At 43.5% G+C, this 66,248-nt stretch overlaps 4 protein-coding genes, 1 long non-coding RNA gene and 1 pseudogene across 12 annotated transcripts; 1 reads left to right on the top strand and 5 right to left on the bottom strand.

The window, feature by feature from the left end:
• Positions 1 to 8,176: 8,176 nt before the first annotated feature.
• On the top strand, positions 8,177 to 29,984 carry ITM2C (integral membrane protein 2C). Its single transcript, XM_081861654.1, has 6 exons — positions 8,177 to 8,417; positions 19,514 to 19,663; positions 21,137 to 21,322; positions 21,754 to 21,864; positions 25,641 to 25,791; positions 26,900 to 29,984. Exons 1-6 carry the CDS (start codon positions 8,295 to 8,297, stop codon positions 26,989 to 26,991), a joined length of 813 nt encoding a protein of 270 aa, XP_081717780.1. The 5' UTR covers positions 8,177 to 8,294; the 3' UTR covers positions 26,992 to 29,984.
• Positions 29,985 to 33,819: 3,835 nt separating this feature from the next.
• On the bottom strand, positions 33,820 to 40,188 carry LOC309341789 (G-protein coupled receptor 55-like; the record flags this gene model as incomplete). 6 transcript variants are annotated; one of them, XM_081861631.1, is made up of 3 exons in its annotated part: positions 33,820 to 35,085; positions 35,676 to 35,748; positions 39,837 to 40,188. In XM_081861631.1, 2 exons carry the CDS (start codon positions 35,691 to 35,693, stop codon positions 34,141 to 34,143), a joined length of 963 nt encoding a protein of 320 aa, XP_081717757.1. In that variant the 3' UTR covers positions 33,820 to 34,140. The 6 variants fall into 6 exon arrangements, with proteins under 6 accessions (XP_081717757.1, XP_081717756.1, XP_081717758.1 ...); XM_081861630.1 differs by lacking the exon at positions 39,837 to 40,188 and adding an exon at positions 38,185 to 38,324; XM_081861632.1 differs by lacking the exon at positions 35,676 to 35,748.
• Positions 40,189 to 43,917: 3,729 nt separating this feature from the next.
• Positions 43,918 to 49,705, bottom strand: LOC309341777 (tubulin alpha-3 chain). Of its 2 annotated transcripts, none has more exons than XM_081861596.1 (5): positions 49,545 to 49,705; positions 48,410 to 48,632; positions 48,019 to 48,167; positions 46,212 to 46,892; positions 43,918 to 44,298 (listed from the first exon to the last, which is right to left on the bottom strand). In XM_081861596.1, the coding sequence occupies exons 1-5, from the start codon at positions 49,545 to 49,547 to the stop codon at positions 44,002 to 44,004; spliced, it is 1,353 nt and encodes a 450-aa protein (XP_081717722.1). In that variant the 5' UTR covers positions 49,548 to 49,705; the 3' UTR covers positions 43,918 to 44,001. The 2 variants fall into 2 exon arrangements, with proteins under 2 accessions (XP_081717722.1, XP_081717723.1); XM_081861597.1 differs by lacking the exon at positions 49,545 to 49,705 and adding an exon at positions 49,167 to 49,293.
• Positions 49,706 to 57,916: 8,211 nt separating this feature from the next.
• On the bottom strand, positions 57,917 to 60,239 carry LOC309341826. Its single transcript, XR_014156570.1, has 2 exons — positions 58,127 to 60,239; positions 57,917 to 58,094 (listed from the first exon to the last, which is right to left on the bottom strand). It is a non-coding gene; the product is annotated as an uncharacterized lncRNA (long non-coding RNA).
• A 524-nt stretch (positions 60,240 to 60,763) lies between these two features.
• LOC309342741 (small ribosomal subunit protein mS25 pseudogene) lies at positions 60,764 to 61,454 on the bottom strand (annotated as a pseudogene). Its single transcript has one exon. The product of its transcript is annotated as a small ribosomal subunit protein mS25 pseudogene (transcript).
• Positions 61,446 to 62,677, bottom strand: LOC309341793 (G-protein coupled receptor 35-like). Its single transcript, XM_081861641.1, has one exon. The coding sequence runs from the start codon at positions 62,622 to 62,624 to the stop codon at positions 61,599 to 61,601; it is 1,026 nt and encodes a 341-aa protein (XP_081717767.1). The 5' UTR covers positions 62,625 to 62,677; the 3' UTR covers positions 61,446 to 61,598.
• Between the last annotated feature and the right edge of the window lie 3,571 nt (positions 62,678 to 66,248).

The following is a 66,248-nucleotide window of genomic DNA, read 5'->3' as shown; positions in this document are numbered from 1 at the left end:
CTCTATTAAACGTGTAAATGATGGCTGTGAAGTGAAAATGTTGGGTGGCGGGGAGTCTTCTTCGCCTTCAACAGAGGGCCAAAACAATTAATGTGTCTGCATGTTTCATGAAAGAGTCAAGCATCTTCTTTTGATGTTCTTGGATCAAGGACAGTCAGCGTTGCCCAATGCTTCCCTTATTGACCGCTTCACCTAACAAAGTGACAGATTTTAATTGCATTTGCTGTTTAAAATTCAGTTATATTCATTAAAGGAAGTCTGAAGCGGAGGGAAACACACTGACCTTGACTATGAAAATCTCCTGGTTTAAGAAGCCCGCTGGGAATATGACTTACCGTTGCATCAGTACTGCAGAAAGCGGGAAGGGTCCAAATTAGAAAGTCGAATGTCTCCAGCTCCTCTTGATTATCCGATAAATTTGAATTGATCATTTGCTTTTTAAAAAACAAAAAACAGGGCAGGTCCAAATAGAGGCTCACATGCAGCAGTGCAAATACTTAGCAAGGCATTTATGGTAACTACATGTTTACAACAGAACAATTTCACACAATAACTGCCTACTTTTCATTTATAAATAAATAAATAAATATCCAAGTACAGTGGTACCTCAGGTTACATACGCTTCAGGTTACAGACTCCGCTAACCCAGAAATATTACCTCAGGTTAAGAACTTTGCTTCAGGATGAGAACAGAAATCTCATGGCAGTGGCACAGCGGCAGCAGGAGGCCCCATTAGCTAAAGTGGTGCTTCAGGTTAAGAACAGTTTCAGGTTAAGAACGGACCTCCGGAATGAATTAAGTACTTAACCTGAGGTACCACTGTACTTGGGAGCTACTGTATGGGGTTTACTGTTGACTGAAAATATCTCAGCCTGTGGTGCCAAGGGGTCAGTGTATCTGGCTGTTAACCAGAAGGTTGGTGGTTTGAGCCAACCAGGAACAGCTGTGGGCAGGATTCCTGCATTGCAGGAGTTGAAATAGATGACCCTCAGGGTCCCTTCGAACTTTGCAGTTCTATGATTCTTCTCTTTCCAAAATATTGCTACCCACATTATTCAGTTATTACACACTTCCTTCAGTCTCCACACTGCTTCCAGGACCCGAGGATGGGGAAGTGGGAGGGAAAGTCTGGAGAGCCAGGAAGACCCAGTGGAAGCTGCAACCCTATTATCAAAAGGTTTTTTTTTAAATCATTCATTTCTTAAAAATTACATCCCTGCCTTGTAGAACACAGCAGGAAGATGGCAATGAAATGAGAATGAATTGGCTCTGCCCTCATTGGCTCTGGCCCCATCTACTGTTGACCTTCCTGTCTTCTGCCCCTACCAGTTTCAATGGGCACCAGCCCTCCACTGTTCCTCATCCTTGCCTTCAAAGCAGCGGCGTAGCGTGGGTTGTCAGCACCCAGGGCAAGGCAAGTAATTTGCGCCCCCTAACCCGGGGCAAGGCAAGTACAGTAATTTACTCTCCCAAGCAGCAGCAGCGAGGCTTCTCTTTCCCCCGCGCTCTCCCGGAGCTGCCTCTTTTCTTTCCTTTTTCCCTTTCTCTAAGGCTTTTCGCTTTCTCTCCTTAATTGATTCCCCCTCCACACCGCGGCGTTTCCTGGCTGCTCCCCCCCCCTTCCCCTCTCTCTCCTCCTCGCTCTGCTTGCCTTGCCCTGCCCTGCCTGAGGGCGCCCTGAGGAGACTCCGCTCTCCTTTTTGACCAGGCGAGGTGGAAAAAGGGGGGGGAAGTCTCTTCCCGCCCCCTCGCCAGACTCCCTGCTCGGCTCGGCTCACTACCCAGGCGGCCAGTGGAGAGAGAGCCGCAATTACCATAAAGCTCCTCTCCCTCCGCTTCGCCAAGCTGTCAAAGCCCGGCAGCAGCGGCAACGGCAGCAGCAGGCGCAGCCAGACCCCCGCCAGCCAGCCAGCCAGCCCGCCCGCCCGCCCGGCTTCCTCTCCTTTTTTTGCACGCGGCAGAAGGCTTCGCTCTCCCCCTTCCGCGACCTCCTCGCCAAGCCGAGCGAGCGCGGGCTCCTTAACCTGTGGATTTTAGTAGGGGCAGAGAGCTGCTAGTGCGAGCGCGCCCCCCACCCATGTTGCACCCGGTGCAGCCGGCCCCCCTGGCACCCCCCACGCTACGCCACTGCTTCAAAGCCCTATGTGGCTCAGCTATCCTGCTACATTCCTGCCCATAGCTCTGCCTCATCACCATCTGCTGTCCAAAAATCTTCTCCCCGCTTAAATTACTCCGCACTTTCTCCCTTGCTGCCCCTGATGCCTGGAAGCATATAATAATAATAAAAATAATAACAATAACAACAACAACAACAACAACAACAACAACAATAATAATTTTTATTTATATCCTGCCCTCTCCAGCCGAAACCAGGCTCAGAGCGGCTAACAACAGTAAAATGATAAAACATTCTAAAATCATTCCATTATAAAATGAATTCCAATCAAATTAATGGCAACCATTGGGCTAGAAGTTCTGTGAGGATTGCCAAAGGAGGGAGTCAGGCTGTGCCCTGGCCAAAGGCCTGGTGGAACAGTCTTGCAGGCCCTACCAGAATGCCTGTGTGATGCGACCTTTCTCGCTTCAAATTCCTCTTAAAAACCCACCTATTTTGTGAAGTCTCTGTTCTCCGTGCCTTACTGTACATGAAATAAATGCAGATTCTTTTCCTTGTTTAACCCTGCCTCCATCTCTCTCCCTTTCTCTGTTAGGACTAGCTCTGCATCGACATTGAATGCTAGATTGTCAAGGCTGCAAACAAACCAGACATTTAAAGCGCATTTGCCTCCCAAAGAATCCCGGGAACTGCAAAATAAAGTTTCCGGGATTTCTTTTTTAAATGCATGGTTTGCAGCACGTAGCCAGTGTCCTTGAGCCATGGGCTTTTATGGCCTTGTAAAGAGAATAACAACATTCAACATGTTGAAGATGAGTTTTCTGGGTGAACAGATGTTATTTGAAAATGAAGCACTGGTGGTTCTATTGCCCACAGCAGATAGTGGTTATGTCACCTTTGACAACTGTCGCCACAGCATAATTTGTTGCTGGATTCCAAGAGACCTGGAACATTCCTTCTCCTCAGAAGATCTTCAAAACAGGGATAATTAAAAGGCATCATCAGTCACTTGGTGAGATTCTCTCCCCCTCAAAATGATATGAATTCCCTCATGACCACATCCATTTTTCTTTATGCTAGTAATAACCCTGCAGAGCTCTCTGGTAAAAAAACAACAAACCTCATTCATTTCTGGTTCAGAATTTTTAATAGGCTTTATTTGGTGTGTAGAACAGACAGGTGACTCTGCATTTTGTACTTGGGTTAGGGTTGTTTTTTTTTTGCAAGAGACACTATTGCTCAAATTACTGCAATCAGGCACTTTAGGTAACTTGAGGAGAGGTCATAGTAAGCAAAGCAGAATGCTTTCTCACCTCCTTTAATGTAGGCGCCATCCCTGCGGGGATCTCAGTGCTGCACATCTGACAAAAAAAGAAGTGGGGTAGCATTTATTCATCATTTGTTTCCTGCTACGTTTGAGTGGACGAAGTGTCATTGCCTTATATTCTGCCTGTATCTCTGACACACAATTCAGCTGGATGGAATGGATGGATTGCTTTTGGGGTGGAGTGAGAATGGGTGGTATATAAAAATCTGTAAGAAGAATCTATAGATCTACAAATCTGTAGAATTAGGCCACAAACAGCCTCTCTTTTTTGGTACAAACTCCACCTGCTTAGTCACGAATTTTGACTAGCTCTGTTTGCTCAGCCATTCCTCAGTATGGTTAGGTTCTCCTATCTATTAAAGGACCTCACTGCTGTTTTCATGCAAGTCTGTTTTCTCATCAGTTAAAACACTTTAGTGTCTAACTGTTACTTTTTCACTGTATGTGGGGCTATTTTGCATAAAAATGATTGCATTTCGAGATCATTATGAGATCAGGCAGCAACTCCAAATTCATTTCCCCTAAGCCACAAAACCTTGAAGTTGCCCAATCCCTGAAAACAAGAGCAAAACTGAAATTATTGATCATGTTGGATCCAGTATGTTAGCTGCGTACAGGGCTGGATTTAGGTCTGATGAGGCCCTAAGCTACTGAAGGTAAGGGGACCCATTATATGTCCAGCTGTCCTTTGTCAACAACAAATTGTCACTGTTTTTTGTGTTGAATATATGCTATATGGTAATTTATGGACCTAATAGGTATCTAAAGCCATTTGCACATAACAAAATATGTATTTTATCAAAGTAATTGTTGAACTGAAATACAATTAAGAAGAAGTATATTAATAGTGAAATACAATTAAGAAGCAAGAGAGTGGGGCACTAAGCTATAGCTTGTTTAGCTTATACGTAAATCCGGCACTGGCCATTAAACATACAGCCATTTAGGATTTTTAAAAACGAGTTTGGACTCAGCACATCCAATACAAAACCACTTCTGTTAAAAAGGTTTGAAGAGTTAAGCATCCAGCCTCCAACCTGATTCTTGTGGGCAGGAGAAACATAATGCTTGTCAACAGAGGCAAGGCAATAATGAAAAGGCTTCTTCATCATTATTTTTTGCTATTTATAGCACCATCAATATGCTTGGTGCTTTGCAGTTGGACAACAAAAAATGAGACTAACAAAGAATATCTGTTCAGTTGCATGTAGAAGAATATCTGTTCAGTTGCATGTAAAGATGGGGGAGAAGTTTGGTTTGAATGTTAATGAGAACTTAACGAATCCATACTTTCCAAAACATTATGTGATCCAAAATACAGCTATCCTTCAAAATTTGCACCTCTCAGAATTTTCTGATGCAGTTTTTCAACCAAATAATTTGCAGGAAAATGTGTATGTTACGGGAAAGTGTGCTTTAAAAAGCATGTATTAGTGAGCACAACATATAAAATGCATTATATTGGGGAAAATTGTTTGCAAAAATGCATATATTAGGAGAAATTAGGACTAAATGCTGGCAAATTTTCATAAGGATTATTTCTTTAAAATAAACTAACATTGCAGATTGAGGCAGAACTGTGAACTGATCTTGAGACGGAAAAAATGAGAAACTGAAATTCATCCCTCTCTAGTTACATCAGGGGATGGAGATTAGAAGACCTTCCCTCGCACATTAAGAGCACATGAAGGAGCACACAGATGTTGTAAAGGTGTGGTGATGTGTCCAGGAACAATTCCATTGAAGAAGCTAAGAGTGGTTACCCAGACCTCACTGCTGGTTGCGAAGGGGCCCCCATGGTAATTCAAGCTTCAGGGGCCCCCCAAGGTAGGTCCGCCAGCCACTGATCTGAACTCCTCTGGACTGAGCATACAGAAATTTGGCAAATTCCCCTTTGGTGTGGCAGATTTTAATACGGCTGCCAGAATGTTCAAATTAGGATTCGGATGTGCTGGAACCATATTTCCCCCATTATCCCACTTCTTTTAGGACACTGGTGCTGACATTACTGACGCCCTTAGTTATGCAAAGAGATCCAAGGCTTTAAGCCTTATTATATATGTTGTGTAAGCCGTACAGAGTGTCTGGGAAAACCTAGCCAGATGGGCAGAGTATAAATAATAAAATTATTATTATTATTATTATTATTATTATTATTAAGCTGAAAACATCTGAGGTTGAGTGATTACGTGGGTTGAGTGCAAAGGCAAAAGCAGATCTGTCAAGTCCAGAAGCAAACATTGCCTTTTCTTAAGAAATTTCAATTGGCCTATACTGTATTCATAGTTTCAAGGTTTGTGGTTCAGTCTTGACACAAATGCTCCATCACCTAGGCAATGAAACTGGCTGCCATAGAAACCTCAAGGCTGGATTACTCATCAGCTGCTTTTTCAGAAAGCAGATGGCTGCCTTTTCGCAGGAGGTATTTAAAATAGCTGTTATCTTATGGCAGGATGAAATCAACTTCATATGGGTTAAGTCTGTTCATTTAGATTTGTGGCCCATCCTTTCCTGTGGTTTCAGGATAGGTGGTACATTTACAGGTGCACAAAGATGGACCCCTATGCCAAAAGAAATCCCTGAATTCAGTGCTGCACTCTCAAATATACTTACGTTTGCAAATTTATTAACTAGAGCTTTACCTGTAGATTACTATTTGCTTCTGGATTAATAGGCGTAGATGAGTTTTTAAGTATGATGGTGTCATAATGACCTAACTGCGGCACACACTGACAAGGTTTGAGGGCACCTTGAACCTTGTATTGTGAAAAATCCAAGTGCAAAAGATATCCGTCTCAACATCAGAAATAATGTTGTGGCAATAAGGGCTGTTCAACAGTGGAAAAGTCTTCCTCGGGAGGTTGTAGACTCTCCTTCCTTGGAAGTTTTTAAGCAGAGGTTGGATGGCCACCTGTCATGGATGCTTTAGCTGATATTCCTGCATTGCAGGGGGTTGGACTAGATGACCCCTGGGGTCCCTTCCAACTCTGCAATTCTGTGATTCTATATGCCACCTCTTGCTTTGGGCTGGACACTCTTCAGTTACCTCTGGTCCTTATTGCTAGAAAGAAAACAACTCTGGTTTCACCATGAAATGCAAAAGATTATGCAGCTGTTGTAATTTAGATATTATATTTTATGTGAGGGAGTCACTGGAGTTACACTGCTCAGCTGGGCTTTGAAGACAGAACAGCATTTATCTTTGCAGTTCCACAGAGGATAACTACCATATTTTTCGCCCTATAGGACGCACTTTTTCCCCTCCAAAAATGAAGGGGAAATGTGTGTGCGTCCTATGGGGCAAATACAGGCTTCAGGAAGCTCTGCACAACCCTCCAGAGCCTGGCGCGAAGCCTCCGGAGGGTTGCGCAGAGCTGCCTGCCCTCCCGAGCTCCGCGCAGCTCTGCGCGACCCTCCGGAGCCCGGCGCGTTTTTATGGAAGACAATCTTACTCAGCAACGATTGATCACTAAAGAAGACGCCTGGACTTTTGTTGTGGGGACGGGATGGGACAGGACAGAACCGACGTGATTGGTCCTTAGTGAAGTATGTCTATTGTTTTACTTGATCTTATTTCCATTGTTTTACTTGATTTGATACTGCAGTCATGAAATTAAAAGACGCCTGCTTCTTGGGAGAAAAGCAATGACAAACCTAGACAGCATCTTAAAAAGCAGAGACATCACCTTGCCAACAAAGGTCCATATAGTTAAAGCTATGGTTTTCCCAGTAGTGATGTGTGGAAGTGAGAGCTGGACCATAAAGAAGGCCAGTCGCCAAAGAATCGATGCTTTTTGAATTATGGTGCTGGAGGAGACTCTTGAGAGTCCCATGGACTGCAAGAAGATCAAATCTATCCATTTTGAAGGAAATCAGCCGTGAGTGCTCACTGGACGGACAGATCGTGAAGCTGAGGCTCCAATACTTTGGCCACCTCATGAGAAGAGAAGACTCCCTGGAAAAGACCCTGATGTTGGGGAAGATGGAGGGCACAAGGAGAAGGGGACGACAGAGGACGAGATGGTTGAACAGTGTTCTTGAAGCTACCAGCATGAGTTTGACCAAACTGTGGGAGGCAGTGGAAGACAGGAGTGCCTAAACAACAAATACTGTACTTGCTGCTTTGTTGTTGTTTGTTGTTTAGTCGTTTAGGCACCACTGTCTTCCACTGCCTCTGTTGTTTAGTCGTTTAGTCGCGTCCGACTCTTCGTGACCCCATGGACCAGAGCACGCCAGGCACTTTGTCCCCTTCTCTTTGTGCCCTCAACCTTTCCCAACATCTGTCCTTCCAGTGAGCACTCAGGGCTGATTTCCTTCAGAATGGATAGGTTTGATCTTCTTGCAGTCCATGGGACTCTCAAGAGTCTCCTCCAGCACCAGTACTTGTTGCTAGATGAGGCCAAAAGGCCTGTCTAGTCCAGCGACCTGTTCTTCCACGGTGGCCAACAAGTGATGCCCACAAGCAGGACTCACCCCCCTTGTGCCCCACCAGCAACCATCATTCACAAGCATCCCTGCCTTCAACCGCGGAGAGAGACCGTAGAGCTCCGAAGCTAGGAGCCCTCGCTCTCTCGCTTTCCCTGAGCCTCTTTGGAGTGCATCCTGAGCGCGGACTCTCGTGGCCACCTGCTCGCTCGCCAGCGCAAGACGCGCGTCCGCGGAGCCTCGTTATCTCTTGGCTTCTCCCGCGAGGGGGGGAGAGACGCGGGGGGGGGGGGCGGAGAGCCAAGGCTGCACTTCCGGCGCTTCCTCCCGGCGGCGGGGTGGGCTCGGCGGATGGTCCAGAGAGCCGCGTCGAGCGCAGACGAGGCGTCGGGTTTCGCTTCGGACGCTGCTGCTCCTGCTCAGCCATGGTGAAAATCAGCTTCCAGCAGCCGGCGGCGGGGCTCAAGCCCGAGAAAGAGGCGGCGGCGGCGGCGGCAACAGGAGCCAACTATGGAGCCAAAGCCGAGGTCCTCTTGCCCCACGACTTGGTGAGTGGCGGCGGCTGGGAGCGCCTTTAGCTCAAAGGATAATGATAAGGATAATAAGAACAACACATTAAATAAAGGGAAAGCGTTTCGATGTCAAGGGATGGGTTCCATTAGGGGGACTTGAAAAGCAATAAAATCAGCTGGAGAGTTGCTTGGGACGGAGCCCCCTGGAATGCACAGCGCGGTCCGCTGCAGAGCCCGGCCGGGACGGGGCGGGTTTGCTTGCCGGCTTTTCCCTTGCCAGCGCCGACCGGCCGGACGGGCGAGCGGAGCGGAAGAAAGAAAGTCGCCTGGTTCCCTCTCGCCCCCGAGGGAGGGCAGAAAATGGACGCGCTTGGGGTAAAGGGAGGCTGTGCGGTGGTAGAAAAGTGGGGCAGGATGGCGGGTCGGGGGGGGGCGCATGATGGCGAGCCTTGCCCCGGGGCGTTTCCCCTTCCGCCGCAGGGTCCGGGGCTCCTGAGGGTGCCCGCCCAAGCCCCTCGGTTGCGGGGCCGGGGAGGCACTTGGAGGCGCCCGCCTTCTTGGGCTCCTGCATCCGTAGGACGCGAGAGAGGAGTCGGAAAGTTACAGCAGGAAGAGGCCTGGCGCCGAGTTGCAGCAATAGTCCAGCAGCCCCAGCCGTAGAGGCAGCTCGTAGCTTCCCGCAGGCGGAGGCAACTTTTGCCCATCCCTGAAGTCCCGAGTTATTTATTTATTTTTCAGGAATGACCGGAAAAGCGTGCGCTTTGACCACGAGTTCTTCCTCCTCCCCCCCCCCCCATTCGTGCACCATCATTTGAAAAACCCAGCTTTAGGAAACTGTAAAATACGTCTTAGAACTCCTGAGCTTGTGCAGATATTTTCCCCACAGAGCGTTTGTTTCTCAACATTTATATCCCACCAAGAGTCTCGAGGAAGTGCAATTATTCCCTTCCTCCGTTTTTGGTCTTCGCAAAACAACAACCGTGCGAAGTAGATTGAGGCTGAGCAAGAAACTGGTCTGAGGTGATCCATTGTTCTCTTGCTAAGTGGGGATTTGAATCTGGATCTCCTTGTTTCTGATCAGACACGCAAACCACTAGGCCACGCTGTTCTCTCCTGACCAGGGCCTGCTGAAGGGCTTCTGGGCCAAGGCAAGAGGGAGATAAGCATAGCTGTCAACTTTTCCCTTTTCTTGCAAGGAATCCTATTCGGAATAAGGGAATTTCCCTTTAAAAAGGGGAAACGTTGACAGCTATGGAGATAAGCTATCAGACATGCTAGACCTTTGTTGTTTCCCATGTTGAAGATTAAAAAAAAAAGTATGTGGGGCTTGTTGGTTTTTTTGGAACCCAGGGTCCAATCCGTGGCCTAGAAAAAAGGCTGTTTCAGCTGTGGTTCTCCTAGTTGAGAAACCAGCATCTCCACAGTGAGTGGTGCTTTGGGTCTCTGTTTAGATCTCCTCCACCCCTGGGGTGTGACCTGCTGAGTTTGGGGTTTGCTGTTGATTCTTCCCCTCTCCTGCCCCCTTGAATAGAATCAATGGTAGGCATTCTTTGGCGAGATTTCAAAATATCCAGTTACAAAGCTGAGGGAAGCAGCCGAAAGGTTTCTGGGCTATAGTGGCTGTGTCCTTTACCGCAGGGGGCTCTTGCTAGTGTTTCTCTCTATATCAGTTGCTATCCAGTGGGTGGGTGGGGAGGTGCTGAGCTGCCTCCATGATCTCTTCTAAAATAATGGGAGCCTGACTTCATCCTTTGTCGTTTGTGTGTGCTGCATAATATCTGCCCCTGTTTTCATCACACCAGGAATCTCCGCTTGACTCCCGCAAATTGCATTGCACCGCCTCTGTTTACTCCACACAATTTCTCTTTCTAACTCGCTGTCCCGCTCCGCCCCCATGAATAGCCTGCAGGACATCCAGCATGCTTAGATAATGTTCTCATTCAGCCAGATTGCTGAGCATTTCCAGAGGCTTTCACTGACACGAGGAATGCGCAGAAAACTGAGAAACGAGAAGCGTTGTAAAATGGAGATTTGGATGACCAGGATTCTTCTACATTTGAGTTTAAAGTTTTGTACAGAGCACACACCTTTTGTTCATTTGTTCTGTTATAGCATCCTCCTTCCCAAAGGAGCCCGGGGGAAGCACTTTTCCATTCCTCCATTTATATATGCGCCATTTATCTTAAATTATTGGCAGGGGTGGGGAGTGTGTTGCAATGACAGCTGCCTACCGTTTTGTTCCTGTAGATGTGTTCTTGTTGAGTGGTTCAGGAAGTGAACAAATTAAGGTCTCTCCCACTGTTGCCAGAACTGGGTGTGCAGAAGAAGCTGCTTTATACAGACCATTGGGCTACATAGCCCAGTCGGGCTGGTAGTGGCTGTTCTCTGTCTTCCCCACCATGTGCTACCTGACCCTTTTAATGCAGGTGTGGGAAAGATTTGGCCCACCAACTGTTGCTGAACTACAACTTCCATCATCCCAGCCATTGGCTGTGTTTGCTGATACGGATTGTAGTTCAGCAAGTTTGGAGGGCCAGAGGTTCCCAGCCCTGGAGATGCCAAGATCGAACCTGGAAACATCTTTGTGCAGCATGCAGAGCACCACACTTCTACCAATAAGCTATAGTCCCCATACCTGCTGTATGATCTGCACTTGTTCTCATTGGATTTGTAGCTTGGAGTTCTCTACCCAGATAAAGAACAATTCTGCACCAAGTTAACCCAGATTCTGATCCTAGGAAAGCTGAATTCCGCAATCACAACGCAGTTTGCAAATTGATACAATTTTCGTAATATACTCCGCAATTTCAAATCTTTTGCTTCATCTTTTGCCTTTGCTATTATGGGAAAATTCAAGGAGCTATGCAGGACTGTGAACTCATTGAAACTCCTCTTTAGAATCCTAAAGGCTAGAAACTTTTAAAAATCAGACCTTGTTGTTGTGCCTTCAGAATAGTATTTTCCATGGTTTCCCTCCTCTTTGCACTTGTGTGGAATAACCAGAATTATCACCATATTCACGTTGGAGAAGGCTCCTGGCACAGTTTTGCCTACTTGTAAATTTATAGTGCTAAACTGACTTTCCATGGCAACGGTCAGTGGTGACATCACTGTACCATGAGGAAGATGCTGGCAGGGATTCCTGACATGTTTTTTTCCAGTTAAAATGAAGAAAAAGATAACACAGTTTCTAACACCATTGACTGTGCTACAGTGGTACCTCTGGTTAAGAACTTAATTCGTTCTGGAGGTCCATTCTTAACCTGAAACTGTTCTTAACCTGAAGCACCACTTTAGCTAATGGGGCCTCCCACTGCCACCGCCGCACGATTTCTGTTCTCATCCTGAAGCAAAGTTCTTAACTTGAGGTACTACTTCCGGGTTAGCGGAGTCTGTAACCTGAAGCATTTGTAACCCAAAGCATTTGTAAGCTGAGGTACCGCTGTACTAGGATTAGTGTTCCCTTGCAGTCATCTTGCAGCCCTTTTCCAAATCCAAGGTGAAGAGAGACTTGTAAAAGTTGTTTTTATTTTTCCTTTTCTTAAAAAACTATTACAATAAAAAACTTATAAAAAACCTAAACTACTCTAGAATTTATTTTATGAATATTATAAAACTGAGCGAACACAAATCTGTATCTTCTCCAAGCGATGCAGCTTGCATTTGAAAGGAGCAGCAACATGAATATTATGCAATCATTTTACTTTCTTACTTCAAGTTGAGTGCGTCATATCTCAACTACTAGGATGTTTAGATGACTGATATTGAGCAAGCTGGGCTACAGCTTTTGTCTGAGGCTCCTCCCATAGAATTCAAAGTCAGAGTCCTTGCTAATCTACTTCAAGTCACTCAGAGATCTACTAGCATATTTCATCCGACCTTCCCCCCATTTCTGCTTTGAACAGGGGAATAGGAAGCTCCATTATACAGAGTCACACTATCGGTCCATTTAGCTCCATGTTGCCCACACTGACTGACAGCAGCTTTCCGGGATTTTAGGTGGGGGTCATTCCTAGCCCTACTTGGAGATTGGATTCCTAGCCCTGCTGGGGATTGGATCTCGAATCTTTTGCATGCACATCTGCAGGCACAAGCTCCTCTTCCTCTCCTCCCACCTGAAACCCCTTTTTGCTCCCAAAAATCTGCTTCAGAAGGTTGGGGAACTCTGCAAACCCAGGTGGGGGGAGATGAGGCAGAGGAGGATGGAGAAGTCATGTTGCACAAGCAGGCTTGCACCACTGAATGTTACTTAAGGTACAAGCCTTTAACACCTGTGCAATTTCTTCCCTCCCGCTATGGAAAGTGGTTCCAGGACAAGGAAATCTGGGTGGCTCCAGCTGCTGTCAGACCATAAGCTCTTGGGCATGCTGAGAAGGGTTGGTGGGAGTTAGAGTCCAACAACATGAAGGGACTCCGTTTCTGCCTCCTAGTTTTAGAGTCACCCTGAGGGGGCTGGGGAAACAACTGTTGGGAATTTGCATGTGTTGGCCTCCCTCTCAACCCACTCCCCTTTCCACATGACGGTGTACATTTGTCTTCCACTATGGGCTGATAATCCTGCACTTCTCTGATAGAGGAAAAAGGGTTAAGCAGCCAGGGTTTTATTGAATTCCCTTGTTCTGATTGCACACCCACACGAATCAGCACCCTGCCATCTCTTTCATTCGTGCAGTGACAAAGCTATGCATTAATTAGAAAAGCAGCTTTATTGGGTATTTTGTGCATGGCTTGCTGCCTGTAGCCTCTGCTTAGGGCAGGTGGGTGAGCATTGTTTCTCAAAACACATGGCTAGTGTCAAGGATGCAATCAGACACATCATTGTGATTGTTCTCTTCAAGTGTCTTCATTTGAGATCCCAAGTGTCTGTGACTCTCTGTGGCTTTGCATAAGTACCACATTTCATATGCTCTCTGCTGAAAAACTGCTTGTTGTGAAGACTGCATGTAGTACCTTTTCCATTCTAAAGCAAACCTTTTCAAACAGTCTGTATGCATAATTGCGTCCTGGTTTCTGTTGATGTGAGGAAACAAGAGCCATAGTGTTAAGGCTGTGCTCTTGACTTCCTGGGGTCATGAGGATCTAGTTCAAAGCCAGGTACCAACAAGAATTCTTGGGTGCTAGAGAGGACAAGGTGAGAGGTTATAGGCAGTTTACATGTGCAGCAAGAATAGTTCCCTCCCTCCACCTAGCTCAGGATGTCCACTCCAGTAATCTATAACTTTTCCGACCTGGAACCTGCCCTCAATTCATACATGCCTTTAGGGACCCACTTCTTAATTTTTCTTCACTAATACATTAGTACGGCCCTAGTGTTGCTGTTGCAACACATATTAAATCAGGCTGTGCCCAGTAGTGGGTCACACGACCCACTGGGTAAGACAAATGGCATACACTGACTAGTAGCGACACTCCAGCTTTTCAAAAATGGGACATTTCTGGCCCTACCTGTAGGTGCTGAGGTTCGAACCTGGGCAAAGCAAGCAGTGATAGAAACTCAGATATATAAACTAATTGCCAAATGGCACCTTAACGTTACGTTCGCCACAATGGAATGTCTAGGGGCAATGAAATTATTTCATTGCATTTCTAAAGGTAAAGGGACCCCTGACCGTTAGGTCCAGTTGTGACCGACTCTGGGGTTGCGGCGCTCATCTCGCTTTACTGGCCGAGGTAGCCGGCGTACAGCTTCCAGTTCATGTGGCGAACATGACTAAGCCGTTTCTGGCGAACCAGAGCAGCACACGGAAACACCGTTTACCTTCCCACTGGAGCAGTACCTATTTATCTACTTGCACTTTGACGTGCTTTCGAACTGCTAGGTTGGCAGGAGCAGGGACCGAACAACGGGAGCTCACCCCATGGTGGGGATTCGAACCGCCGACCTTCTGATTGGCAAGCCCTAGGCTCTGTGGTTTAATCCACAGTGCTACCCACATCCCATTCCATTTCTACACCGCTTTATATTTCAAAGAACAAAAAATCTCAAAGCAGTTACAAACACATTAAAACAATCCAGAATAAAACAAATTCAAGCTTCAAGGAAAATATATCAGATCCTTCTCTAAATGACATTTTGCTTTCCCCTATTTATTTGCCTACATAATATATATGGCTGCCCCATAGCAAAAGTACTGTAGGAAGCCAGAGCAGTGTAGTGGTTAGAGTGTTTGACTAGGACTTGGGAGATCAGGATTCAAATCCCCACTCAGCCATGAAGCTCAATGGGTTACCTTGGAGTCAGTCACAGCTTCTAAACCTCACAGGGTTATTGTAGGGATTAACTGAGAAGGGGGTGAACCATGTACTCCTCGCAGAAAAAGGTAATTAATAAGCTCTTCTGCTTACTTGCTTAAGAAAGCCGGGGATGGGGCAGCCAGATGGAGATGTCTGAACCAACCTGGCATGCAGAGATCTCCATGTGGTTGCAGTTGGATCTGCACAAGTCGCAAAATGCGTCTGGCACGTGGAAATTTCTAATACTGCAAAGCAGAGGTTCTGCTGCTGAGCTGCAATGAGTGCATTTGGTGCTCTTGTGCAACAAAGCCATGATAGAAACATGGAAATTTTTTGTTAAGAAAAGCAGGAAAAGGTGCTGGAAGGTTATTGTATAACCTCCATGCAAGCAAATTGGAATGAATGAACTGCAATATGGTGTGACCTCTGTAAATGTTGTTCAAACAGATCAGGATGAACGGTGAGTAATGGGGTTGTCTGGAAGAACTCTTAGCAACGTTTGCTAAGGAAATATAGCGGCACTGAGATGCTGGTGGACATGCCCACCACTTCAAGAATTCATTGTTATGCCGCTCAGGAAACTGTGTGCCTGTTCTCCAAACCCGTGTGTTTTTTTCTAGGCAGGGGGCTCTTAACCAGCATTGCCTGCAAAGCTCTCAATGCGGAACAGAAGTAATCTGCCAAACTCACAAAATGCACACATTCTCTGTGAGCACATTTTAGCTGAGGTCATTTTCATATTGCAATCTTAGTACAATATATAAGCCCTTTGGGAGCTGCAGACTATAGTGGAATGAATGAATGAATGAATGAATGAATGAATGAATGAATAAATAAATAAATAAATAAATGGGGAAAGAATATCGAGGTCCCAGCAGAATAGAAATGGGAAGATTTCAGGGCAAGTCATAAATAATGATGCTGTTCCCTCTGTGTAATTGAATGTTCCCATCCCTGAAAAACAACAACAGAGGACCAAAATGTGATAAGAGTTGAAGGGCTGAGTGTCCTTTGCACCTTATTTGGGGGAAATGGTCTAGGATGGCAACAGCTGAAAAATGAAACAGCTATGGAAAGCTAAGTGGGCAGGGGAGATGAAAGGACTTCTTTCTGACGGCACTGAACTTGGGTAAACTTGCTTTCATTTCCTTCCTCTTGTTTACATCAGCGGAAATCTCATTGATCAAACCTGCACGGATGCAAGCAACTGTAAGCTTGGCTGTCGCTTATTACATCTAACCTTGAACTTTATCAATGGCAACTGATTTCCTGCTGATAAAAAGGTCGCAAACGACTCTGGGGTTGTTGCGGCTCTCATCTCGCTTTAAAGGCCGAGGGACCTGGCATTTGTCCACTTCCACAGACAGACACGCCCCCCCCCCCCCCCGCTGGGTCATGTGGCCAGCATGACGAAGCTGCTTCTGGCGAAACCAGAGCAGAGCACGGAAACGCCGTTTACCTTTCCACCGGAGCGGTACCTATTTATCTACTTGCACTGTGTGCTTTTGAACTGCTAGGTTGGCAGGAGCTGGGACCGAACAACGGGAGCTCACCCCGTTGCGGGGATTTGAACTGCCGGCCTTTCGATCAGCAAACCCAAGCAGCACAGTGGTTTAACCCACAGCGCTACTCGCGTCCCTGTTGACACACACACGTTAATTATATATAATACACAGGCATACAACCCACCCTGTTTAGGAGGTCCAGGTGTCTTTTGTACCCTGCCTTCAGAAACATCCTTATTTCACCTGCGAGTGCTGCATTTCCCCCTTAATCGGCTCTGGTTTATTTTGAGTTATTTTCCTCTTGCGCTCCCATGATTTGGGGTCAGGTTTGCTGTACTGCAAGAAGAGGAGGCATGAAAGGAAGAGCGGGAGATACTTGCTCTAGGCCAGAGGCTCTCAAACTTTCCACCCTCAGAGCCCAATTGAAAGGGCTACAAATACCGAGGCTCCAGCTATCACAAAATAGCCATGTCAAGGTTATAGCCAGTTTCAAAACGGCGGTGGAGGCAGACATGATAAAACAAATGGCAATTGTTGGCAACATTTTCTATTGCTATCTAACCCCTCTTTTAAAAAGGGATTGTTTGCCACTGTGAGTTCCCTGCAGCAGGGAGTTCCACAGGTCAGCTTTACTCAAGCTTAGCGAGCGCAGACATTGGTTCTGGGGGTATTGTGACTCCTGAAATTATTTTTGTTCTAGGCAAAATGCGCCGACCCGGAACCTCCTTGCAAGTAATTTTATTAGCCTCCTGTGGCTTCTCTCCATCTCCTTTCACATTTGTACTCTTTGCCTACCCCCAATCTGACAGTTTCTTTCATCCTTCCTACCTGGGCCATTACATTCACTTCTTCCTCCTGTAACAGCTTCCATGTTTTATCCCCTTCTTTCTATCCCCAGTTTATTACTCTCGCTTTTGGAGATGCTTCTGGTAGCACCTGCCCAACCCAAAGTATCACATAGCCAGGGCTAGGTGGGTTATAGTGCGGAGGCCTTCCTGCCTGAAAGTGGGTTGAGGCTCCCTAGTAGTCCCTGACCCACAGCTGGAGAAACATGGCTCTAGACTGATTTCCTATTAATAATGAATATATTTCCATCCGTGTTTTCTTCCTGAACCAATCTAGCATCGTTTCCAAGGAAAGAAGAAAAAGAAAATGTCTCAGAATAAATCAGTCGATCCTGGTGTGTGTTAATTTATTAACCTGCCCTAAAATGAACCAGATGTTTTTCACGATCCTTTTATTTTATAACAAGTTTGGGAAAGCCTGCCTTTTCATAGCTTGTTTGTTTTTTGCCATTCTGTGCCTGCCGCTCGTTGCTCTGCTTGGTTTTCTGCCTGTGCACCAAGCTGATCCACTCCTTCCTTTATTGGATCGTACACTCCTATATATCCTGCCTGCCAACTGGGACGGACTTAAAATGCCAGAGCATGCTTCCTGCAAGTCAGCCAGGGAGACTGTTCTCACCCCCTTACTTCAAGGCCCTCCCAGCTCCGACTATGCCCACCCCACCCACTCCCCACTGAACTGTGGAGTACCTGTGGTGTTCATGGAGCTCAGCCAAGCTACACAACCTGCCTTGTTGATTAGTTTTTTATTTTTCTTCCTTGCCGCCCCGGTGGAATGCTTGCTTCTGCCGAATTGCATATGTCTGTTGCATACAGGGGCTGCTGCAAATGAGCTCATTTAATGTTTTCGTGCAGTGCATCCTGAGCCGTACCTTGTTTTAAGGATTTGCAGCCACAGGCTTGCTCTCAGCAGTGCCCCTTCATTGTTTTCCTAGACTGTGTGCCTGATGTTACTGTGTTGAATTAGCATTATCATTGTGCAGGCTGATCTCATGAGCGCTGGAACACTGATGTAATGCCACACGCCGGATTCCAGTTGCCCGTTAGAAATTTATTTATCTTTGCCCCTCAGATGTGTCCAAGGCAGTGTGCAAAGCTTAAATTAGAAAAGGTTAGTTAGCAAAACAGGACCTGGAACCAGTCTAGTGTCGTTTTGTTAAGTACAGATGGAAGAAACCACAGTTTCCTCAAGTTATGGACATAACAGGAAATTGTGGTTTATTCAGAACTGTATGTGAGTTTGCAACCTACAGCCTTTGCATGTGAACAAGGCGGGGAAGAGATGGGAGGGCAAAGCACCCAAGGCTCTTTGCACCTTCTTCTTTGTAACTAAATAAACTAAACAAAAATGGTTCCCTGTTACTTTTGAGTCCTGATTATATAAACGAAGCAACAAAATTATTATATGCTAAATATTGGGGAAAATAAAACAAGTTACAGGATTATGCAGTAGTGCCAAAGATCAAAGTGACTATGAATTAAGAAGGACAAATTCTGGATATTTTTTTAAATAAAAAATTATGTATTCTTTTCTGATTTTTTGTGACATGGTTTTTGAATATTACAAAACATGATGTTTGTGTAATTAATTGTTTTCCGTAGTGTGTCCAAGAGACTCAACAGGGACAAAAATATTAATGGCAGTATCCAAATAAAATATGAGCCACTTGGTCTGCAGAAACATACCTTCCAACATTTAGCCATTGAAAAAAGGGGCAACCCATTCCATAATGATAATTTTACTATTTATACCCCACACATCTTATTGGGTTGCCCCAGCACTCTGGGCAGCTTCCAACATATATAAAAACCTAATAAAACATTAAACATTAAAAAATTTCCCTATACAGGATTACCTTCAGATGGCTCGGGGGGTGTGTGTGTGTGTGTGTGTGTGTGTGTGTGTGTGGATAACTCCATACCTTCCAACATTTCTCCAGTGAAAATAGGGACATCCTAAGGAAAAGCGGGACATTCCGGGATCAAATCAGAAACCGGGATGGCTTCTCTAAATCAGGGACATCCCTGGAAAATAGGGACACTTGGTGGGTCTGTAGAAACATCATATCTGTATAGGGATTCCATAGTAAGTACGGTGTTCATTTTGTTGACGGGGATGCTGAGGCTGAAGGAGAATGACTTGCTTAAATCTACCTAGTGAGCTTATGGCAGGGGCAGAATTTGAGTCGAGGCCTTCCTGGTTCAGAGCGCACTGTCTTAACTGCTCTTGACTAGTCATCACAAAATATAGTACAGAATACAAATCACACACCAGCAGTAGCATACCTGTTGGCAGACTACCTGTTTTCAGGCTTTGCTTTGTTTGCTTGGCACAATTTGGAAACAATAATAATCAAAACTGAAAAAGGTCTGCTGTTCATCATGGGAAGCAAACTTTCTGAAATGTTTTACTCTGTATTGCCCTCTTAACTCCTCTTATCTTCTGAAAATATTCCATGCAGCACTGAGAAATCCTGACCAGTGTTTAAGCATGTCTTGCATTGCCCATACCAATGTTTCTGTTACCTTGTCTCCTCCTTTTAAACAGGAGGAGCAGCCCTTGCCTTTTCCAGTGGAGACCAGGAAGCCTCTTAGTCGCATCTTCTACTGGACGATGATGATGCTGTTGTTGCTCCTCGGCCTGATTTTGACATCAATGTATGTCTACAGATACTTCTCCTATACGTTCCCAAATCAGGTATGTATGGGGCAGTGTGAAGGGTCTCTACCTCGTCCCCCCAGGATTCTCAAAGTTCATGTTGACTTAACCTATTGCCTTTTCCCCATTAGTCATTTGATTCCTTCATCTCTCCCCCGCCCCAGGTTCATTTATCATTCATACCTCACTTTTGCTTCCTAGGGAAGCCCAGATCCCCAAACAGCAGACAAAAACAAAAAGCCAGAATGAAAGATCTCTGCTGTATATAACAAAATGCAGCATAGATCAAAATATAAAACAAGTCAAAGGCAAATTCAGATCAGCAAAACAATAAAACTGTTAGATACCTAAGAATTAATTAAACAACTTAGTCTTCTGACCTTAATGTTCCCATCCCTTTTCCATGGTACCGACAGATAATTTTTTTGAGAACTCCAGGGTGGAGTCTGAGAGAAGAAGAAGAAGAAGAAGAAGAAGAAGAAGAAGAAGAAGAAGAGTTTGGATTTGATATCCCACCTTTCACTCCCTTTAAGGAGTCTCAAAGCGGCTAACATTCTCTTTTCCCTTCCTCCCCCACAACAAACACTTTGTGAGGTGAGTGGGGCTGAGAGACCTCGTGACCAGCCCAAGGTCACCCAGCAGCTGCATGTGGAGGAGCGGAGACGCGAACCCAGTTCCCCAGATTACAAGACTACCGCTCTTAACCACTACACCACACTGGTGTAGAGAGAGGTGGACCACAGCACTTGCTCATTAAGCACACTTTTTCTTTTTTCTTTTTTGGCAAAATAAATTTCCATCTTTAATATTAATCTGCAGTTTTCATTTCCAAGTCCTTTGTCATTGGCACTTCTCTTTCTTGAGTACATTCCTGGCTCTCTTTTTACTCACTGGAGAGTTTGCTCTGTATGTACGCTGTGGTGGAGGTTTGTGTAAAATGTGTTCTGTGAGGTGATATTTAAGTAACGCAGGTGGGAAGCTGAGACTTGTGATATATACAGCTGGTCCCAGAGAACAGGAGGCAGGAAAATGGGAAAGGTGGCCGTTGTTGTTGTTGTTGAAGACTCATCATGTGCTTGATTTTGAGTTACATAGAAGCTTTGGGCAGAGAGGCAGCACTTACTTAGAGTCACACTTGGGAGCCAGCTGCACATCATATGCAAATGTGTGCAACAAAGCTCCAACTGTCGCTTGTTTTAAAAGAAAAGCAGCATCAGAAGGCAGCCATGTTGAGGTTGTTTGCTGTATTTGCCTCATCTTAAGGGCCTTAGCTCAGTGTGTGGGATGCAGAAAGCCCAAGCTTCAGCCCCTGGTCTCTCCAGAGGTGGGTGGGAAACACACGTCTGAAACAATGGAGAGCTCATAGTGGAGCCTACACAGCTAATGCAGAATTTGGTGGGCCAACACTGCATAAGGCACTGTCTGCTGTTCCTGTGTGAAAGCTTTTCTCTGACTCTTGCAACAAAGGTCAAAGAGCCCCTGCATTTACGACCACCCTTTTTATTTCCACAGTATGGCCTGGAAGATCAGGAGCAGGAGATGCTCTGCCAGCTTTTCTACGTAGACGAACTGAGGGAGCAGCTGGAACTGCATGAGAACGTGAGGATTTACCTCGGCGAGAATTATGAGCAGATCAGCATCCCAATGCCCCACTTTGGTGAAAGCGACCCTGCAGATATTATCCATGACTTTCAGAGGGTAAGAAACAAGCAACATGCTACAGATATTATGACAGCTTCTCAGGAAGGGCTGCACCTTGGCGTCTCCTGAATATGCTTGTAGCAGCTTCAGAGACTTGCAGGAGTGACAGGACAGGAAGCCCATGTGAGATGCAGTTTTCCTGACCATGTTTTTAGTACAGCTTTCAAAAGAGGTTCCTGCTCAGTTAGGTGTACCAGTTCCTTTTCCTAACATTACGTCACAGGTATCTTCCTGTAAGCAGAGCTTGTACTAGAAGGATCTTTCAAGAAGAGGATGCACTAATGGTTAATCTTTGATGTTGCATGAGAAGTACTAAGGCTGCTTAGGCTGAGGGATCCTGGGTTGTTGGAGTAAACCTCTGCTGCTCTCTCACCAAGACCAACATAGCCTCCCTTGTTTGAGCTCATTCTGCCTGTTTTTCCTTTCAGGGTCTGACTGCCTACCTTGACATCAGCTTGGATAAATGCTATGTCATTGAGCTGAACACCACCACTGTCATGCCACCTCAGAGTTTCTGGGAGCTGTTGGTTAACGTAAAGGTAGGGGGGAAATGTTCCTTATTCTCACAGGGGTGCTTTGAAGATAAAATGGAGCGGACACATGAAATAGAATAGATAAAAATAATTGTGCACGGTCTGAAACACAGGGCAGGATTCACCTTACGAACACCAGGGCTTTTGCTTGTGCAGTTGGGACTTTACCCCTCACTTTCTTTCCTGGAACAGCCCCTTAGTCGAGGGGGAGAAGGATGGGAGAACCCCCTGAATAGTGTGCACTGTGTGGGGACATCACAAATTGAATGAGGGGGTTGCCTGTATGTTGTAAACTGCCTTGATATACTTTATAGAACTGTTGGTTATCAATATTTAAATAAAAATAAATAGATATAGTCGGTCGTCCAATTGGATTTAACAAATAGGTAATGCCAGGAAATGCATAGTCAGCCTTGCACACATGCTATCTTCTTTGTCAGTCTCCTTCCATGATGCAGATATACAGATAGCTTGACTTTTACAGAACAGCTCTGCTGGCATTGGAGAACTCTCCTTAATTGACTGAGACAGCAATATTTTACAACAGGCTATTGATTTAGCTTGATGTGGCAGCACAACAGCATAGCAATGTGTTAAGATGCCCTGCTCCCATTGAGTTTTCTTAATCTCCCAGGAGATAATCAATCACTGGGTCAGGAAGTGGGGTGGGAGGGCATCTGTGGCTTGGGATGCTTGCCAGGGGAACTGCCTATTCAGCTGATGCCATTCTGATGGTATCACTGTGGGATCTCTCTGCTTGCCTCCTCTGCAGTTCTGGAATGTGTAGGTCAGTATGCTGGTGGGAAGTTTGTTCGCTTAGTAGATGGTCTTGTGTTGGGGCAGGTGTCTGCTTTTCAAAATTAATTTCAGGTTTTTTTAATGCTGCCCTATAATTGTGTAATGTTAGGGTGGCTAACAGATTTAAAATTTGGGCTGGGAGTGAGGGTTGGTTACTAAAACATAAAGCAGGACTAAAAACAGCCCAAATACCAGAAACTTAAAGTAGAAGCAAAAGGCTTAACAAAACGAAAAGGTCTCTACCTGGCACCAAAATGTTATCTAGGTAGTTGCCAGGTGAGCCTCTCTTGATAGGGCATTATATAATCAAGGGCCATTGCAGTCTCAAGCCATTTAAAGTTTTAAGGGTCAAAAACCGTTGCTTCTATTTGTGCCCAGAATCTGGCAACACACTGTCCTGTTTCCTAATCTCAGTTCAGCAGTGTTGCAGCTCAGTTTTGAACTCTGAAGTTTACAGACCATCATTAGTCCTGTGCATGGTACACAATGGGAGGTCGCCCAGGGCATGGATAACTGAAGCTGGGCTATTCCTGTCCAGGTAGGGTCACAGTCAGCACCCAGCAAAGGTGCTAAAGGGCCACACCTCCTGTGCCAAATATGGTTCAAGAAGCACCCCCAGACTGCAAACCTGATGGTTCAACCCTCTCCAGAACAGGCTGAACACAACTCGCTTCGCTATCTTGTTTGGGTTGAATTTCAATGTACTGAGCATCATGTGCTCTATTAATATGCCCAGGTATTGATTTAACACCTCTTCCTCCTCCCCTGAGTCGATGAAAATGAGAAGTTGGGAGTCAACCACAAACTGACTTAGCTGAAAAGCTTCCAGATGACCTCACTCCGTGGTTTCGTGTAAACGTTTCAAAGCACGTAGGCAATAGAGCAAGACTCTTGTGGGGCCCTGAAGCACAAGCACCCAGAAATGAAGTGAACTCTCTTCCAGTCACAAACTATTTTCTAAAATAATTTGGCAAGTTGAAGCAAAACTACTGCAAAGCACTGCCCTCATTTCTCAGCACAAGGCAACCTAATCCAGAAAGAAATCATGGTCTCTTTGCTTTGTTTCTAAGGAGCAAGGATTGAATTGGCAAAATCTGACCTATTTGGTCATTCAGATCAGATTGAGTATGAGGATACTTGTATACCCAAAGATGAAGGAGGACAGAGTCTTGCATTTAGCAGCTCAAAACCAACTATATTTTATTATTCTGTCCTAATATTGCTTGTTGGAAGCCTGTGGGGTGAAGAAGATTAACCCCTGCTCATTAAACTAGTTCTGTTTTCTTTCACCGACACATTCAGAGCCATATTGTGCACCTGTGACTTTGCAATATCATTTCTGATTCCCTATTTAGTGCTTCTTAACTATAATTCTAGCCTCCTGTGGCTACATTTAGACCATTGAGAAACAAAGCGACACTGGGAAGGTGGTCTGGCTCTAAATGGGACTGCAGTTTTCCCATTCTGCTAGGTGATTTGCTTCAGAAAAACAACCACCACCTCTCAGAACGTCTTCACTGCTCTCTCTCTCTCTCTCTCTCTCTCTCTCTCTCTCTCTCTCTCTCTTTCTCTCTTTGTGCTTTTCCTCCATGCACTCCAGGGCCAACTAGCTTGATGGAGTGGGAAAGCTCTAAAGAGAGTAAGCAAAATTCGTCAGTGTTTTGATTAGATCTTCTTACCTTCCTATTGGAAAAGTGTATAATTGCATAAACTAGCCTAGGCAGGACAAGCTTGCTAGTTTCCTGCAGGCGTATGGTTGGTCGCTGTGAGAAGAGGGTACAGGACTAGATGGTCCTTTGGTTTAATCAAGCAAGGCTCTTGAACAAAGATTTATCCAAGAAACCCGATGAGATCATTGCCATTTCCCCTCAACTCTATGGTTTTTTAAAAAACAATTATTAGCGATCGGGCATTGTGCCAACACAAGGATTTCCACTTGTGCAACAGAACGTCCCCCTCCTCTGCTGTCCCTGAGTGTGCTCCATACCCACCTCACATCTGCTTCAGAGTGTTGGGGGGGGATCCCCAGAACAGATTTAGAGGGCATGGGGTGCGGGGCGAGAAGAGGGAAAGTTCTGCTGTTCAAGTGGAAACCCTTGTGCTGATGGAGTCTATTAGTCAGATACCACCCACTCTTAATCATATTAGTATTTCATTATCATTGTATGTTGCACTGCATTGAGTAACATAAGGGGAAAAAATGGTCCCTGCCATAGTGGCCCTCCAAATTAAATGTAGACTGAGGGCACCATGTAAGTTTATTATAATAACAAATAATAATAAATTTTATTTATACCCCGCCCTCCCCAGCCAAGACTGGGCGGGTAACAACCGATAATAAAAACAAGTTGATTGAAATACAACTTAAAAAACAAGATTGAAATACAACATTAAAACATTAAAATGCAGCCTCATCACAGGAGGAGAAATGAAAAAAGAAAGAGGGGGAGGGAATCAAATTGATTCCAAGCCAAAGGCCAGGTGGAACAACTTTGTCTTACTGGTCCTGTGGAAAGAAATCAGATCCTTCAGGGCCCTGGTCTCATGAGACAGAGTGTTCCACCAGGCCGGAGCCAGTGTTGAAAAGGCCCTGGCTCTGGTTGAGAACAGGGGACAAAGGTGGAGGCCCCCTAGAGGGTCTGTGTGTTCATTTTTGGCCTTTTGATTTATAAAAACCAATTAAGCCATGAGAAGATTCCACCTGATACCTGTTTGTATTAATTGTCTTCAGAAAGCTTACAAAATAATGATATTCCTGTCAGAAGTGTGCTGCCGCTCCCGGCTGGTTTTCAAAATGCCAATTAAATCCTTTGCTGATGAAGATGAATGAATGTTGCTTGGATCAAAATATTGAAGCCCTGATAAAATCATTTCTGAGGAGCAAAGATCATGGCTGTCAGGCATAGTTTCCCCCTGAAATTTAATCCCCATCAAATAATCTCAGTAATAGTTAAGATTTTGTGTATTTAATTCTTTGGTTTCAGAAGGGGGCATACCTGCCACAAACCTACATGATCCAGGAGGAGATGATAGTGACGGAACATGTCACTGACGTGGACCAGCTTGGCTTCTACATTTATGCCCTGTGCAGGGACAAAGAGATATACAGGCTGAAGCGCAGGACTGCAAGAAGACGTAAGTTTTTGCTGTTGCTGTTGCCACTGGAGTTACACTGCTCAGCTGGGCTTTGAAGACAGAACAGCATTTATCTTTGCAGTTCCACAGAGGATAACTACCGTATTTTTCGCCCTATAGGACGCACTTTTCCCCCTCCAAAAATGAAGGGGAAATGTGTGTGCATCCTATGGGGTGAATGCAGGCTTTCGCTGAAGCCTGGAGAGCGAGAGGGGTCGGTGCACACTGACCCCTCTCGCTCTCCAGGCTTCAGGAAGCTATCCGTAAGCCTTGGGAGCCCGCAGGAGGCTCCCACAAATTGCAGAGAGCTGCCTGCACCCCGAAGCCCAGGCGTGCTGAGCAGTCGCGCCGGGGCTTCGGGTAGCTCTGTGCAAGCCACGGGAGCCCTCCCACGGATTGCGTAGAGCTGCCTCTTATCCCAAAGCCCAGGCGCGCTGAGCAGTCACGCCGGGGCTCCGGGTAGCTCTCCGCAAGCCGTGGGAGGGCTCCCATGGCTTGCGCAAATCAACCTGTTCTGGGTGCTGGGGTCGGGGGAAGCTTTAGCTTCCCCCGCCCCAGCCCCGCGCCTGGGGGGGGAAAAATATTTTTTTCCCCTTTATTTCCCCCCCAAAAAAACTAGGTGCGTCCTATGGGCCGGTGTGCCCTATGGGGCGAAAAATACGGTATTTTATTTAGACATTTATTAACTGCCCATCAACCATGGCCACTGGTTGGTTTACAACAAATGTCTGAAACAGTAATATATACACTAATGATAAATTAGAACAATAAAATCAGTAAAAACATTAAACTCAACACAATATGCATAAAACCCCTTGGAAGGCTGTTAATTCATCGAGCTGATTTACAGTAAGAGTAACTGTATGCTTTTGTAAAGGATATCATTATGATAGTCTTTATTACTGAAGCTATATGCTTTAAAAAGAAGTTTATTTCTTTAATAGAATAAATGCCTTGATGGAGGCCAAATTAAAAAAAATGGTTATTGGATTATTTTTGTGCTGTTGTTTCAACATCCTTGATTCTTGAACTGGTTCTATTTCAACACTCATCTGCTTTCCTCGCCATACCATGTCTTAATCTGACATTTCTTTCTGCTCTCTTCCAGATATCCACCGACGTGCTGCTGAGACATGTCATCACATCCGCCATTTTGAAAACACTTTTGTGGTTGACACAGCCATTTGCCAGAAGTTGTGAGAGCTGCACTCCCAATGTAACCCTCTTGGGCTTTTCCTCTACTCATCCGTGCAGGCGTTCTTGCTCTGTCCTTGAGAGAATGTGTCTTAATTTACTTCTTGCTCCCATTGCTTGCGCATTACTAACTTCTCGGGTCACATGTGGCCAAACACTGGGCCTTGGGTGTCTTTGTTCTGCATTTACATTTAACATTCACACATCACTGGGCTTAAATTTACACAGCGACCCCAAAATGTTGAGTATTGGGTTTCTCTTGAGAAAGCTAGCACAACAATCTCTTCTGAAAAAAGCATGAGAAGCTTGAGAATTGGGAGGCCCCACTTCAAATCTGTACCCAACCACAAAGTTATCTGAGTGACGGTGAACCAACCACTCACTCTCAGCGTTACCAACTTCACAATACTGTTGTGAGGATGAATGGGGTTGGTTTGTTGGTTAGGAGCTCCTTGGAAGGTGGATTATAAATGTAATAATAAAAAAGAAAAGTTGGCCTTTTTCACTAGAGTGCCACTTCCTTGTAAGGGACCCTTCTCAGCACAAAGAACCATTTGTATGAATCAATTAACAGAAAATCTGCAGTGAAATTAATTCCCTAAAAGGGCAAGGAAGCTGTATCAGTATCCTTGCAGCTCAACGTCGAAATTCATGGACTTGTTATTCTAGGTCAGAGCTTTCCAAACTTTTCACGTTGGTGACACACTTTTTAGACATGCATCATTTCACAACACAGCAGTTCAGTTTTACTAGCAAACCAGAGGCGAAACTAACTCCTCTTCAGCCTTGAGGAGCAGCGCAGGGAACATTTGCCTGCAGTCAGCACACTGACATGTCAACACAGTTTGGAAAGCTCTGTTCTAGGCTTTACATAGCAGCATTCGTTGCCTTTCTGTGCAAGCTTGCCTGCCATTTTTTCCTCATTTCTCTGTAAGAGGCACAATCCCACAATGCAAGGGATGCGTGTACCACTGATCTGCATGCAAGATTGGTTGTGTTCTCCTGAATCTTCAGGAGAAAGAAAAGCAAACTCTTAAAATCCTGAGTTTGCAGACCAGCAAGAATAAACCATTCTGGGAGATGTTGCTGGTGAAGAGCTGGCTCTCCCAGTGTCCAGATTGTCTCACCATCTCCAAGTGAAACAGGGCCCACTAGTCTTTTTACCATTGGATAGATGACAACTGAACTTGGACCAAATGTTTATCTTGATTGACTTATCTTTGGGATCATAAATACATGTTTCAGAATATCACTTAGCAATTCATTTTTGCCAGATGTTTATAATGGAGGTTTTGTAGATGCAACAGTTAGATTGAGCTCTTGCTTTGTAGGAATGGATTGGTTGAAATAATGATGAGGACCTCCATGCAAATAGGTAGTAGATCTGTGATTCATGTTGCCCACCCTCCACAATAATAATAAAAAGAAAGGGATTAGTAGCATTGCACACTGGATGAAAGATTGGCTCCCCATTTCCTTGCACACTATATATTACCCATTAGGTTTCTAAACATCAGAAATTGAACAGTAGATTATGATCCAGGTCACTAGACATCTGCTCTTGTAAAAGACTGGTTAAACAAGAAAAATCAAATGCAGTTGGACTGCAGTTACACAATTTTCTTTTTTTGTGGCAGATGGAAAAATGTGGTTGAGAACACCCCTAGACAAGTAGAGTTCAGGGAATATGAGAAGGCAGAGGGATGCACAGAAAAGAGAACAACATTCGTTTAGCAGAACTTTGCTAAACACTTCCTACACAGTAAAATTCTCCCAGAAGATAACAGAACTAAAAGCTGTGGTTGCATTTAATATACTGGAAATGCAAATTGCACAATCTGAAGCATCTTCATCATGTGTCTTGACCATTGAGGGCATTAATGGATCAGTCCCTGGGAGAATGTTGGTCCAGGTGTTGTGTAGGGCATAGGATGCTTGTGTGGAGCAGGGAGATGGAGCAGGTAGACACAGGAAGAGAAGATCTGATATTTGTCAGAAGATCTGTGGCAAGGTTGTCTCCCATAGCATGTAGTGGGAGAGAACTGTGGGTCTCATTGAACAGCTCCCAGGTTACAGGAGGTCTGAGTTGTCAACACATCTATATTTCAGGAATGTGCCTGCATCTCGAATTGAACTCTTGGTGCTTCTGAACAAGGTTTAGGGCAGCTATGCATGCACAAATTGCAGTACAATATGTGCTTCAAGTGTCCCTATGGCATTTGCTCCCTGCGATGAAGTAGTGGCCTGGAGTGATCTGCTACTGTGCTGTCGGAAACCTGCCCACCCAAATATAGGGCATGATGACACCTTCTCTGTACGGCAAATTGAGTGGTTTAGCCAGTGTTAATAATCACAAAATGCCTAATGTCTGGCTGCTGCAAAATAGAGAAAAACTCAAAACAATGCACACATTTTGCCATGTGGAGGTGGACTCAGTGTGATTCCAATTAAAGCAGTCACAACATAGAGGCATATTACTTATAACCATCCTTGGATTTTATTATAAATTTTACCTGCCCATGCAAACAGAATTTTCAGCTCCTTTTGAGGTATGCACTCTACTTGTTTAGGAGTAATGTTCAAATTCCTTTTGATTTTCATTGCAATTTCATCTGAATGGTACAGATCCTGAAGGGAAAGGAGCATCATAGCAGTTTCTTTAGTGAGCATCGTGGAAAAGTAATAAAAATTAGGCTTGCATTTTCTTCTGCGCTACTCAAGTTGGAAATCCAACCTTTTTGCGTTTGGCTGTGCATGTTTTAAGCCAGTCATTAACCTTGGTAACTTTGTGCAAAACCTGAAACACATGGACAAGGCCTTAGTTCTTTGCTGGAGCTAAAGATGATTCAAAGAACAGAACATCAGTTATCTGGTGACGAGATGGGGGGAGGGCGGGTGGGACAAAAGAAAGACCATTAAATGCTTTATATATTTTGTCTGAAAGAAATCTTACCTTTTAGGAGAAATGAATGAGATAATAAAATATTTTACTTCTGGTTGCAGTTGTCTCTTATTTCTGTGTATGTATTCCTGAAGGATTCTCCCAGTGCTACTTTCCTAGAAAAAGAGGTGCCAGAACTTCTCTTACAGTGACAATGGTAGCCACTTGAGAAGTGCGAGAACTGAGTTCTGGTGAGTTGCAGCTGAAATAGAGCCCTGATTATACATGTCTTCAGGCCTTGCAAAGAGGATTAATTAAGCACATGGAGGAGACAGGATGAGTGCACCAGCTCCCATGCCACCACTATTTTCATTGCCTTCCAACCGTGGAGGGAGATGGTCTGAAAGGGGGTGTTTTGGAGCTTTGAGCTTAGAGGGGGGAAAGTGGTAGTTGCAATGAATGAATGAATGCATTGCAACACAAGTGCTTAATTTCATGCAATTCCATCAGCTGAGAACCCCCTGGTTAGACAGCACTGAATCTCATGGCGATCTGGATGTACAGTTCCTACTGCTCATAAAGCAACAGTAGGGCAATACCTTTATTACGACTAACTAAAATGTCACAAAGCAGTGAGCAGACTTTTGAGTTCCCCAAGAAGGCCTTCTCTAACATCAGTCTTTCCGTCTTGTAATTATGAAACCAAAGCTCGTAAACCAAAAGAGAATGGAAACTGCTGAATCATATTTCCGAGTAAAGTAAATGTTCTGCGAGCGTAAAGCCCACCATGCATCTTCCTGTCCAAAGCATTACAATTTTGCAACATAAGAAAAAGATTGATGAAATGCAGAAAACTGCGCCTGAATTGTCTGTGCTATTCATTTTACTGGTAAAAACACGGGAGTAACATTATAGTGAAGCCTTATTTACCTAGGGATCCATTAGCCTCGCCATCCCCTGGACCATGGAGGGAACAAAAGTACCAGGAAAGCAACTTCTTCTTTGGAGAAAAGAGTTTATTGCAATCTGCGCAGAGTGACAACCAGCAGGATCCCTCCTGAAAGACTGGTTGTAAAGCAAAACACTTCAGCAGACGTTCTTATACTTTTCTGAACACTCTTCCCCCTCCCATACCCTTTCCAGATTTGCCCAATCAGCTGGCAAATGTTCAACTTATTCCCTTATATGGCACATCTATATTGCTTGCTAAACACATTTTTAATGCTTGCTAAACATTCCTCATACGTGCCTTTCTGCTAGCTAAGCACTCCCCCCCTCCCCTTCTGCTTACACGTGTCTTTTCTTATTTTTGCATTAGTAAGCACAAGGCAGGAAGAAGGGGCCTGGTTAAATCTGCAAACAGCAGCTAAAATATTTCTGCAAGCTAAGAAATGGACTTTTGACCTGCCAGACAAATTTAGCTGGCGATGTGCTAACTGTCTGGCCAAATTTGCAGACGTAAGAATAGCACAGGATTAGCACAGGATTTTTACTGCAGATAATATTTGAGAGCAACCTTTCTTAGGTACAAAGTACAGAGCTTAGGTGCAGATTTCTTAGGTACGAGGTACAGAGAATATTGAGAGAAACCTTTTTCATCCCCTGCATATATATATTGCATTTCTAAAACATTTCTAAAGCATTTCTAAAACCGATAGCTCAAACAGGAAACAGCTCCCAGTCTGCAGAGCTGAAAACAGGAAGCAGCTTCAGAGCTGACACATTTGCGGTTTCTGCTAGCTGCCTGACCACAACTGCAGCCCGTTTGCTTCTTTTATAATATTCTGTTAACCTTTCCTTCTCCCTTCACTCCCTCCTCTTCTTTTGAACAATCTATTATTTAGATTCGTTCTGGGGTATGGGTCTATATTCTCACATAAAAGCAATCACACGAGGTCCCATCATGCGAGACATCATCTTTTCCATCATATTCTGCAAGCATTGCATCAAGCAGGGAATACAAAAGCAGAGAAGCAAAAGGATTATAAGTGGCCCTGCTATAAATACCATAATATTCCTGATCCAACCACCATCGGGCAGCCAAGAATATAACCAATTCCATGGATCACCTTCTGTAATTTTTAGCGGGTTTTCAGCTATCATTGTTTCCATGTGGTCAATTGTGGCCGAAATGCTGACATTATTATCTGGGATAAACATACAGCAATGAGAATGAACTAACACACAAACTCCTCTCTATGTTGAAGATGTTACCAATGGGAATTCCATGTAGCATCAAACCTGGCCGTTTAGCATAAGGTGGTATGTGCATACACAGCCAACAATTGGAAAGATTTAACATTGTGGTGAACTTGAACATATCCTTGATATAAATATTGTCTTTCCACATCTTATGATAATTTTCTCCTCGTGATATTTTACTCAATAATCTAGTTCCCATCTGACCATGTTTACCAGGTGCAGCACCTTCCTTGTCTCCTGCAACTATGAGAACAAGGAATACTAGGAGGATCATCAAGGGGATAGAAGGATCGGGCCGTCGTCTCCCGCAGAGCCTATGACGCTCATGCCAGCAGAAAAAGAGACACATCCATGTGGCAAGGGCAGTTGAAATAACTCCCATCCACCATCCCCAATCACTCCATGGTTCCTCCCAGCAATATTCAGGGGGTGTGCTCATTGTTGAAGAGCCCACTGATATTTGTGCTCGATTACCTGTTGAGCCTCAAGGATGAGAGCCGACCGGTGAGCTGATGCTCCCACTATGTGGGTCAACTTTCCTACTAACCCTGTTGGGTGGATTGAACTCTCGTGCTGCCTCCCTACTGACCAGAGCATATGGAAGCTGAAATCCTGGGGTGGCAACTTTTACTGGCACTTGTTCAGCAATTTCAATGCACACCTAATTAAGGCTCCCACCCCTGCAACACTTGCATTAAGATAGGTTCCGTCCCATCTAACGCCTGGATTAAGATTAGAACCTGGTCCATCAGATGAGGTTGGTACAATGCTCTACCCCCCGAATGACAGTTGGTTACTCCCCCCCAACAGCAAGAGCAGTCCAGAACTTGATAGAATTCGACCGTCTCTGCAACTTCCCGTAGGAGCACTGCCCACGCGTGCTGGACAGTGGTGTGGGAGAAGAGCCACAACGGGGAAGTGGGATGTTTCAATATGGTAACCTCATCAAACCCCTGTTTCCAATAGCCAATGAGCACGCCATCTCTTACCACTGGCAAGACGAACCATTCGTAGCAGAGGCCAGCAGGCCAGTAAGGGCGGTATGGCTCAGTGGGGTCAGGGCTGTGGGGCATAGAGCAGATAACACACACACACAAAAAAGGAAAAGTCCTTATGAAAGTATTAAATGTCCTGGTGGACTTCCTGGATCAGTCCCAGCACGGGTTTTCACGTTGGGGACGCTGCCCGCGGGCGCCCCTCCCATCCAATTCTTCAGCTGTGCGTAGAGATATCAGCTTCCGGTGTGATATCAGCAGAGCGGTCGTCAGCGGAGGGTCTGGAGATGGTCAGCCGAAGGGTTTAATCGGGATTTAGTTGCACAGTCCAATCTGTAGTGGTCACTCTGGTGTGGTGGACCCAAGGGGTGATGCCGGCGACTTTCACGGCTGTGGGTGTGGAGAGCAGGACGGTATAAGGTCCCTTCCAGCACGATTGTAGCTGCGTCCGTGCCCAATCTTTTACCCACACTTCATCACCTGGCTCGAACTGATTCAGCCAACACACAGGGGTTGCGAGCCTGGGTCCACCTGTGGAAACAGGAGAGAACTTGGGAGAGTGACTGCACATAGTTATTCAATTGCATATCTTGGCTGGCATATGGAGTTAACATCTTAACATATGGGACTGGTCTCCCAAACAAAACCTCAAAGGGTGACAAGTGGGTCCGCTTTGAAGGGAGACTGCGGACCCTGAGCAATGCTAAGGGCAACATGGCCACCCAAGCAAAAAGCAGTACAATAATAGAGAAATCAGTTGCCTGTAAAATCAAATACTGTATGGGTTTGGGGACAACTGCTACCTTACCAACAGTCCTCATTGTGGGCCCTGGTTTGATTTCCAGGAAATTCTGAAATGAATGTGATTTAATTGGTGCACACAAGTCTGGAAGTCCCTCTCACACAGTTTGTTTTATTTAGGAACTGAAATTCCACTTTTCAAAACACAGTTTTCTCAAGGTAGCTTATAATTAACATCATATGATATGAATTTAAGCACACTTCAGCAAAATTGTTCCAAGGGGAGAAATTTCCGCTTCACAACAGCACATCCAAAATGGCTGCTCGCCGAATACTTTAGTCGATGGTACTTGCTTGTGTATTCTTCTCGGTTGAGGCAAATTTCATAAACTCCTTTAAGACGAAATAGTAGCAGAAACCATCCAGGAAGCAGTTGAGATTAGCCCAGCACAGGCTGATCTGAACAAATGAGCGAATCATCTGCTGGCAATCATCCAGTATTTGGTTCTTCACAAGATAATATAACACCAGGGCCACATGCAAAGGGGTGAAGCAGACGAGAAACGTAGTCAGGTTTGCTGTGATAATATTGATGGATTTGCTCCTGTTTGTGACGGGCTCACCAGGCATTTGGTTCCTTCGCAGGCATACAATGATCCGGACTGTGCAGAAGATCATAGCTGTCATGCAAACAAGAAAAGCTGTTTCCAGGGTGATAAACAAGATGGTGTTTTTCCAAATACTTCCGGAAAAGCCATAGAAGCAGGGGCCTCCATGTTGGTGAAGTTGATACGTATATGCAGTTCCTGCCCACACCCCAGCTGAGATGACAAGACAAGTTGTGGCTGCTTTCTTGGGAGATCTTAGGGTCATGGCGGCAAATGGGTGCAATATAGCAATGTATCTATCCACACATATGCACGTGGAGGTTAAGATGCTTCCGTACATGTTCACAAAATACAAGCTTTCCAGGAAGGAGCAAAAGGCACCCCCGAGATCCCACTCGCTTTTGTGATAGGAAATTATCTTAAAGGGAAGAGCAAAGAGCATCAAGGTATCAAAAACCATCAGTGATGCCATGTAGATAATGGGTTCTGTCCATTGCCTGATCTTGCGGCAGGCAAACCACATCGCCATTCCGTTGAACAGCAATCCCAGGATGAATGTGGGAATGTATATAGCAAGTTGGAAGCGTTCCACATAAGGTGGAATGGGGAGGCTTGTGTTCCCTTGACTAGAATAGTTGGCTTGAAGGCTGCTTGTCTCCATCAGTTCAGTTTCCTTCAAAAAAGAGACAATGAGGCTATTGAGGTGCCGGCTACTGGATGATAGTTTAAAGAATGAGTCAATTGGTCGGTGCCCCCCACCCACCCCCATTCAAAACCCATCTGAACCATGAGCTCATTCCATCAGGGAATCCATTTTCTTTCAATCTCCCATGTGTAATATGGAGGTAACAATAAGGTAAAGGTAAAGGGACCCCTGACCATTAGGTCCAGTCGTGACCGACTCTGGGGTTGCGGCGCTCATCTCACTTTATTGGCCAAGGGAGCCGGCGTACAGCTTCCGGGTCATGTGGCCAGCATGACTAAGCCACTTGTGGCAAAACGCCGTTTACCTTCCCACTGGAGTGGTACCTATTTACTTGCACTTGAGGTGCTTTCGAACTGCTAGGTTGGCAGGAGCAGGGACCGAGGAATGGGGGCTCACCACGTTGCGAGGATTTGAACTGCCAACCTTCTGATCGGCAAGTCCTAGGCTCTGTGGTTTAACCCACAGTGCCACCCGCGTCCCCGGAGGTAACAATACTCACCTACAATATTAGAGTTGTTGTAAGGATTGAACATTTAGGAGTAGTGGAGGAGGCCAACCTGGTTTCTCTGAGCCATTAGCAGGGTCAAATCCCACCTTTGCCACTTCCACTCATGTAGGCTGGGCGTGGCCCTGCAATAGGACATCAAGGGGTTTGATAGCACTGCAGTAAAGCTTTGTGTCTTAGCATTCATATTGGTCCTTCTGCAAAATAAACTAAATCATATCATAGTTAAGGACTTCTTTAATCAACCTGGATCAATTAGAATATGTTCTTCATTCTCCCATTGAAATGCTGCTGCGACGCGGATGTGAACGTAAATTTTATGCCACAGCACTCAGTGAAGCAGGCGGAAGGTACCAAAGGGGTTACCCATTCAAACTCCAAATAAATTATGAAGGAGTAGCTAAAGCTGCCTCCTCCATACAACTGGAAGCTAAAATAAAATAATAATAATTAACTCAACTGGAACTGCAACCAAATGAAGACAAACATCTGAGAGAACTAGGCAGTGAAGAGGAAGACACAGAACTCGAAGAAGGCGACTGGCAGCAAATGAATAGAAAGGGAAGAAAAACAAGACGGAAAAAGACGAAAAGGAAGACGCAACAACAGCAAAAGCAACACAGAGATGGTTTCCTCTCTGCCTGACGTCTCATTGAAACTACCAGCTGTAAGTTTGAGATCCATAACCAAAACAGGAAAGAACTGGGCTATTCTTCTCTTATTTTTTGTTTGCAATATAACCATGTAAAACATTTTCTGTTTCTGTGGGAGAGGGGTTAGTGCTTATGTTCCCCGACGTCATCTTAGCTCATGAGCATCTGATTCATGAAAAAAGAGGCAAACTATTCCACTCTCAGCTATAGGTGCAGGGAAGGTTGTGGCATTTTTGTCAGTATTCTCAGCATTTGCCATTTCACATTTTAAGCTCATCATTGTACGAAGGTGCTCTGCGTGTGTTATGTTCCCTTGGAACCTGGTTGCTAGAATTTTATTCTATTTTTGTTATGGATTAGGAGCTGAAATGTGACCTTGAAGTGTGCTGTGGAATACGGTGCTTGGTGATTTATTTATTTTTTTTTTAATTTGCTGCTGAACAAGGATGTGACCTTGAGCTGTGTTTCAAAACCACTTTAGCTTTAGCTAAGTATTGTTTTCTTCAAAAGAAGCCATGGCAGACTCTTTAACTAGTGCCTCGTTGCGAGACTCACTGAGAATCCCCTGTAAGCTGCCTTGACTTCCATGATGGAGAAAGGCCATTAATAGTCCAATAATATTCCATTAATATTTGACTTCCTTCACCAAACTGGTGCCCCACCAGGTGTTTTGAATTCCAACTCTGGTCAGCCTGAGCCAATGATTCTGCTGGCAAAGGCTGACTTACATAATAAGTACCTATAAAACCCTATACAGTTCAATGCAAAACTACTTGAAGGACTGTCTCCTCATATGTAAATCTGCTCATCCTTTAAGATTTGGTATTGCAATCTTTCTTGTGTGTCTATCGCCTTCTGAGGCAAGATTTGTGACAGATATAACAGGGTTTTTGTTGTTGTTGTGCCCCCCACAAATCTATAGAAAACTCTTGCCTCCAAAGGTGTTCTTCTGGCAGCTGAAATTATTCAGTTGATTCTGTTGCTGTTTGCTTATTTAATTAAATAATTAAATAAATTTATTTCCTGCTGTTGCTCCCTAAGGGTGCCAGTGTATTAATTATTGGCGTTGCTCTTCACGTTTTTTTGCTTTCTGCTGTTGTTCTTGGTTTGAAAATCTGTTGCTTTTACATTTGCTGCTCGGAGGCAGGGGAAAGTGGAATGTGCGTTAAATTACATAAAATAATTATTCCTATCCAATTCTTATAAAGTTGGTCTATTTTGGACTTGCTACCACAAAACACGGTGCCAGCAACTAACTTAGATGGATTTAAATAGGCATGAGACAAATTTATGGAGGACAGGGCAGGCACTGATTACTAGTAGTGATGAATCAGAGTTCATATGGGTCTGATTGCCAACTATTTGGGAACAGGCTGCTGAATCTGATGGACCCTTAGTCTAATCCAGCAGGGCTCTCTTCATGTTCTTATACAGGTTGTTTGAATAGACTTTTATGTTTTTATACTTTCTACAACATGCTTAATATTAAGCGCAAAAGTAAAGTGTCATTTGCATCTCTCTGTCTCAAGAGACAACTGAGTGCACCTCCAGGGGTGAAATCAAACTGCTGCATTAGCAACATCAAAGTGACCTCCTTGGAACACAAGCCTGGGCAGGGTGTATGGAGGACCTGGGCTGCCCGGATGACAAGACCTCCATCTCAGCCTTGCTGATGTGGTCCAAAGGGAAGCAGAGCCATATGTTTGGCACCAGCTTGGCTGCAGGAGTTGCTGGAAGGAGGCATACAAGGCGCCATTCAACAGTCTTATGTAATAAAAGTAAATAAAATTATGGTATTAAGTGAACACGCTATGTAGTCCTAAAAGCTATACAACAGAAAAGGTATAAATTGAATGTATTCTTTGCTGCCGAGATGAGATTACATAACAACCAGCTAACATGGCTCACTTGGTCGAGCATGAGACTCTTAATCTCAGGGTTGTGTGTTTCATTCCTATGTTGGGCAAAAGATTCCTGCATTGCAGGGGGTTGGACTAGATTATTCTTGTGGTTCCTTCCAATTCTACAGTTCTGCGATTCCATAATGCACCCCAAAACAAGTCAGGGAAACATTTTTCAGTCAAGACATAAAAGTGCAAAACACTGCTCTTTCTGGTAATGGGCGGGTGTCATTTCCTTGAAGAAGATTTATGCAGGAGTAACTAGGCAGAGAAAAGGGATGCAGGTGGCACTGTGGGTTAAACCACAGAACCTAGGGCTTGCTGATCAGAAGGTCAGCGGTTTGAATCCCTGTGACGGGGTGAGCTCCCGTTGCTCGGTCCCTGCTCCTGCCAACCTAGCAGTTCGAAAGCACGCAGTGCAAGTAGATAAATAGGTACCGCTCCAGCGGGAAGGTAAACAGCATTTCCGTGCGCTGCTCTGGTTCACCAGAAGCGGCTTAGTCATGCTGGCCACATGACCCGGAAGCTGTACGCCAGCTCCCTTGGCCAATAAAGCGAGATGAGCGCTGCAACCCTAGAGTCGTCCACGACTGGACCTAACGGTCAGGGGTCCCTTTACCTTTTTAACTAGGCAGAGGTGACCACCAGTAACCATGGTCTAAATGCCAATGCCTACTACAACTGAGATCATCTTTGTTAGTTCCACCAGCTCAAGTCAGTCAGGATGGTGGAATGGGATGGCTAGGTTCAGGCTGCCCACACACCATACATTTAAAACACATGACTTCCCACAAAGAATCCTGAGAACAGTATTTAACCCTCAGAGCTACAGCTCCCATCATCCTTAAACAAACTACAGTTCCCCAGATTCTTTGAGGGAAGCTATGTGCTTTAAATGGTGTGTACACTGCCTCACTCCCCACCTTACAAACAGATGGGCATCACTCTCAAAGCTGATAGTGTCAGCCATCTGATTACCGCTGTACATGCAGATTCCGATACAGTACACATACAAAGCACATTTTGTACTCAGGCAGAGGAAGAAATGCACCTTCAAGTATGCTATGCTATGCTATGCTATGCACACAAACACATAGAGGAGTTGCACAAGTATGATAGTTAAAGGACCCCTGGTCGGCTAAGTCCAGTCGAAGGTGACTATGGGGTGCAGCGCTCATCTTGCTTCAGGCTGAGGGAGCCAGCGTTTGTCCACAGACAGCTTTCCGGGTCATGTGGCCAGCATGACTGAACCGCTTCTGGAGCAACGGGACACTGTGACGAGTGCCAGAGTGCACGGAAACGCCGTTTAACTTGCCGCCACAGCGGTACCTATTTCTTTGCTTGCACTGGCATGCTTTCGAACTGCTAGGTTGGCAGAAGCAAGGACAGAGCAACGGGAGCTCAGCCAGTCGTACAGATTTGAACCACCGACCTTCCAATCGGCAAGCCCAAGAGGCTCAGTGGTTTAGAACACAGCACCACCCATGTCCCTTAGCTGCACAAGTATTTTCCAGGGTCTGCCATATCCAGTATTGAGGACTACATGAGATGGCTTGCTGGATCTAGACAGATTATTAGCCAAACTGGAGCTAAAGCATTGCAAATTTAAAATCCTAGATGTGATCAATGGTATCAGTACTTAAAGCTCATAAAACTTACCCTCAAACTCACTCTCCATAAAACCAGCCATAATATTGGATGTTATTCAGTGAATCAACAGTAAGTCCTTCTTTACAAAGCCTTTCCTGGAGCAGAATAAACACCAGATCCCAAATGCAAATACTAGCTTCCTCTTATCGATGTTCTTAAAACAAACATGTACCTGCACACTACTTAATTAGCTGGTGCCATCATTTGCGAAAAGCTGCAGCTCTATTCTGTGAACTCCAGCTAACGTTCTCAACTCTCATTATTTGAACTCCTCAGCCTTCTGACGTAGTTTTTAAAGGTATTTGCATACAACGCTCCACTTTTTACTATGTGGTAAACCGGTAGCAGAGGAAATGGTATTTATAAGTCATAACTGGCTTTATTTAGCAACCTGCATGACAAGCTTCTCAATTTGGCCATGATTAGGGAATAGGATTATATTTATTTGAAACCACTCGAGACACCGTACTGTAGCATATACTGTAGCATAACCCAGGCTTTGACATTGATTTTTATATTGCACTGAACTGAAACATTACCACTTAACCTATTGTTGTAAATAATTAGCTAACGAACTGCTGGAAACGAAGAAAGCATGCAGTATATATAGGGTGCTACTCTTTTACACTTGCAGGTTAACAATCACTACTGGAGGTGGTTCAAAACTGATTCATGGCACCCTACGGAATGAATAGGGCTAGATCTATAGTGAATTGTTTGCATACTTCTTTTGAAAACCAGCCCACAACTGGGATAACTATTTTAGAGCTCCCAAAGAAGGGCTACATTTGATATTAAGAAAAAGTGAATGATATGCACGACCATGTTTTTATAACCTTCCCCAGCTTACTGCCACATTTACAGAATGAGATGTCAGTGTATTTGGTGCAAATGACAGACTAGTCTGCTCATTCTACAACAGTTTTGTTGAAGATGAAATCAAAATATAGGTGTGAGTTTTACTTCCGAGTAAGAAAGTTTCTAATTTACTTTGAGCAATCATTAAAGTCATTTATAAAACATGACCTTCAGTTCCAGGAAACTTGCACGTTATGAGTCATCTGCTGTTTTCCCCACGCTGTATAGTACAAGAGGGCAGACTATGACAGAATCATCCAGTACATATGTGGATTGAATATTCATCATAAGGCAATGTCAGAATTGAAAATAGTAAGAATTTAACATCTTAATGTATGTCACTTAATAAATTTTAAAATATGAATTTATGGACAAACAGGCTGTGCATAGGCCTATAGCAAAAACAGCACCAGTGATATTATTTCTTCCTGATCACCTATAAGTTCTTTTTACTAGACCCATCAAGATGTATAGTGTCAACTTGTAGTTTGTGAAAATCCTGTTAGTCCTATCTTACTAGTGGTCAGGATTTTCTGCTCAACACAGTAGTTGCTTCTACTAAATACTAGGGACACTGCCTTTAATTAAAACTCATTATATACGAAATTTATTTAAGCTGTTTGTGTTCATGTGGATACTTTCAAGATATTCTCAATAGCTGATATACATACTCAGTCATCTCCTGGTTTTCAATTGCTTTATTAGCCATATACCTTATCTGCAGGTAACCTCAGAAAACCACTTTCATCATTTGATTAAAATGAGCTTTCACAGAGCAAATACGGGATAGAATTTTCGTTTGCAGAGGCAGCTCATTCATAATCAGAATGATCAAGAAATGAGAAAGCAATGGTTATGTACAGGTTAACTTGGCTTTAGTGTTGGAATTGCTTCTCTCTTTTGTAGACCTAAAATTTCCTTAACAATTAAGTTCAATTGGCCTTTCCCATAATTATGCTGAAATCAATTCCCATTATGCTGGTTGACTATCATTTCTTCTACTTTATTCATTTTCCTCTTCTAACATACCGATATTAACTTTTCAACTGCTGTCTCTTTTGGAACAATGAGTACACGGATCCCGTTTGCATCCCGAGGTACCACTGTATATCCTTTTTATTAGCATTTTTCCTCCACTCCACGTTTCCAATTTATTTGCTTTATGGCTAAAAGGAGGCAAGTTAATACTTTGAAATTAGACCACTCCCATTTGACAACATACCTTTGAAAACTCGAACTGGGCTCTTCACAATACCTTTGCCACATAGTACTCATAGAAACGTTAAGCTCTTGCAGTTGTTCTGATGCTGCACTCTTATTGATACAAGGAATCAAGTCATTATTATCTAATTAAGCTTATGTGGGCTGAATAGCCCAAAATCTGGAAGTTTGTCTGCAAAATAGGATGTATGACCTTAACAGCTCCATTGAAGGTTAGTACCCCTCCCCCCGGATCATTCCAGGGCCCAAGTGACCAAAATCTCTAGAATTCAGCTGCTGAAATAGAAGGGCCCTCCTTCAATGTCTTCCAAGATCCCAGATGGCTGCTGAGACCTTCCTAGCCCTGAGAATGGGAGAGGCTATTTCTCAATCCAACAGAAAATTACCCACTCACCCTGACACTATCTCAGCAATAATAGCTAATGTATACAGAAATAAGGTGCTGGCATATGCATTCCATAAACCTTTGGCCATCCTGTATCATATACCCACACCTCATACGGCATTGCATCCAACCCTAAATCTGTTTTCTGATTCAAGGCCGTGAAGTATTCCGTGACCGCAGGCTCATTCATTCCTACCCATTGTTCAAATAATTGCAAACATTAAAGCTCATTTTTACAGGACAAGGGATAAATACAAGAAGGTCTATTCATACTAACTGGGGGCTAGAAAAGTATTCAAATGTTGTAAAAAATGCAACCCAAGTAAAACTGTAAACTTAACATTGAGAGCATTGCAATTTTGAATGAACGTGCAAATATAAAATAGCACCCATTCTTCAGTGTGGTGTAGTGGTTAAGAGCGGTAGTCTCCTAATCTGGGGAACCGGGTTCGCGTCTCCGCTCTTCCACATGCAGCTGCTGGGTGACCTTGGGCCAGTCACACTTCTGTGAAGTCTCTCAGCCCCACTCACCTCACAGAGTGTTTGTTGTGGGGGAGGAAGGGAAAGGAGAATGTTAGCCGCTTTGAGACTCCTTAAAGGGAGTGAAAGGCGGGATATCAAATCCAAACTCTTCTTCTTCTTCTTCAAATTTTAACAGCATTTTCTATTATAATGAATCTTAATAAAAGTCTTTGGATTCCCAACAATAAAGACAAACACACAGGCTGCCATTATTACTTATCACAATTACCCCTGCAACCAGTCAAAATGTTTCGGTTGCAGGTTTTGCATAGCAGACAAAAGTGATCTAGAATCAGGAGCTTTAAGAGGCATTCATGTTTAATGACTGAGTAACAAAAAAGTTAATGACTGTATGCTATTGCTGCTTAAGGTTGTAGTATGTACTTGCCTCAGAGTAAAACACAGTGAATTTTGCTTCTAATACAGAATGGCATTGCACATGAACTGGAAGCTACTTCATGCTATGATCCAGTTTCTTAAGACACAAATACTATTCTTTGGTATGACTCCAAACCTTTGTAAAGGACTCTTGACTGCCTGAAAAGATGGGTTTATATTCCCTTTCTCAATGTATTGCTTGCAATTTGTCTTTATTTTAAAATTTACATGGACAGATTACATAGTTTTTCTACCTCATCTGTAAGGATACTTTCATGAGGTATTCTTTCCAGCTGATTCTGGAAATGTCCTGTATAAGGGTGAACATAACACCATTATCAGGTTCTATTAAACCATAGAATAGGAAACAGAAACTTTTAAAAAAAGAAATAACAGAAGCTGTACATATATTCATTCGTTTCTTTATTTAACACAAAGCTCAATGTGCACAATGATATCCCCATGTGATTTTCATTATAAAGACATGTCTGCTAAGATTTAGGATCCTGTAACGTATTAGTATGATTCTTTTCAATATAAATTTTTCAGGTTTCAAGATTGTTGCAAAAGGAGTGCAAGGGGGAAGGAGGAGTAGATCTTCAAATATAGGAGGCAGTATATAGCATTTCTGACAGAAACTTTATTTTATACTTTTCTCAGAATATATTTATAACTATTCTAAGAAAGATTTTAAAGCTATTTTAAATGATTAAACCAAACTGCTAGAACGCTTAAATGTTTATTTGAAACAGAACAAGTGAACTGAAGTATGAAAATATTTTCAAATAATCATCTGACATTACTTTTTTTCTAATATTCTTCTCCTTCTTCAGCCTCAGCTTCCACAGAATCAACACCCACTTCTTCATAATCTTTCTCAAGAGCAGCTAGATCTTCACGAGCTTCAGAAAATTCTCCTTCCTCCATACCTTCTCCAACATACCAATGCACAAAGGCTCGCTTAGCATACATCAGGTCAAATTTATGGTCAAGACGAGCCCAAGCTTCCGCAATGGCAGTTGTATTACTTAACATACACACAGCACGTTGCACCTTGGCCAGATCCCCTCCTGGCACAACAGTTGGAGGCTGGTAGTTAATGCCCACCTAGAAGAAAAATGAAAGTTTAATTATGTTTCCCTACAGCACAATGCTCCACCACCCACATTCAAGGGAATCATTGCCAGGCTTATGAGTTTTGCTTCTTCCTTCATTCCCATTACAGCAGGCAAGGACATTACAGAAAGAAAATTAAAGGTGAACTGAATATTAAGCAACTTGAACAAGACAATCAGGTAGGTGAGAATATAAAAAATGTATGTATCTATTCTCCACTATGTCCTGCTTCTACACCATAGGGAGGGAAGGACAAATGGGTTTGTGGGCAATCATGAGGATCCCACTGTGAGCAGACTATACTTTTGACCTGGGAGTTGTGTGTATCAATAAAACAATAAAACTACACAGGATTAACATTCAGAATGCAGTCATCATTAAGTTATATTTCAGCCAAGAAAGCCCTCTGGGTATAGGGCGGTATATAAATTCAAATAATAATAGTAACAATACTGTTAAATATATGGTTAACTTATTAATATCTTAGGATCACATTCTTTGGCATACACAAAGATCACAAAATCTACCAGGAAAGGGCAAACTATTTAAAAGTCTCTCTATCTAGTTAAGTCCCCCCCGTCAATGCTAAACAAATACTTTAAAAACGATAGGCAAACCCTACTTCTTAAAACCTACATTATTCCAATTCTGAAAATCAGTAAAAGCAGTGACGGGCGCTGTTCCATCTGGTCACCTATTTGAGGGAATGGAGAAAACTGGACCTCCTTCCTTGCCCAAATGTCTTTGTTCCGCAAAGTAAAAATCTGCAGCCCATTTCTATATGAGCAATCTGGTTAAGGGGTGATTTCTGTTACATACTTTTTTATTTTACTTTTAATAGGTTAGTTGATGTGGTGTAGCAAACAGTTGTTCTTTAATCAAGGAGACTTGTACTCAAATCCCAAACTATGCTATGAAGCTTATTTTCAGGGTAGCCACAATCTCTCTGCCTACACTACTTTATAAGGCTGTGAGAATAAAATGCGATGCCACTATATACAGTGGTACCTCGGGTTAAGAACTTAATTTATTCTGGAGGTCTGTTCTTAACCTGAGGTACCATTTTAGCTAATGGGGCCTCCCACTGCTACTGCCACGCGATTTCGGTTCTCATCCTGAAGCAAAGTTCTTAACCCGAGGTACTATTTCTGGGTTAGTGGAGTATGTAAGCTGAAGCGTATGTAACCCGAAGTACCACTGTATAGTGCTCTGAGTAAAAGGGAAAATAAAAAATAGAAACAATAATAATAGTCCTTAGCTAGAAGATTTTTAAAGGAAAAATCTCACCCTTTAATATTCTACTTTGAGAGCTTAATGATGATAGGAAATGCTAACTGCCACAAATTAGTAAAAAAGTGGTACGGCCATGTACTTTCCAAACTACTAGATATCTTGTACCTTAGTGATGACAAATAAGAAATGTAATTTACATGAATTTAATATTGCTGGGATATCTAAAATGCACTTGCATATCATACGTAGTGTTTTTTAAGTGCACTGAATACTGCATACTCTTCCATTTGGATTACGAAGCACGGCACATGGGCCTGCCTCTAAAAAGTATCTGGAAATCTTTGGAATTCAATACAACTATGTGACAAGGATCTGCTCTGAAAGAATGAAAGGGGCCTCATAAATGAACAAATGTACCCTGTCATTTTAGACTGAGGCCTGCATCTTCAATAAACTTTTAAAACCGTATTTGATTAGTGCAGCATTTTCTATGAACTAATTTCAAAATTACGACTGCACTGTTAAAATGGCAAATGTGAAAACAACTACCTATTAGTTGTTAATTTACAACAGATTAAAAATGAACTATGGACAGCTTGTGCACCATGAAAACCACCTATAAAGAAATGGCTGAAAGGTTCTGTAAATTCACTTAAAATGCTTAAAAATACCTTGAATCCAGTTGGACACCAATCCACAAACTGAATGGTACGCTTTGTCTTGATAGTTGCAATAGCTGCATTGACATCTTTTGGGACAACATCACCTCTGTATAACATGCAGCAGGCCATATATTTGCCATGGCGAGGGTCACACTTTACCATCTGGTTGGCTGGCTCAAAACATGCATTAGTAATTTCAGCGACAGACAACTGCTCATGGTATGCCTTTTCAGCTGAGATGACAGGTGCGTATGTTGCCAAAGGAAAATGGATTCGTGGGTATGGGACAAGATTTGTCTGAAATTCTGTCAGATCTACATTCAGAGCACCATCAAAACGGAGTGAAGCCGTGATAGATGAAACGATTTGGCCAATGAGACGATTTAGGTTGGTGTAAGTGGGACGTTCAATGTCAAGATTGCGTCGACATATATCATAAATAGCTTCATTGTCTACCATGAAGGCACAGTCAGAATGCTCCAATGTTGTGTGTGTAGTAAGGATAGAATTATAAGGCTCTACTACAGCAGTAGATACCTGTGGAGCTGGGTAAATAGCAAACTCCAATTTGGACTTTTTGCCATAATCAACTGACAGTCTTTCCATGAGTAAAGATGCAAATCCAGAGCCAGTGCCTCCTCCGAAACTATGAAAAATAAGGAAACCCTGAAGACCTGTGCACAAATCAGCCTAGAAGAACAAGACAGCAAGCAAAATATTAGTATTCTAAGTGTGTACTTAATGTACAAATCATTCCTAGAAATTGCTTGTTTTCACTGTGTGCATTTAAAATATTTGGCTAATTAAAAATTTCCTTCCATTTTTCTTAAAAAGTCTTAAAATCTAATGATCCTAGACTTATTTAATGTTGTCTGATTATTTCATGAAATATGCTGTTTTGATGTTTGATAAAGCTAAGCAGTAGTTCAGTATTGCATTCTACACTAGTAAGTTCTATTTAGTGTAGAACTAATAAGTCAACTTAAATTAATCAAGCCCATTAATTTCAGTGGGTCTACAAATATGTTTAATGTTGGATACAATGCACTGAATTTAATAAGTAGTAAAATGAAATATTTAGTACATTTTACTTGAAATCAAAGACTTCTAGAAAAACATTAAAAAATGTTATGTGTGAACAAAAGAGAATTTATTTATCTATTTCAGATAACATAAATAGTTGCCTTGGATAAAATTAGCTTGTTACTGGTGTATGCCCCCCCACCCAATCTAAGACACAAAAATGACTTCTAATTATTTATGTGGTCAGTTACAGTGCATGGCTTTGGGAATACTTTTTAATGTGCAATAAAGAACCAATTTTCCTGTCTTTGTTAAGTCTACTAAATCAATTTCAATCACCTTTAAACTCTATTCTGACACAATAAAATCAGACCTTTAAGATTAAGGACCTAAACCAGAATAACATGGGAAGTCTGTACATACCAAAATCCTGTGAACATAGAAGATCCCTATGCAATACTCATGTGTTGATATTTTACTGCTCTCTGTACAAGTGTATGTGTTACAAAAACCTACTCACTTACAGTAGTTCTATAGCTGTCTGTGCAGTCGTCAAGTTGATTCAAGATTGATGGGTCTTTACTTTTAAGTTAAGTTTGTATAAAGATGGGAGGTGGTAAGGAGGGTGTGATTAGCAATTTGGTTGTGTGTGGCCTTTGGATTTATGGCCTGTTACTGATACTTTCCATTTAAATGTACTCTCCTATTTTCATAATAGAATATTTTTTTCTGACTAGTTTGAAAGGTAGCGAAATAGGCTGGTGTCTGTTCTTAGTTTTCTACTAAAACTTACCAGTTTGCGAATGCGATCCAGCACTAAATCAACAATCTCTTTTCCTATGGTATAGTGGCCTCGGGCATAATTGTTGGCAGCATCTTCTTTTCCAGTAATAAGTTGCTCAGGATGAAATAACTGTCTATAAGTGCCTGTACGCACTTCATCTATAAAAAATTATAAAGAATCTTGTAAACCATTCCTATTTCACCTTTGCCTGATGCATTTAGCCTTAAAACATTATGCATGAAATGGTAAAAACAGATAGCTTGCCACAAAACTATTCTGTAAAATTTGTATTGCTAAAGTTTATATTAATCTATAATAACTCTAATATACTGCTCAAAACTGCAATAAAGTCTATTTAACACTAGCAATTTCATACATTGGAAAGAAGAAATATACCTACCAACCACAGTTGGCTCAAGGTCCACAAAGACAGCTCTAGGCACATGCTTGCCAGCTCCAGTTTCGCTAAAAAAAGTGTTGAAAGAATCATCACCACCTCCTATGGTCTTGTCACTTGGCATCTGACCATCAGGTTGGATTCCATGTTCCAGACAATACAGCTCCCAGCAAGCATTACCAATCTGAACACCAGCCTGTCCAACATGGATAGATATACACTCACGCTGTTAAAAAAACATCAAAACAAAGACACATAGAAGAGTGAAAATTAGTTTGCTCTTTTGTAAATGACTCGAGAATTTTTTTAAAAAAATTGTACCATCACAGATACCAAAGACTATTTTTTTAAAGTGGCTCTCTTTTCAAACACACCACTATCTCAGCCTAGATAATCTATTTAATGGAATATCCGAGGCCTGTTTAACTAACACTTTCAAAGAGGAACGTATTTCTCTTACCTCCCATGTGATCCAATTAGGTTTTACTTATGCACTCATTACCTTTCACCTTTCACAGCATTTTGCCATAATGTGGCCATTACGCACTTCCCAAATGGTTAATAATTACAGTGCATTCCCTCCCGACCACGGTCCCCTTTCGCCCTTCTCCACGATTACATGCCAGGATAACCTGTTTTACATTTCAACACCGACTTATCCCACTGTGGGCCTGATTCAAAGGAAAGCGACCGCTTTCACGCCTCCTCCTCCATGCCACCCTTTAATAAAGCAAAACCACAATATTCCACCGCTCCCCACCATGGCGAATCTGAGGCGAAGCGACGGTCAGCCCTCGCGCTCTCGGCCCTGAGGAAAGACCGCCAACGGTGCGAAGCCAACCGACTCCCTCGGCAAGATTCGCGCCTTTCGGGGGTCACGCGGCCGCTCTCCATTGGCTGCCGGAACCGCCGCTCGTTCCCTCGTGCTCGCGCGCCACGAGTCGGCCGGCCTTCGCAGCGCACGATGCGGGAGACCTCGGGTTTCCGTCCCCCCGTGAGCTCGCCATAGGGCCCTGCTTACCACCCTCTTACCCCGAGCTCACGGCCCCCGTCAGAACGCCCTCAGCCGAAGGGGTTCAACACCCGCCATGCAGTCCCTCCCTCCCAAAGCCCCACCACAGAAACCCCCGCTCCCTACCATGGCGCCTCGCGGAGATGACGAGTTTCAAGGACACCGGTGGAGCGTTCTGCGCCCTGTCCCGTCTGAGACTAACGTCGATTGTTCAGCCGTTGGGGGCAACGGCCTCTCTCGCGCCCCTTTCGGACGCCCTACTGGTGCCCTATTGGCGGAGGCCGCTCCGCTTTTGCACGCTGATTGGTTGAACGGGTCCTTCTCCAACTCGGGGTGGTTGTGGCCTGATATGATGGGGGTGGTTGTGGTGCGAAGGGGAGCGTGACAATTTAGGCGGGAAACATTTTCGCTCCTGGGAGGAGGGGTGGGTAGCTAAATGGATGGTCGGAACCACCTTGTCAACAAAAGCACCCTTCTACAATATGGGGGGGGGTGCACTTTTGCCACTCACTGTCAAGTGTGAAAACTGCATGCTTTTCACACATAATTGAAATGTGTGAAGCAGCCCATGATTGTGGATTGTGAAGCGCATTGAAAACACATTTACCCCCTCCAAACTTTGAATTAACCAACTGCCCTTTATAACTGTATCTTTGAAGGCTGCAGCCTTACATGCACTTAAAAAGGTAAAGGTACCCCTGGTCGTTAGGTCCAGTTGTGGACGACTGGGGTTGCGGCGCTCATCTCGCTTCATAGGCCAGCATAACTAAGCTGCTTCTGGTGAACCAGAGCAGCGCACGGAAATGCCGTTTACTTTCCTGCCGGAGCGGTACCTATTTATCTACTTGCATTTTGATGTGCTTTTGAACTGCTAGGTGGGCAGCAGCAGGGACTGAGGAACAGGAACTCACCCCATCACGGGAATTTGAAGCGCTGACCTTCCGATCTGCAAGCCCTAGGCTCTGTGGTTTAGACCACAGCGTCACCCATGTCCCTTTATGCACTTACTAGGGAGTAAATTCAACTGAACAAAGCAGTGAACATGTACATATGATTACAGTATATTGCTTTTCACATAAATATGGCTCAAAGCAAGTGAGAAACTTAGAAATGAACCACTTAGAAAACAGCAAAAAAACAAGTATACAGAAAAACCAACAAAAGACTAGGTCTATCAGGCCTCCTCTCCTTGAGCTGTCTCCTGGGAGCAACCATTTTATCAATCCGCCTCTAGGAGGGATAGAAAGCTAAGTTCACTCCCCACTACAAAATGACCACTATCCCAAAAACATAATGTACCGCAGTACAATTGTATTGTAAAATATCACCATTCTCATTTAAAATTAATACAGAAGCTTCCAAAATGCACAATGAAATGTATATGTTTTAGCTAATGAGCAACATTATTCAGAAAGAAAACCACCCAACAGTGCAATCATGTGGGAAATGTATCTGTCATTTGAAATCCTGTGTTTCTTAGCTGTCTTAAACAGTTTCTGTACTTGCCACAAGGAGGAAGCAGAACCCACATTTAGAAAAGCTGCATATCATTTAAAGAATGGTTTAAGAAAGTAAAGGTAAATAAGTTTTCAGCATTTGTAATGAGGGTTACAAAAAGAGTAGAAGGGCTGTAGTTTAATATTCTCTTCAAATCTTCAAAAATCTTCAAGAATCACTGAATTGCAAGAATGCCTTTATGTGCTAGCTGTTACGTTCTGCTTAACACAGATTAATTGAATTGGAGGCAGTTTTCAAATCAAACTGGATTTTATTCTAAGTAAAATACTATTATGAGTGGGTGGTCACTGACGGGATCCACTGACTCTGGGAGAAGACTGATTTTCTAGATCCATTTCTATCATGGTTTCGGCCTGGCTTTGGTACAGAAACTGCCTTGGTTGCCTTATGCAGTTTGCCTAGATTCAATAAAGTTTAATACGAACAGTCAATCTCAACAGGTATATGTTGGTTGAATACTGCAAATCAGTTGCATAACCAGCCCTTGGCTTAGGCTATTACCAGAAAATTTGCAGTGGGCAGGATTCCAGTGTCAGGGAAAGGGAAGAGAGTATTTGGTAAAAGAGCTAAACCCTAAATACAAGCAGCAAATAATAATTTAAATTATGGCTGTTATTTCATAACTTTAATAAAGTTTTGTTTTAATATAAGTGTCAACTGTTTGCCATTTATTCCATAGTGTTTGCACTCATCGGTTAGAGCATTTTAAGCCAGAAAAAGGCTTCTTAATTATTTACCAATAGGAGCATACAATGCTGCTGTCTATCGGGCCTGATTATTCCTTTAGTCCAGTATTGTCTGTTCACCTGCTACCTAATCCACTGGAGAGGTGAAGGATTGAACCTGGCACCTTCTGCATATAAAGCATATGCTCTATCGCTGAGCTATGCTCCCTCTCAATAACAATTGGGTAGAATAATTAGCTTAATGCTTTTTTATATCCCTGGAAGTTCAAACACTAGGGTCATTCCTTGTTAAATAGCAGATGAACATTCAATAAAGGAGTTTAAAACAGGTCTGCAAAACCTGTGATCCACCAAGTGAACTCCTTGCCTCCCACTTCATCTGCTATGTTTGGCAGGCAAACAAGAGATTAATAGACCTTATTTTTTTCTGCCTGTCTGGGATTGCAAAGAGTAATAAAAAGGGTAAGCAGCCAATAGTCCCCCACAATACATGGATGGTGGGCTGCAGTAGGGTTGCCATCTCACAAACTGAGTGCAGATTTGTTATATACTGTAATATCCATAGGTCCTTGCATCATAGGCAAATATATTTCTGTTATCCCAGGTTTTTTTAATCTGTTTGGGTGATATTCAATAATGGTGAAAACTTATGTAAATGGGACTTACTCTTCCTTTCCCCCCTTCTATAACTGCAGGTGCACAACCTAAATCTGCTGTGGAGAGTGGAGGGATCTTTCAGAGCAGAGATTGAGCTTGTGGCCATACTGATATGTTGTCTTCTAGCCTTTTATTTTTGTGACTCATGCTGGAAGAAAGCAGGCAAAAATATTTTTCATCTCCCAGGGTTCATTGCCAGGGGCAGACTTGCTTTACTAGCTCGCTGCTGGCTGAAATGCAGCCGGCTGTCAGCCAACGTTGCTTTTGTTCAGATGCTGGAACTCTTTATTAATAAATACCTTCCCACCAACATCTAACAACATCATTCAGAAAACAGGATGAGCTGAAGCAGGAATGGAGAACTTCTGGCTAGCAGACTGATTGTAACCCAGGTGCTGGGATTCTCCCAAGGTTACATCCCCTGTCTCAGGACATGCCTTCATGTGCTGAGAGGTACCTGTAAGTGAGGGGCACATGGGGCTCAACAGCCTGGGAAGGAAAACTCTGAACCTAAACCTCCAACTGCCTTGTGGGATATCTTTGGGAGAATAAAAGACTAAAGAGTAAACCCTACACAAATCCGGAGTGGTGTCCTTAAGATGGTTGAAAGGTGTGTTGTTCCTTCTGGAACTCCTGCAGCCAAGCTGGTGCCAAACATATGGCTCTGCTTTCCTTTGGACTACATCAGCGAGGCCGAGAGTCAGGTCTTATCATCTGGGCAGCCCAGGACCTCCGTACACACTGCCCAGGTTTGTTCCCTGGGGAGGTCATTTGGTGCTGCTAACGCAGCGGTTTGACTTCACCCCTGGAAGCATGCTATTGCCAACAAAAATATTTCAATGATTGCTGCATTTTACAACATATCTTCTCCCTTACATATTTAAATGGAGACATTTGATTTTATGACAATTTCCCCCATTATCATTAGCATTCATCTTTAAGCTTAGATTAAATGTGCGGGGAAAGGCGGGGAAGATGACTGATTTTACTCCTCTTTATAATCCTAGTTCTTGTGCCACACTGTCCTATGTTCTGTAACCACACAGCTCTGTAAGGGTGCTGCAGAGAAGAATCACTGTTCTAAATTGCAATTATACTGGATATTTCTCATTCTTCCTTCCACTCATTGCAAAATAATACAACACCACACAAACTTTTCTGCTGGTATATATTCGGGGGTGGGGAACACTGTACACTGAGAGCCAGTGTGGTGTAGTGGTTAAGAGCGGTAGATTTGTAATCTGGGGAACCGGGTTCGTGTCTCCGCTCCTCCACATGCAGCTGCTGGGTGACCTTGGGCCAGTCACACTTCTCTGAAGTCTCTCAGCCCCACTCACCTCACAGAGTGTTTGTTGTGGGGGAGGAAGGGAAAGGAGAATGTTAGCCGCTTTGAGACTCCTTCGGGTACTGATAAAGCGGGATATCAAATCCAAACTCCTCCTCCTCCTCCTCTTCTTCTTCTTCTTCTTCTTCTTCTTCTTCTTCTGTAGAATATTAAATACATAGGAAAGAAAGAAATGAAATTTTGATGTACGCACACTACAGTAATTTACATTACTTCAGAGAAGAGGCCAGCTGCCAAACTTTCTGCACTTACTTTGAAAATAGTTCTAGACAAGGACCTGTTTAAAGAAGACAATGTAATGACTGATGTGCTGAGGCATGATTGATATACGTTGAAAAGACGTGTCAGAATTCTAACATTTAAAAAGTGCCTTATATTAAAAACGTAGAAAAGCAAACAGGTTTTTTTTAAAAAGGAAATTAGCAGTCAAAATAGATCGTTGAAACCATGTTATAAATAGCAAAGATAAAAATAAGTAGGATTTCTCTGTCATTTCAAATAATTTTGCTGTTACTTGTTAAGTGGCTGTTAGAGCACGTTAGGACTGAGTTTTAAGTCATAAATCATGATGAGGCCCTGCCTGTGATTTCAGAGGTGGCAATATTGTATGTAATAAGGAAGTTGTGTACCTGGCTGACAACATACACGTTTGCCTTCCCAGGTTTATCATCTGTGTTTTTATTTTCTGCCATCATTACTTACAGACTTTCAGTGATCATTTTCCATTATATACTGGAAACAACATTCATACCAACAGCGCATTTGCTATTAGCCCCAGTGGCTGCAGGCTAAAGCAAGACTGGATGCAATGCAGCAGCAGCACACTTACACCACTATGTGGCAGAACTGTGCATATTTAGACAACGGCCCAGTTTGCATGCCACCTTAATCGACAGTTAATTTAAAGAATGAACAGTGTGCTGGCACACACTGTTCAAAAGTTTGTGCTTCACTCCTTCCCCGCACCTGCCTGTTGCCTTCTGGGGGAGAAGCAAGCCAGATAGGTTACATGCAGGTATGGGCTCATAGTTTGTGTCCCACAAACAAACCACGATCAGTAAACCAAAAACAAACCTTAGGTTCCACTTGTGGTTTGCTTGTAGAGAAACAAACCAGTAGTCTGGTTTTACACTGTGTCCTTTCTGGTGCAGAAGCAGCAGGACTGGGGGTAGAGTGAAGCGCAGACATGAGCAGTGTGCAGCAGTGAGTGCATTGTTTGCTCGCATTAAACAATCATTTGTCTTACTTGTAGCTTAATGCATAAACTGGGCAGAAAGTTAATTTCCTAGACAGAAATGATAATGAGGTAAGAGGGGCATATTAGACAAGGGGAAAGGGAAAGAAAAGAAAGATTGACGCTAGTGACATATACTGTATGACCATCTCAAAAGAAAGTTTGGAAAATGTCTATCGTGATTAGGGAACTAGGATTAGCAACATTACAGCTGCCCAGACAAAAAAAGAGGATGTGGGTACAATCTGCTTTACCAGTGGGGAAGAAGTGAGAATAAAGATTTAGAAAGCTGAGGACAATACACCGGCTTTCTGTTTTCCTGGATCACTGGCAAAAAGATTTCTGAGTACTTATTGGTGAAAATATTCAGAATTCTGTCCTCATGAAGGAACTAACAGACAGATCTCTTTCATTCTCTTGGCTACAGGCAAATTCATCACACCTTGTCAGGAGGGTTAAATATTGTGTTATGGTGTAATGTGCTTCTTGGCAGCTCACATTGAGCAGGGGACATATTACTGTGTTTTGTACCAGCTGTGCCGTCTGAATACTGGCAGGCCGACAGATAAAGTCCTAAGATGGCAAAAACATGATAACAATTACTGTCTGAATACAAAAGCTTCCAGCCTTTACAGTATAATAGCAGGATAATCCAATGCTCAAGGAGATGGCGCAAAGCATGCTGGCCCAATTGAGGCTGCCGTATAGTCCATCAGAAGCCAAGAGGAGGTGAAAGTACCAAGCTGAGCAGGTATTTACAAGGCAAATACACAAAATACAGAATGTTGGTGTATCCAACCTTGCTGCCAGCTGTTGATGTACACAGAGAAGTATTTCTAAATCACTCTGTTCTGCTTTGGTCAGACCTCACCTGGAATACCGTTTCCAGTTCTGGGCACCACATTTTAAGGGGGATATTGACAAGCTGGAACACGTGTAGAGGAGGGCGCCCAAGGTGATAAAGGATCTGGAAGCCAAGCCTTATGAGGAATGGTTGAGGGAACTGGGTATGTTTAGCCTGGAAAAGAGGAGACTGAGAGGAGATATGATCTAAATATCTAAAGGGTTGTCACATGGAAGATGGAGCAAGCTTGTTTCTGCTGCTCCGGAGGGTAGGGCTCGAAACAATGGATTCAAATTACAAGGAGATTCCCATAGACATTAGGAAGAACTTTCTAATGGTAATATCTGTTTGACAGTGAAAAGGGTTGATTTGCCTTCATTGGAGGTTTTTAAACAGAGGTTGAATGGCCATCTTTAGCTGAGATTCTGGCCTTGCAGTGTGTTTGTGTGTGTGTGTGTGTGTGTTTGTGTGAACCTCGGGGTCTCTTCCAACTCTACAATTCTAATATTCCAGAAAGAGAGGGGCCACCTGCTATGGCAAATTCTGCCAGTCTGGTGGCAAATTCTGCATAAATTGCACAAACTGCAGCAGGGCCATGCAGCACCAGGGAGCCTGCAAGGAGAGAAGGAGTGGCTGGGGTGGTAGAGCATCAGTATGCTGCCCACATGGAGCCAGAGAGCTTGGCCCTTCCTAACAATGACCCTGGATGAGGCCAATGAGGAGCTAGTGGGCAGAACACACCCACTTGGCTTGTTTCATGAGAACTCCAGAGGAGGAAGAGCAGGGTGGAATGCGCAGGCAGCTCCTGTGGTTGAAGCTTTGCATTTAAGTCAAGCACCACAGGGTTGTGAGCCCCTAGTGCCTTATGGCAGTTAAATCTAGAGAAATAAATATGTCTAAGAACCCTCATTGTGAGTAAACAAATGCGCCAAACTGCATTTTAATTGGTATCTAATCTGCAAGCAAATAAGTCTTAAATATCAATAGTTGGAAAACAACCCTTTCACCACATTGCTTAGCATTTTTAGAATACAGTGGTGCCTCGCAAGACGAAAAGAATCCATTCCACGAGTCTCTTCGTCTAGCGGTTTTTTCATCTTGCGAAGCAAGCCCATTAGCGGATTAGCGCTATTAGCGGCTTAGCGGCTTTTAGTGGCTTAGCGGCTTAGAAAAAGGGGGGGGGGAGTCGGAAAAACTCGCAAGACATTTTCGTCTTGCGAAGCAAGCCCATAGGGAAATTCGTCTTGCGAAGCACCTCCAAAATGGAAAACCCTTTCGTCTAGCGGGTTTTCCGTCTTGTGAGGCATTCGTCTTGCGGGGCACCACTGTAACCGTTGGACCAGGATCTTCAGTGTCATACAAACCTGTGCACATCAACCAGTTTGTGCTCAAACGGATGACTAAGAACAAATCATAGAAAGGAGGTTCTAATAATTATATGGAATCTTTTTTAGTACATGTTCTTTTAAAATCTATTCCCTGAATAGAATGGAATGCAAATGAGATAAGGGTTCCCATAGGGTCGTTGAGTTCATTATTTCACCTCCCCACAAGCCAAGTGCCATTTTCATGATTCACTGCTGAGGAAAACCCGAGTTGAAAAACAACTGGCATGCAAACCGTAAACTTCTTCACCACATATTTTATTTCCTCTTTTTAGAGGGAAGCAAGCAGACCAGAGTTCCTGTTTGTGTTTCTTTTTAAATGTCACCCTTTTGGAGTTGTGGTGAATTCAAGGTGGTGTTGTAGTGGTGGCAAAATATAAAGTACACTTTTTCACCACCGCTACTAGGTACTTAGTTGTGAGAAGAAGGGGAAGATATGTAAATGCTGTCAGAGAGAGGCATATATTTGGTGTTGTAGCTATGCTCTGTGGAAAATTACATAGTAGAGCAACTTTAATGTTTTTCCTGGTTGCAGTCAGAATTATTCAGAAACTATACTAGTTAGCAAGCTACCAATCTCCTTCCTCCCTTACCCTGAATAAATGAAAAAGTAAAAAGAACCACTGGTTTCCTCTTTTCCAAATTTCTGGTCGCACAACTACTCAGTAAACAGTGCCCCCAAAGTGCAAAACAAAAAACCAGTGCAAAACAAAACAAAAAACTTTACACCAAGCAGTTAGCTGCTGACAGTGATGCTCTACTTCTCAGAAAAACTTGTGTTTTTAAAAAAATAAATAACAAGTGATTTACAACAGCAGAAGCAAATATATTTATTGCTAGGTTTATGTTTATTGTTTATAATAACATTTAAACTAAAACATTAAAGAGAAAGGCTACAGTACACGAGAAATCCCTAGCTGCAGTTATGCATTGATAATGCTTAGATAACGTGCCCTTTTTGGTTGCAAGCAAATAGCTGTATGGGAGATAGACAGGTACAGTGGTACCTTGGGTTACAAACGCTTTGGGTTACAAACACTTTGGGTTACAAACTCCGCTAACCCGAAAGTAGTACCTTGGGTTGAGAACTTTGCCCCAGGATGAGAACGGAAATTGCGCGGTGGTGGTGTGGCAGCAGCAGGAGGCCCCATTAGCGAAAGCGCGCCTCAGGTTAAGAATGGTTTCGGGTTAAGAACAGACCTCCGGAGCGAATTAAGTTCATAACCTGAGGTACCACTGTAACTAACAAATAAAATTAAAATGGGTTGTAGGACCTATAGTCCTCTGGAAGCTATTGGACTCCAACTTCCATCATCCCCAGCTAGCGTGGCTTATAGTCTGGGGTGATCGGAGTTGTATTCCAACAACATTCAGTGAGCCATCGGTTTTCCATCCCCTTATTAACGTGATATTTTTCTCTTGAGAGCAAAGTGTTGAAGAGAACAAAGAGTTAAATGTGTGGGTACAGCTGAAACCAAGTGATGCTAAAAATAAAAGTGGAATTTCCCACAAACACTGAATGACAACTAAACGAGGAGGTATGTGGCAACTTAAAAACTGACAAATATACTGTGGCATGGACATTTATGAACTGAAGTGCAGTTAACACACACACACACGACTATTTCAAACCCTCCAACATTTTTTCCAGTGAAAATAGGGACGTCCTAGTTCATAATAATAATAATTTTATTATTTATACTCCACCCATCTGACTGGGTTGCCCCAGCCACTCTGGGCGGCTTCCAACATGTATAAAAACATTAAACATTTAAAAAGTTCCCCATACAGGGCTGCCTTCAGATGTCTTCTAAAGATTGTATAGTTACTTATCTCTTTGGTTCGGCGGTCACATAATTCCATACCTTCCAACATTTCTCTGGTGAAAATAGGACCATCGTAAGGAAAAGCAGGACATTCTGGAATCAAATCAGAAACCAGAATGGCTTCTGTAAATCCAGGCCTGTCCCTGGAAAATCTGAGACACTTGGAGGGCCTGCTATTTTCATGCCTAACTGAACCACTGTGGTCAACCTCCTCAGTTGCAATCCCCTGTAAATGTTCCCCAGTGCCATAATTCAACTTGCAAATGGCTTCCTATTGACTCCAGGAGGGGCTTTTTCAGCCTAAAACCTTCATAGAGGGAATGGGGGTGGGCCGGTTGTATGCTGGTTGAGGAGGCTCCATAGGCCACTTCCAGCCTACAGACTGCTGGTTCTTCATCCCACTATGTAAGCTAGGGTTATTTGCTACAACCTTTGGCGAAAGTACGGTCTTACTATACTAATTAATCTCTACATAGTTAGATGGACAACCTCTGCCCTGTGGGAGGAAGTGGAGACTGAGGGACACAGGCAAACACAGCATCAGCGCATTCTCCATTTGGACTTCTCCCTCGCCTGTTCTATCATTTTTTTTTCAGTCCTTATAAACTGTAAACCACCTTGGGTGCCTTGGCAAAAAGACAGTATACAAATGCAACGAATAAGAAAAAAAAAAAATCTTAGCTAGTGTTCGGACACCTGTTGAAAAGGTGGCTCATTTTTTAGATGCGGACGGCTTGGGGTAGGGCTTCAAGGTAGCCATTTCTTAAAGCGGCACTGCAGTCTAGTCTCAGAATGTTAATGTTTGCAACATATTAAAGGGGCTTGGAAATGCATCAACGGAGACAGGCGAAAGCTCTGCGTACGGGCTGCTATAAGAGCCTGTCAATTGTTGTTCTGAGGGATGAAATCATTGCTTATTGAGTCCGTAATCAAGCTATAATAAACATCTGCTATCCTTCACCTAGGGGCGCAGGTGGTGCTGTGGTTTAAACCACTGAGCCTAGGGCTTGCCGATCGGAAGGCCAGCGAGATGAGCGCTGCAACCCCAGAGTCGTTTGCGACTGGACTTAACTGTCAGCGGTCCTTTACCTTTTTTATCCTTCACTTATTGCTTTGGTCATGGCATTCGGATAGAGTAAAATAACAGTTACTGCTGGTAATGCAAGGGACAAGAGGTCCAATTCTGAAAGAGGGTGGCAGTTCCTTTCAGAAGAGCTAGTAAAATAATATAGGGCAGATACAAAGTCTTTCCCCATGAGACAAGTTGCTTAGAATGAAGGCCACAGTCTTGACATGTGGATTTTATAAGGTTTTTTGGAACCAGTTAGGCAGGAGCCTGCTGATTGAGTCAGTCAGCTTGCATTGCAACCAAGCTGGCACCCTTTGGAGACAAAGTGCCTTGTGTTTGTTTGAGATAGCTCATGACCCACTAGCCTATTTACAAACACACTGGCTATTAAGATGGACCAAGTTTCTATGCAGGGATAATGCCATATCTGAGGGACCTCTGGGGAGATGCACGGTGTGTTCTGTGTATAGAGACATTGCACCCCACACATGAATTCCCTGCTGGTGGAGGTCACACAACTTTATCAGTACAGTGGTACCTCAGGTTACAGATGCTTCATGTTACAGACGCTTCAGGTTACAGACTCCGCTAACCCAAAAATAGTACCTTGGGTTAAGAACTTTGCTTCAGGATGAGGACAGAAATCACACGATGGCAGCACGGCAGCAGCGGGAGGCCCCATTAGCTAAAGTGGTACCTCAGGTTAAGAACAGTTTCGGGTTAAGAACGGACCTCCGGAATGAATTAAGTTCTTAACTAGAGGTACCACTGTATGTATTAATTTTTTTAAATTCCAGAATTTATTTAAAAGATTTATCCTTACTCGTTTAAAGTAAGTCCAGATATTTTTCTGTTACTTAAACGGTGGTTTGTAAAAAGACCAATGTGTTGTCATCAGTGTTAAGATGCCCACTTTCTTGTCAGTCTGAATGCCTTACTCCCTACTGTAGAAAGTTGGCTTAGGAAGCAGCACTCTCTTTCATGGCAGTTTTATATTTCCCAGTCATCTCCTTTGGTAATGGCACTTTACCAGGGCAGGGAATTTGGCCTCCAATTTCACACATACATTCCCGCAAGTGGTACTTTTTGGGGCCAAATGTTGTGGGATGCCGTAGCTTCATTTTCTCTTGTGCTTCTCCCTGCGGTGTCTCCTCGCTTTTACCAAGAAATTTCTTAACATGTTCTGCGATCTCTTTGTTAGTCTTCTCTTCCACATCAACCAGGACTTGCTCTCCAGTATCTAAATAGAATTTTAAGAATGGCGATGGTGTCATGTTCTTAAACATCACAATCTGAAGCCAAGGGTTTTTGTACTGAATCTGAGGTATGTTGAAAAACACAATTTTTCTGGCTCCTTTGCTGAGAGGCCCCCTCGTGTTGTAGTTCACCGTCATCACCTTCATGGCATCCTTGAAGATGATGTTGCCCTGGCTCAGGTACTGCAGCGTCCTGCGGCATGGCGGCAGCCGGCAGCCCCGCACGCACCGTGTAGCCAAGGGCAGTGGCACAAGTTGGCGGCACAACTTCCTTGCTCAGACCCACCTGGGTGGGAGCGAGGTACCACTGTATTGAGGAGTAATTGAGAAGAGCTGCATTGAAGCAGTAACAATGGCACATTATTTGTTGGAGCACTTTGGGGGACAGAAAAAAACAGCATTTTGAGTGGTAGTGCACTTGTCACCATTACGTATATCTGGGCATGCAGTCTTTAGGTCTTGATCTTCAGTGCCTTGTTTCTGTTGTGTTAGATATTTGGTTTTTAGTTTCATGGAAGCTTCCTGGAATTCCTTGTTCACAAAGTAATAGCAAATGGCATCCAAACAGCAGTTGGTGTTGGCAATAATTCCTGCAAGGTTTGTAAAGTTGTCAATTTTTTCTATCTGAGTGCAGCTGGCCTCAGCGAAGTCAGCTATGGACCGAATTAAGTATGCAAGATGAATAGGTAAGAAGCATATGACAAATACGCTCATATTTGCAAAAATGATATTGATTGCTTTCTGGATGCGCTTTTCTTCATATGGGTTTGTTTTCTTCTTCTTCACGAGTTTCTTTGTGATTTGAATGGAACAGAAACTAAAAATAGTTAATGGTATAAAAAATCCCCAAATGACAGATGCAAAGACATACATTGATGGTTCTCTGGAAATTCTTCTAAAGCAAGTGCCTGATGAAGCTCGTTTCTCAAATTTTTTAGTTACATATACAATGGTGATCATCAAGGCCCAGAGAAACCCAGAGATAACAGCTGACTTCAGAGGGGACCGTATATGCCTTGCTTTGAGGGGATATTTTATGGCAATGTATCGATCAACTGCTGTGATGGTGATAAGGAAGATGCTCATATACCTGTTAATGAAGTATGCAGACTCAAAGGCCAAACACAGTGTAGTCACATTGATTGTCTTATAAGCCATCTTGAAAGGCAAAGTAAAAAGCAACAAAAAATCTGCAATGGCTAAGTTGGTCATGTATACTCTCGTTTCAGTCCACTTGCTCAGAGTGCAACAGAATATCTTCAAGGCCAAGGCATTCAGGATGACTCCAAAGCAGAAAATGGGGATATAAATAAGTGCTTGAGTGAGAAATATCTCTTGACTGCTAGTGGTGTTGCAGTTCAATTCCTGATGCACTTCTTGGGTCATTTCCACACCGGTGCTGTAAAAGAAACATGCTATAGTTATTATATACCTTTATTGGCCAGGCAAAAATGTTCCTCTTCCACAGGGCCTTTGGCTGTTTAACATCCTGTGCACTTTGGGATGTGTTAGTGGGAGCGGGTGTGGGGAGTGGGGTTATTGGGTTGTTATCGTTTTTATTGTGTGTTTTGTGTTTTTATCTTGTACAGTGATACCTTGGGTTACATACGCTTCAGGTTACAGACTCCGCTAACCCAGAAATATTACCTCGGGTTAAGTACTTTGCTTCAGGATAAGAACAGAAATCGTGCAGTAGCAGTACAGTGGCAATGGGAGGCCCCATTAGCTAAAGTGGTGCTTCAGGTTAAGAACAGTTTCAGGTTAAGAACAGGCCTCCAGAACGAATTAAGTACTTAATCTGAGGTACCACTGTATTTTAACGCTGTGATCCACCCTGGGATCTACAGATGAAAGGAAGTATGCAAATTTTATAAATAACATTAACAGTAATATTCATGTAATGGCAGCATTCAAGCTGTTAATAATAATCTTTCATACTTCTACAGAATTTTGCATTCCAAATATTTTGCTTATTTAAATATGTACGCTTATTTAAATATGTAAGCAGCACTGTCATATAAATTATGACAGCAGCCTCATAAAAGCATATCAGTATTATTTATCCTCATATAGCAGTAGATACTCATGTAGTCCTGATCAATTATAAATATAACTGGAGATCTCTTTTTCCCCCTTGCATGGTTATAACTAGCAGGAGTGCCAGTTTGGCTCCGCAACCATAGGTACCCGGGACTGTGGGTGCCATACAGCGTGCATGGCTCTGGCACTGAAATTTGTGAGTGCCTGGCCCCTTTATAGGGAATTTTGTGAGTGCTCTGGCACCAAGGGCCCCAGGGAGTTGGCACCTATGATAACCAGCCTGAACCAGAAGTGTCTGCAATCATACTTGGAGCTAACTGTATGGAGTTAGTGCCAACACAGTTTACAGTTATAGTCACGTTGCCACTATAATGTAGTCAAGGAGTCCTGTATGACAATCTCTTGAAACTCAACTAGATTTGGTGTCACAAAGGACTTTGTATCCGCTGAGGCTGATGTGCTGACTGTAGACAGAGGGAGACTAGTCACAATGATCCATGCCCTGGTAACTTCAAACTTCGGCTACTCTGCAGACAGTTTGGAAACTACAGCTAGTCCATAACACTGCAGCCAACCATTGCTTGCCAGTTTTGAAACCAACGAATGAGCATCTATTAGAATATTCTGTTCTATTCCCACTACGCAAAGTGATTGTCCTTATCTAGCAATTAAATTAGAATAACAAGATAGCATATAAATTATGTACATAACAAATAATATGTAAGGTTGACCTTGCAGAGTCTTGTTTAAGGACTTCACCATCTCACAAATGGAGAAAATTGTCCCATCATGAGATTAAAAGGAGGAGATAAACAAGCCACCCATATTTTTGATTTTCACACTATTTGCTTCCCAACTGCATATTTTTAACAGCTGCTAGATTAGAAAGAAAAGCCTGAGTTTACAGACAGTAGTGGATTCTAGCCTGCTGAAAAGCCTGAGGACAACCTTTTGGGCAGGCTGCAATCCACTGCTGTGTAAACTCAGTCTTTGCTTCTAATCTGGCGGCTGTTAAAGAAATAGGCAGATGTGAACCCTGGAAGCAAAGACTTTGCAAATCTGTGTGGTGATCAGCTGCAGCAGAGAGAACTATCAGATTAAACGCACAAAGACAATGTCTCCACACAGCAGAACTTACCACTCAAGAGTTCCAAGTAGTCCACTTGAACAAGTCTGGGATCTTTTGGTTGAGCTTGGAGTATCCTTGCCGTAGGTTTGTTTTCTTTTCAACTCAGTGTGGTAAGTCTGGCTACTCAGCCTCTTCTTTTGAGAATCTTGTTCTCACAGCCTGTTTTTCCTGTGAACCAGCTGTTCCGCTCTTGAAAAGTTGTCTTGAAATCATATCTTGAAAAGTTTAGTATTTTAATTTTGAAGTTAGTTTTCTCAGAATTCGTAGGCACAGAGGGAAAATTTTTAAGACTGTATCTTTGTCAGTTAGATCTTTATCTATTTACGTGTATATAGGCTTTTCTGCAAACACAATTTTTTCCATGACTAATAAGTCATCTGCTGTTTTTCTGTTGTTAAATAATGCTTAGTCAAGGAAATGCATTCGAAGTCGTGTGGTCTGTTGCAAAATACAGCACAGTATCTCACTAAGAATATAAGAACAGTCTGCTGGATCAAGCCAATAGCCCAGGGGTCAGCAAACTTTTTCAGCAGGGGGCCAGTCCCCTGTCCCTCAGACCTTGTGGGGGGCCGGACCATATTTTTTTGGGGGAAATCAACTAATTGCTATGCCCCACAAATAACCCAGTGGTGCATTTTAAATAAAAGGACACATTCTACTCATGTAAAAACACACTGATTCCCAGACCGTCTGCGGGCTGGATCCAGTCCCCGGGCCTTAGTTTACCTACCCATGAGCAATAGCCCATCTAGTCCAAACTGTCTTAATATTGTTTTTAATGCTGCAAAGCTGCACTGGGACCTTAGGGTGAAGGGCAGATAAGAAGTAAGTAAGGAAATAAATAAAAAATATTCTCCTTGCTTCCTGGCTTCCCTGCATTCCCTCCAGTTCATCCTGCTTGCTTTTTGACTTCCCTGCTTTCCCTCTCCTCCTGCCCGACCCCCCAATTTTCCTTCTCCATTTAGTGCCCCTTGCTTCACCATGACATTTCTCCTTCCCATTTCATGCCATATTCATTTCCCTTCCTTTCCCTTCCACTAACCCACAGAGTCCCGGTCAAAGGAGCCAACTCCTAGGGGCCAAGGGGACTTTGGACTTCCCCCCAATAAAATATTTTTTGGGGTGTTTCTCTAAAAGTTGATGGGCACTGCCATTCAAATGGTGTGTGCGCACCATGTCATGAGATTGATTATGCGGGAGGGAACCACTCCAATATTTTATTGAAGTTGGCACCCCTGGCTCTGAGCAAGTTCTATTCTACCTATGTGTGCAGTTTTCTCCTGATGGGCAGTGTTATGTACTGAAGTTCTCACCCTGGGCCCGCAGGGGGATACTGTAGATAGTTCAGGTCCACATATGCAAATAAGGGATCGAAAGTGACGTTCAGTGATTGGATAGTTATAGAAAATGGTTACTGTTGCGTTCTAGTGGAGCTCTATATAAGCAGGCTGGCTGAACCCTTCAGTTCAGTTCTGTTCTGGCCTGTGAATAAACAAGAGCTGTTTGAAGAATCGCTGTGTCGTCTGATATGTTTACCCACAACTTAACAGGCAGGTTCCCAGCTTTGCAAGAGAACAGCTTCAGTCTGCAGCCAGTAAGCTATGGCGCAAATGCAAGAGAGACGTCAGTCTGCAGAATCAAAAGAGGAGACTACCGCTCTTAACCACTACACCACACTGGCTCTCAGAAGGCCTTGTGTGGCTAGTGGGACCTGCTAGTTGAATCCAGACCCATGTACTGTATTTTAAAAAGAACTTGTTCACACATTTTTGCGTGGATGACAACAGCCTATGATGTCTCAACCACACAAAAGGAATGGTGAACTGTAAGGGTTGCTTCCT

The sequence above is a fragment of the Podarcis erhardii genome (assembly GCF_964252035.2).
Source record: "Podarcis erhardii genome assembly, chromosome: 5".
Classification (NCBI taxonomy): domain Eukaryota; kingdom Metazoa; phylum Chordata; class Lepidosauria; order Squamata; family Lacertidae; genus Podarcis; species Podarcis erhardii.
Note: the sequence above shows the minus strand (reverse complement) of the source record. Positions and strands in the feature narration are given on the sequence as shown.

Bases quoted from the DNA above. Each gene is read 5' to 3' on its own strand.
- ITM2C (XM_081861654.1), top strand. From the start codon at position 8,295: ATGGTGAAAATCAGCTTCCAGCAGCCGGCGGCGGGGCTCAAGCCCGAG. The intron at 8,418-19,513 runs GTGAGTGGCGGC...CCTTTTAAACAG, and splicing joins TCCTCTTGCCCCACGACTTG to GAGGAGCAGCCCTTGCCTTT. The intron at 25,792-26,899 runs GTAAGTTTTTGC...GCTCTCTTCCAG, and splicing joins GCGCAGGACTGCAAGAAGAC to ATATCCACCGACGTGCTGCT.
- LOC309341777 (XM_081861596.1), bottom strand. The intron at 48,168-48,409 runs GTAGGTATATTT...AATTTTTTATAG, and splicing joins CCTTGAGCCAACTGTGGTTG to ATGAAGTGCGTACAGGCACT. The intron at 46,893-48,018 runs GTAAGTTTTAGT...TTGTTCTTCTAG, and splicing joins TGGATCGCATTCGCAAACTG to GCTGATTTGTGCACAGGTCT.
- LOC309341793 (XM_081861641.1), bottom strand. From the start codon at position 62,624: ATGACCCAAGAAGTGCATCAGGAATTGAACTGCAACACCACTAGCAGT.